The 72,089-nt window shown below is 43.0% G+C and overlaps 1 protein-coding gene across 1 annotated transcript; it reads left to right on the top strand.

Moving 5' to 3' along the window:
- Positions 1–41,648: 41,648 nt before the first annotated feature.
- Positions 41,649–69,717, top strand: SACS (sacsin molecular chaperone; the record flags this gene model as incomplete). The annotated part of the gene is made up of 5 exons (XM_082859722.1): positions 41,649–41,721; positions 44,445–44,591; positions 46,651–48,142; positions 48,754–48,845; positions 58,160–69,717. The coding sequence occupies exons 1-5, from the start codon at positions 41,706–41,708 to the stop codon at positions 69,715–69,717; spliced, it is 13,305 nt and encodes a 4,434-aa protein (XP_082715848.1). The 5' UTR covers positions 41,649–41,705.
- Between the last annotated feature and the right edge of the window lie 2,372 nt (positions 69,718–72,089).

Here is a 72,089-nt window from a genome sequence, read left to right as displayed (position 1 = left end):
GATTGTGCCCATACAGTTCTGTTAATTAATGACAGCCGCCATTCTTGCTTTGCCTTACATTTTGGTCTATTGATTTATAGGGTGAATTAATCTGACTTCTCTGTTTTGCAAAGATGCCATTTTCAAGTCTGTGCTGACTCATGTTTTGTTCTGACAGCAAGCAGAGCACGACCGTTATTCTGAGGGTAATTCCAGTGGAGGCTTTCTGTGGGCCCGCAGTCTGTCTATATTGGTTCCTTGTTTCTGTAACGTCAGGGGCTTTCAAGGGTGAATTTTCAGCACGTCACAGAGGTTTTAGCTGCCTGTGAATACGTCTGATCAAACATAATGAAGAGTAATGTTGATTTTTAATTCCTAGCTTTAGAGGAATGTGTATCCTGTTGGCAGGAGATCGCTGAAGGCAACTCTGGCTCTAGTCTTTGCTATAAATAGGTGAAAAGACTGCTTCTAGGGAAACTGAAGCTTTCTTGACAGGTAGAGCTCAGGGGTCCATGTGAACTGTGAAGGGGGCGGGGCACCCTGGAAGTCCCTGCTTCCTTAAGACAGGGCCCTTGGGCACAGTGGCCGTGAGTTAAGCCCTGGGTATCCGGCCAGTTTCCATTTCAAGTAGAGCAGCTCAAAGAAATATTCACCCCAGTGAGTAAGTGGAGCAAGTGTGTTTCTTTCCTGCTCCTTAAATGAGATCATATATGGTGTCAAATCCGACTGCTCTGAGGGAAGCCCAGGTTGCCACAATAGGGTGTTTTTGCTGGGAAGGTGAAGAAATCACTGGAGGGACACACTGTGCTTGTATTAGCCGTGGGCGGTGGCTTCAGGAGTCAAAGCCGAACGCGGGGATTTCACAGCTGGTCAGGGTGGACGGCCAGGCCTGTTCCCTTATAGCCATCATAGGGCACTGACTGTTTAGCCCCTGATGCGTGAGAGAACAGGGATCCGTGGGCGAGAAGAGCATGAACATTTCCTGTCCCTTTGTGGGTTAGAGGACAGTCCATGAGCAAAAAGACTGGCATCCCGTATGTGCAGGACCGGCCTGCCGTTCATTAAGTACTTTTAGACACCGTTCAGGCTGGTGTTCATGATGACTCTGTGTGTAGATGGGGCAAGCTGTCCCGTGTCACAGTGAGGAAGGCTGGGCACGGAGAGGTTATGTGACTCCCGGGTCGTGACCTCGATTGAATTACTCTTCCCCAAAGTGATATGACGGGAGCTTCCTTCCCCCTTGGGGACCCTATGGGCAGAGAAGGAAATAATATTTGAGTGTCTGTATGGTGTTAGGTACTCAATAGTGGGATTAAGGTAAGAGATGGAGTAAAGACCTTAGTTTAAGTCCCAGCATGAGATGGTGCTTGACTTTTCTGGACACCAGTTTCCTTATCTGTCAAATGGAATTAATAATTTCCTACCAAATCACGAGGCTGTTATGAGACTGAAATAAGGTAATATCTATGAAATCACTTTAACAAATGAAAGATACCATACCTCTACAAGATAACCTTACCATACTGCATTACAGTTTTACTGTCAATAGCAATGCAACTGGGTACAAAATTTAGGATATCCTAATTTTCTTGGATGTGTTAATGAAATATGTAAACACAAAATTATCATGAAAGCAGTAAAAAAAAATCCCAGTTTTTTCATATCCTGATTAATTTGATTGTCTTGTTGAGGAATTGTCAATTTATCAGTATCGTAGTTTGAATGTTGACATTTCTTATTTTTTTAAATTGCATCAGACTGCTGTTCAATCATATTAGATGCCATAAAAAGGCTACTAGCTTTTATCTTCCATGCATTATTGTAAAGGATTTATAAAAGTAAATGTGTGGTACACTGAAGCAGTCAAAAATAGATGCACTATCAGATGAAGATTTATACACAAGAGAAGCGTTGAACACATAAGTATAAAAATCTATATAGTGGTAGTCATATAATCAGTAAGGAACAAGACATTTCTGTAGTTTAATACAATAAAAATGAAATAGAACTAAATATATGCTTAATTATAGGCAGAGATGTGTTCATATATCTGCATAGGTAGAATGGCCACAGCACACCAAGAAATGGATGTTTGTTGAACTGAATGAACGTGTGTGTGAAAGCATGTACTGAGAGTCAAGAAAGACATTTTAATATTTCTTTGTCTACATATTTTGATCTTAAATTAGTACAAAGTAATCATGAGAATAAGTAAAAGAATATATAATAAAGGCTTGTTCATTATAAATATAATAAACAATATATAATAAATAAAACAATATACATAACAATATATAATCATGAGAATAAGTAAAACAATATATAATAAAGGTTATTATATATATAATAAACAATACATAATTATTTGTGAATGTTGATGTGCTCCACACATTTCAATATTATTATATGAAAGCAGCCTGGTTTATTGTTGAAATCCCTTACCTGGGGGTCAAGAGGTCTGCTGGGGCTCTGTCACTTCCTAGTGCCCTAGGAGGCTCTGTGATGGTGCGCATAACCTCGCTCCTTCACACTCCGCCAGCAGAGCTAACATCTCTGTAAACTAACACCGACAGGTCCCGAGGACTTCTGTCATCTTGTCCCCATCTCTATGCCTGTAGGGTGTGGGCACATCCTCTAGCCTCTTATAGCTTTGGACTCTTGACCTGTAAAATGAGGAAGCTATCTGGTCTACCTCTTTTATAACGTTGTCTTGAGGATCACATGAAACAATGCATGTAATTGTAAGGACTACACATAGGTAAGGTACTGCTGGGGAAGAAGACATTTTCCTCTTCCCTTCTAAGTTCTGCTGGCTGGTCTAAGGATGAAATTAACACGAGACAGATTGAGATGAGAAAATCAGACAAAATTTTATTAACGTGTATACATGGACAGACCCAGGAACTGGGTAACTCGCCGAAGTGGCCGAAGCCCTCATCTTAAATACCATCCTCAGCTAGAGACATGAGAGGAGGTTGGGAATAGGGCTTTGGGACTTGAAAGTGGAGGAAGGCAATTGACATGAAGATGGAAAAGCAAGAGGTTGGTGAACAACCGTTTGCTGGGCCAGGCAGAGACAATGGGACACAGAGAAGAATGGTAACAGACAGACTTAGTGCATAATACAGCTATGTATGGTGATTCTCCCTTCCTGGAACACGTGCTCTGTGTTCTTTTAGGCAGTTCGTGGGAAGGTCAGAGGTTCTCCCTGAGGCTTTGGGGCCTTAAACATAATCAGCCTAAGTTGTATTTTTTTTGTGTGGTATGCGGGCCTCTCACTGCTGTGGCCTCTCCCGTTGCGGAGCACAGGCTCCGGACGCGCAGGCTCAGTGGCCATGGCTCACGGGCCCAGCCGCTCCGCGGCATGTGGGACCCTCCCAGACCGGGGCACGAACCCACGTCCCCTGCATCGGCAGGCGGACTCTCAACCACTGCGCCACCAGGGAAGCCCCATCCTAAGTTTTTAAAAAATTTATTTTATTGAAGTATAGTCGATTTACAATGTTGTGTTAATTTCTGCTTCACAGCAAAGTGATTCAGTTATACATATACATATATATTCTTTTTCATTATGGTTTATCACAGGATATTGAATACAGTTCCCTGTGCTCTACGGTAGGACCTTGTTCATCCATCCTATAGACACTAGTTTGCACCTGCTAATCCCAACCTCCAGATCCATCCCTCTGGCACCACCCCTCCCCCTTGCCAACCACAAGTCTGTTCTCTATGTCTGTGAGTCTGTTACATAAATAGGTTCATTTGTGTCATATTTTAGATTCCACATGTAAGTGATATCACGTGGTATTTGTCTTTCTCTTTCTGACTTGCTTCACTTAGTATGATAAATGGCAAATTTTGCTCCCCTACAGTACTATTATTTAAATACCACGTGCAGAATTTCATACTAATGAAGAAGGATTTATTGGCACCAAGTGGATCTTGGGAACCCCAAAGAATACTTTGAATGTTTGGGGAATAAGTTCTCAGGGAGGTTTCACAAGGGGCTGGACTCATGCCCTGATAACAGAGAGGTATTTAGGGAAGGAGTGGGTGCTACTCAAGTAGGCACCAAAAAATGAAGCCATGCTGGGAGGGGCGACCCTGTCTGCAAATCCCTTTTCTCTCCTTGCCTCCCCTCCCTTCCTTTCCTCTTCTTTTAAAATCTTATTACGTAGGCTCTGTTATTCCATCTGTGCCTCATTTTTAATGAACAGCTATTATGATAATAAATGAAAGATATTAAAAATACTACTTCAGACAGAGCTGTCATTATATACTCTTCATCATGTTATAAATACTTTCAACATTATCCCATGTAGAAGACACAATATAGTACAAATTTAAATTTTATCATTTTAAAACGGAAATGCTATGCATAGGAAAGAGTATATATAAATTGGAGTCTTTGGCTCACTTTTCTTTGAGGTTGTATCTTTTTTTACTTCCAAGTTTTTTTTGTTTTTTTTTGATTGTCTGTGTGACAGATATGTTCTCCTGATTTATGTAGCTTGCTTTAGGTGAACAGAAGTTCTAAATTTTAATGTGGTTTGAATGTAGCCATCTTTTCTTCTACGGTTAGGGCTATTTGTTGTTTAAGGAGTTCTTCTGTACCCTGAGGTCATAGAGATATTGGGTTATATTTCTTTCCAGAAAACTTAAGGTTTGATTTTCTCACTTATGCCCTTAATCATCTGGAATCGATACTTGTATGCAGTGTGAGGTACAGATACATTTATGTTTCCAGGTGGATAAGCGCTTGTCCGGGTAACATTTTTTGAAGGGTCCAGCTTTCCGCACTGAACTGACAAACACCTCTGTCATGTATCAAGTTTCCATTAATGCATGGATCTGTTTCTAAGCTCTCTGCTGTTTGATTGTTCCTGTGTGAATGCCATACCAACTTAGTTATTGTTTTATATTACAGTTTGCTATTTATAAAGCACGTCTTTCCCCTCCTGCTTCTGAAGGAGTGTCTTTACTCTTATCCCCTTGTTCTTCCATAAAACTTTTAGAATTTCAAGTTTCATTTTAAAAGGTTGGGATTTTTTTTAAAACATCTTTATTGGAGTGTAATTGCTTTACATTGTTGTGTTAGTTTCTGCTGTACAACAAAGTGAATCAGCTATACGTATACATAGATCCCCATTTCCGCTCCCTCTTGAGCCTCCCTCCCACCCTCCCTATCCCACCCCTCCAGGCGGTCACAAAGCACCGAGCTGATCTCCCTGTGCTATGCGGCTGCTTCCCACTAGCTATCTATTTTACATCTGGTAGTGTATATATGTCCATGCCACTCTCTCACTTCGTCCCAGCTTCCCCTCCCCCTCCCTGTGTCCTCAAGTCCATTCTCTACGTCTGCGTGGATGGACCTAGAGTCTGTCATACAGAGTGCAGTAAGTCAGAAAGAGAAAAACAAATACCATATGCTAACACATATATATGGAATCTTAAAAAAAAATGGTTGTTGTGATTTTGATTGGAATTCCTTTGAATTAAAAGATCCATCTGAGGAGAGTGGACATTTCAGTGATATTGAGCCTTCCTGCCCATCATATACATCTCTCCATTTTTAAAAGGGTGTCTTTTGTTCAAGTTTATAGCTTTTCTATCTCAAATTTTTATACAAGTTCTTTTGTTATAATTATTCCAAGGTAACTTATTTTTTCGTGCTATTATAAATGGTTGTCTTAAAAACTTCCTTTTTTAAAAAAACTTTTGGGCTTCCCTGGTGGCGCAGTGGTTGAGGGTCCGCCTGCCGATGCAGGGGACACGGGTTCGTGCCCCGGTCCGGAAAGATCCCACATGCCACGGAGCGGCTGGGCCCGTGAGCCATGGCCGCTGAGGCTGCGCGTCCGGAGCCTGTGCTCCGCAACGGGAGAGGCCACAACATTGAGAGGCCCATGTACCACAAAAAAAAAAAAAAAAAAAAAAAAAAAAACCTTTTGCTGGTGTGTAGAAGTACAATTGAACTTTATCATGAATCTTGATAAACTCTATCATTAATTCTGTTAATTTGTCTGAAATTCTTTTCGACTGTCCCATCTGTGAATGGTGATTGTTTTGTCCCCTCTTCCTCCCCCCTCCTCCTGCCCCTCTCATTTTTTTTTTTTTTTTTTTGTCTTGTCCTGGCAGTGCCTGCAGTGAAATGTTTACTAGAAGTGGAGGTTTGCCCATTAAGGAAGTTCCCATCTACTTCCTATTTACTAAAAGTTTTTTGTTTTCTTTCCTTTTTTTGAGAGGGGGGTTCATTAATGGATATTGAGTTTTATCCTCTGATAAGTCCAATAAATTGGTCATAAAGTATTATCTTTATTATACTACACATGCTCCATTCAACGTCCTAATACGTATTTGGAATTTTTGCACCTATGTTCATGAGTAAGATTGGCCAGTAATTTTCCTTTTTCAGGCTGTCCCAGTCTAGTTTAGATAACTGGATTTGGGAATATTCTCAGTCTCATGACATTATTGGGGCATATTGTCTGTTTTTATGTTCTCTGGTAGAATCTGTAGCTTTTAGAGTTGCTTGTTTATTGAATATTTGGTACTTACCAGTATAGCCATCTAACCTAATGTTTTCCGCAAGGGGAGATTTTAAATATCAGTGATGGAAACTATTTCATAGGCTTGACTTATTTCTTAAATTAGTTTGGTACTTTATATTTTTCTAAGAATTTGTCCATTTTCAAAATTTGAAAATGCATTACCTTAAAGTTTTTTGGAGGGGGAATTCCCTGGTGGTCCTGTGGTTAGGACTTGGCGCTTTCACTGCCAGGGCTGGGGTTCAATCCCTCGTCAGGGAAGTAAGATCCCACAAGCCATACAGCACGGCCAAAAAAAAAGTTTTTTTTAGAAAAAATAATGTTCTCTTATCTTTTTCATTTCTGATGCATTCCAACATTTTTTTTTCTTCTTTGCTTTTATCTTGATCAGTCTTGCCACAAGTTGGCCAATATTATTAGTCTTTTTAAAGAACTAACTTTTCCATTGTATCTCTGTTTTCTATTTCATTAAGTCTACTCTTATCTACTCTCAACCTTATTTTCTTTGAGCTTATCCCCATTACCTTTTTTCCGAAATTCTTGAAATGGATACTTAATTTTTAGCCTTTCTTCTTTCTGAATAAAATCATTGAAGGCAATGAATGCCCCATAAATTTACTAATCCCCATTTATAATGAGGAAAGAGCAAGTCAAAGATGCAGTGTTTTTCATGGAGCTTGTGTTTTCAAACAGAATTTAATAAGATTCCTTTTGTATTCCTTTTGTTTATTTTTACAGTTACCTTCTATTTGTGGAACATGGTACCGGGTTTCCTTTTATAATACATTTATTTAAGTAGAGAGTCATTTAAAGAAAAAAAAAATTAAGTAAATAATCAAACAGGTGGTACACAATAGGCCAAAGATCTTCAAAGTGGTATGTTGCATCTCAAATATGAGAAATATTATGAAATGACTATAATTTGGGACTATTGTTTGGGAAACTGAAGTTCCAGTCAACACACTGCCTTCTCTCATCCACATGTGTGGTCATTGGCATATAGTTATTCAACCGCAGATGGTGAGTTCTGCGCAATTAGAGAGGATAAGACAGGTCCTGGGGAGATGCACACACACAAACGATCCAGTGTCTAAAAAAGGAAGATGTTCATAATAGAAGCGATATTAAAATTGAAGATTGGATTACTAGCGAGAGGTCATGAGCTGTTAGGACACGGTGATCCTTCGGACCCAGCACGGGTTCATGAAAGGCACATCTATATAATGCATTTCTCCCTTTGACAAGATTATTAGACCAAAGTGAATTATAGCTGATTCACTTTGCTGTACAGTAGAAACTAACACAACATTGTGAAGCAACTATACTCCAATAAAAATTAATAAAAAAAGCATATTTGGATTAATTCCTATTCTCACAATTGTTGATGAGTTAAAAGTACATATACTTGTCTAGATTCATAGAATTTTAGAGGCGTTGATAACTTAGAACACATGCTAATTCTCTCATTCTACAGATAAAGAAATCAATCCTGTTCTTCCACTTTATTATACATAATGTCTCTGAATCTGAGCATTTCAAATTGAAGAGTCCATTTTTTTTTTTTTTTTTTTTGCGGTACACGGGCCTCTCACTGTTGTGGCCTCTCCCGTTGCGGAGCACAGGCTCTAGACGCGCAGGCTCAGCGGCCATGGCTCACTGGCCCAGCTGCTCCGCGGCATGTGGGATCTTCCCGGACCAGGGCACGAACCCGCGTCTCCTGCATCGGCAGGCAGACTCTCAACCACTGCGCCACCAGGGAAGCCCCAGAGTCCAATTTTTAAAATCCATTATCATACCAAAGGTTTCCATTCTCTTGCTACTACAATTCCTTAGTTTAATTTTAATTCTTAAATTTTAATTTAAAATCTGGAATTATTCTAATTCTTGACAGGAGGCAGTCAAATGTTTTGATATATGATTTCCTATAAAAGAATAATAAGATTTCGGATTGGTTTGTTTCCGTTAGTCTCACTCATGGTGCCTAGGAATATTTTTATTTTAGCAAGTCACTAGGGAAGTGTTTGGGGAAGGATTTGCAGTGAGTTTTTTCCCTGGGTTTTAATGAATCCAAGAATCTGTAGTGTTCTAAATATAGCTTAGATTATTATCTCTACATTATTTTTGTCCAAAGGGAAACATTGCTGGGCAGCAAAAACAGAATAAGAAGTCAGGAACTGGTTTTCCCGTTTTCAGTCCCTCACTTTCTAGTCGAGGGCGCGGAAGCACAGCGACCCACCTTCCAGACTCGCCCTTCTGTCTCTATCAAAGAACTGCGATAATGTCTAAGAGGGCGCCTCGAAAATTATAAAGAATTTGTAACCATGATACTTGTAGGGGTGGGTAGAAAATTCAGTTTCATTCATCCCTCTGGCTTACCATTGTTTCAGCTTGTCATCTTTGTCTTCTAGTTTATTTCTGAACATGTTAGACTGTTGCAGGCAACAATGGTTATTAAGCGTATGACCAGTAAGATGTCTTCTTTTTAAAACGTAGATGTTTCATTTTCAAACAAGAGCTATAATGTATAAAGTCATAGGCTTGGATCTAGGGGTGTTGCTCCTGAAAAAGGCGCATTGTGGGAAGCACATGTTCCACTTGGACGCAGCCGGGGACCTAGAGGGATGAGTGGAAATGTGCAGGTAGTGAGAACATCAACCTAAATTAAGTGGGCATGTCTCTATTTATAGAGACGGCCTTGTGTGGTTACGATGTGTGTCTGCCGGTGGTGAGGGGAAGGCTAAGTGCCATGCTGCTTGGCAGGGCTGTGGTGCAACCAGCAGTTTATAATTAGAAGGTCCCTGGAGCTCAGAACCATGGCAGTCTTCCACGAGGAACTGCATTGTCAGTGCCTTTACTTTGAGCACTTTCGCCTACCCCTTCCTTTACCCTTCCTTGATTTTTCTTTCAGGAGCCCAAAAGTGATGCCAAGATGCAGGTATCACAGGAGCAAGAAGAAAGGTGCTCGCCAAGGAGTACTGCACGTCTGCTGAGATAAGGGTGAGGAACACGGAGCCCGAGAACATCTACATATCTTCCCCAACTCCTTCAAAAAGAAATACGGAAGATTCTCAGATGAAAATAGCTTCTCTTTGCTTTGGGGAAAAGCCAAAACCCATTAGCTAATCAATACCGTTTTACCTTAAGAACATCTGTGGGTTGTTGGATCAGAAGGCGTAACGCAAGGAGGCAACACTTTGAGACTGGAGAGTCATACCTTAAGGAACACAAACACAAAACACAGCAACGCTTTCGGACATCAGATGATGAGTGGATGCTGAGGGGAAAACAGCCTTTTCACTGGCCAGGCAGAGCTGAACTGGAGTACACGCTTACAGGAAACAGAGGAAAGACTTGGAAGAAAGAAAAATATTTTCATGGTTTCCCCAGACAGATATTCCAGGCCAAGTGATAATGGAGACCAAGGATACTAGGTAAATGAGTTAATGTTTTAAGTTACAACACTTTGCACTGTGATTTTAAGGCTTATTGGGTTTTCCCATATGAAACATATGTTGCCAAAAACAAAGGAAAGCTCTTTAGAGGTAAAAGTGACTCAACCATAGATTCACTGGTTCTAATGGGAATTGTGCAGATAACACCTCAAGCTGTGGTTGACAATCACTCCTTACATTTCTTTATACGGTTTTGGAGTTTGTTTCCTGGTGCGGCTCTTACGATGGACAGTTGACTAGATGTATCCTATTTTCTCTTTCGTAAAATGTATACATTGGTGCCTTTCACTGGCCCTATGATTATTTAGAAAATATTAAATAACAACTGTGAAGTACTTGGAGTTGTATCAGATAAGCTGAGAGAAGAGAGAGAGCGAGCTCTCTGCTTTTCCTTTATAAACTATGACGATAAAAGGTAACATTTGCTCCTTTCCTCAAATTTAGTTGCTCTTTTATGAGAACATATTTTATAAGCTTCAGCGTTTATGCACAAATACAGTATCGGTGTATATTTATAATTACCCCTTAAATTTCCTGTGCTCTTCTTTTTTCTTAAGCATATAACAAAATACTCTTTCATTGATTTTTGACGGCTGTATTCAAATAGTGTGTTCAGTAATTCAAACTTTAGGGCCACAGAGACCAGGTAGGGCTTCACATCTTGTAACCCAATGATGTCAGTGAATACAAAGATTTTTAAAATTTGCCTTTCCAAATTTGAAATATTGAAAAAACCCAACATTTGGTTTTTTTCTTTACCTTTTGAAGATTTTTATTCATTAGACAGAGGACATAAGTGTCACTTTTTCAAAAGAACTTAAATCGGGATTCATTTTGTGACTGACTGTCATTCAAATGTGTGGTTCACACAGCTATAGAGACTACTTAATGGATCTGACTTTTATTGACAAATTGCAATATTTGATTATTTCTAATATTATTAGAAGTCACCTGAGATTAATTTTCTCACTATTTCTGATGCTATATTGTTTAAGCTTGAAAGAAGAACCCTCATGTAGCATCATATGTGTTGTATCACAGTATTTCTTTGGAGTTTTTCTTTTTTTACCTTCTAAACTGCTTCCATGTAGTGCCTTTCTCCATGTAGTTTTGAAAGTAGATGTTTTTTTCAAGTTAAAGGTGACCTCATTTTCATTCAACTTATCCGTTGGCTGATTTGTTAGAAATAATTTCATTTATAAATTTATTTTAAATAGCAGTGATAACATAGACTCATTGATGCTGGCACTAAGTATACATTTTCAACAATCAGGATTGATTTGAAGCGTCTAACATATAGTGAAAAAAACCAGCAGATTGGATGATCTTTGCAGTCACTAGGTGATAAAGTCTATTTACAGCTAGAACAAAGTGTCAGCTAACTTTGAGAATATCTTTGCAGAGATTTACATCCTATAGGCTTTGGGTACTTTAGAATTTCCGCAGAACTTATAATTTACTTAAAGTGAAAATGTCAGTGACTGGTTACGGCAACATTTATGAATACATAGAGCAGAGTATATGGGTTGACAATCAAAGCATCAACCTATAAACACACTTTTATTAAGACACTTAAAACCTGTTTATTAAGACCATAACTATGTAAAACTTGATTGTCTGGTCTTTTTGTCCCTGGGGCAAGATACTAAGTTTTAAAGCTAAAAAGGATGCAGGGTGGGCTTGATCTCTGGAGCACTGTATCCCGAGTTCTCAGGGGCATGTGTGGGCCGTGGGCCTTGCTCTGAGCCACCGCATTAACACACACAGCTTTCCCAGGGAACTGGCTTTAGGCAAGTTTTTGGGGAAAAGAAGTTAGATTATCTATGTGATAAGCAATATAAAATGTTACGCTAAGATAAAAGCAGATATATTATTGACTATACCATCTGAACATTAAACTAAAAATTGAGTTAGTCTCACTTGTTGAAGGCTGTTTTGGGATTGGCTCCCTTCCATTGCCTTCAGGGGGACTCTGGAGTGTCAGTATGTGACAGGGCAAAGAGCAGATTCCAGGATATGGAGGGGTGGACGAGATGTGGGGAAACTGCCCCCTAGGATGCTAAGGAAACAGTTCTAGGTACAGGGTGCTAAAGAGCTTGGTCCATTTGGGGTTGATTCAGGCTGGTGACAGTGTCTAAGAGATCCTGTCTTAGTGTCTCATTTGATGGGTGAGAAAACTGAAGTTATGTGACTTGTTCAAACTCATAAGGTTGGTTAAAGAAAAAATTATCCTGATACTTGTTAAAATGGTAAGAAGATTTTATTTAGGACTTGACACCGATTGCAATTGTGGAGGAGATCTGGCTTAACTCATAGTACGGCAAAGACATCTAGGTAGTTATAGCCAGTGAGCCGAGCGAGGGGGCCAGTGGATGGCAAGTTATTAAGAGGAGGCATCCAGGGTGGGGAACCAGCTAAACCGGCTTGACAGGATACTTGCTGAAGGCAGGCCAGGGTGACAAGGTATCCAGGCTCGGGAGGAGGACTTTGGTTAGCTGCGGGGGTCAATCAGATCTCAAGGGTGAGGAGATTCTTGCTAAACTGACAGCAGGATTCTTGCTAAAACTGGGCTATGCCGTTCAAAGACAGAGCCTGAGGACAAGGCCTAGCTGAAAAGAGGGCTCAGAGGAGCCTTCTGAAGTTTGGCCAAGTGGAGAGCCCTTGTCAGGTTCAAGCCCGGCCACAACTGGACCAGTGCTATCTTCCTGCAGGGTCCATCCAAGGTGTCGAGTGTCCATCCAACCAGGGGATGGCAGTGCAGCCCTTTCAATTAGGATCCTCCAGACAAACTGTTACCCATCCAAACTTGGGTCCGCTCACCCACACGTCGTAAAGCCAGTGTACTGACCCCGCAGTTGTGGTGAAGGAAACTTGCCGCCTTTATTACAGGCACCAAGCAAAGAGAACAGGCAGCTCAACGCTCAAAAGACCCAAACTTCCCGATGGCTTTCAGGGAAGGCCTTTTAAAGACAGGGGGAGGGGCTTGTGGAGGGCGTGATCAGCTCGTGGACGTGCTTCTGATTGGTTGGTGGTGAAGTGACTGGGAGTCAACATCATCAACCTTCTGGTTCCAGCTGGTCTGGGGTCTCCATGCTTGTGGGCAGCATGCAGTTAACTGGTGGGGATTTCAGTATCTGCAAAACAGCTCAAAGGACATGGCTCAGAATATCATCTGTAGCCCTGCAGGAGGAACTAAAGGTCCTTGGCTTTGTTTAATGGCTAAACTATTATCATTTTGTCTTGCTTGACTGTTTTCCTTTCTTTCTGCGTTTTCTCACTTCTCTGATTAAATTTACTCTTTGGAACTCGGGGAAGGCCTAGGAGGCAAAGGTTTCTCTACAGACAAGAGGCAGGCAGAGGACTTGGTGGGGGTGGTCTGTTCCGGGAAGACCCCATAGAGTTCTGCTCGCTACAGAAGCTCTGTCCTTAAAGTCATTCATTCAACTAACACGTGTTGGGCATTTATTATGCCTGGTCTTTAGAATATGTAAGGGAATGAAATGGGTGTAGATACCGACTTTTGTGACTTTTCCTTTCTAACAGAAGAAGACAGTACACAGTAAACATAATACATAACTAAATTATATGGTACCTCATACAATGGAACAAAAGGAACAGTGGGCAGGAAAAGGAGGTGGGAGTCCGATGGGGTGTCGTTGGAACGTGTGTCACAGTTTTAAATAGGATGCTCAGGAAAGACCTCTTGGAGATGAAATTTGAGCAAACACTTGAAGGAGGTGAGTGAATTAGTCATAAGCTACTTAGGGGAAGAATGTTCCAGACAGGGGAGCACGTGCAGATCCCGTAGGTGGGCACTGCTTGGCACGTTCCAAGAACAGTGAGGAGACTGGTGTGCTGGTGGGGAGGGACTGAGGACCAGACAGTCGAAGTCATGGTTGAAGAGGAAGCTGTGAAGGGGATGAAAACCCACTGCAGGGGGGTGACACGGTCTGACTTACTTTGTAAAAGGGTCCCTCTAGCTGCTGTGTGAAGGGCAGGGGTAGAGGCGGGGAAACCCATTATGGTTTGCTGTCACAACCCAGGTGAGAGATGACGGCAGTTCTGGCCAGGAGGGCTGTGTGTAGGAGGCCCTTACCTGACGGCACTATGCTGGTTCATGTGTCAGTCTGTCCAGGGAGGCTGGGAGAATGTCCTGACCACCTGGCAGTGTCGGAATGTCATTTAAGATGAATGTCGACAACCTGATGAGGATCTTTCCAACAACCATCGGTTCCCTAACTCTCCAGTACCTCCTGGGTGTCCAGCAATGCAAGTTGATTCCAACACTAACGACCCAGAGTTAGCACAGACCCCACGGTTACAGGTTCAGTCCTGCGGGATTGCCTTCACTCGAGGTACCAGCAGGGACGGGATCCCCGGGCTACCCCCACTACAAATTCAGGGATTCCCAGGACCCCTGCCCTCAGGTTCAGTAATTCACTAGACTGACTCAGAACCCAGAAAGCTCTTTACTTATGACTACAGTTTATTATAGAGAATACAACTCAGGAACAGCTCATGGCAGAGATGCATAGGTCAAGATTTGGGGGCAGCAGGTGTGCAGAGCTCCCGGGCCCTCTCCAGGTGCACGTCCCATCCCAGCACCTCCATGTGCTTACCAGCCTGGAAACTCCTGCAGCTTGGTGGTCGTTCCAGAGTTCCCAGCTAAGTGTCATCATGTTGGCGCGATTGATTAAATCATTGGCCGTTGGTGGTTGAAGTTGATCTCTAGTCTATCTCCCCTCCCTAGAGGTCAGAACGGGTCAGAAAATTCCTACCCTCTAATCATGTGGTTGGTTCCTGGGGTGACCATCTCCCCTCCCCACCCCCACCTGAGGCTATTAGGGGGCCCTGCCATCAGCATACAGAAAACACTCGTATCACTCAGGAAATTCCCAGAGTTTTAGGAGCTCTGTGCCAGGACCCAGAGGCAAAGACCAAATATTTATTTCCTACTATCCCATAATTGAAGTAACAAAGATTCAGATGAGAGAGCAAAGGCCAGTCTTCAGGAGAGCAGGCAGATAAGCTGAGTCCAATTGTATGAAAACTAAGCCCAGACAGGGAAGAGCAGGTGCGCAGCAGAGGGCGAAGCAACCCTGCCAGCCCTGACTTCTGATGGAGTCATGGATTTGGTGGCAGTAACCCCGGAATAGAGCCAGGGAGGTAGAGTCCAAAGAAAGAACAGTGGATTAGCAATTATTCCGCACCTCCTAGGTTCCAATAGCTTGTGAGTATAAATAAGGTCAATTAATATTTACACCCATGTCTCCATGGTTCCAGATCTTCACCTGTTGGTAAGACCTTAACCTCCATGCTCTTCTTGTTGGCTTAAATTCCTCCCCAGCTACTTCTGGGTGTCCTCCGGGCGGTGACATCTCCTATGGGCCCAGGCACGAATTTGCTCGCATTCTTTCCACTTGAGCCTCTTGGTCAAGGGCACTTGTCATGACCCCTGCAGCTGGTGCCTCAGTAAGACTTTATCCCAATGGAACCCTTGGGACCAAAGTGACTGCCACCTGTGGATGGTAGGTCGGGAAGAGGAATGGCTTCTCCTCAACCCGTGCTGATTTTGTTTCCTAGGAAAGAGGCAGTGCTGCATGGACTTATTCCCATTCAGTATTTCAGGGCACTGGTCCTTCACCTTCTGTCCTCATAGGCTCCAAACCGGTCTTTCGTGTGTGGCCAGAGAGGGGAGGATGTTTCCCATCCTGTCCCTTCTGTGTCTTCTCTTTCCTCTCTTCCTTAGACACCTACCTCTGCATCCAAACACAACAAGACCAACTCAACAAGCACCCTCCCAGCTCCTTTAGGAGAAAACAAATTGTGTAATGGGAAGAGTATAAACTTTTGAGCCAGACATAACTTGGTTTGAATCCCGTTTACTAGTCATGGAGCCTTGAGTAAGTCACTTCTTTTCATAATATGGGGAAGATAATGCCTATAATAATGTTAGATCAGAGACGGTGAATGTAAGACACTTGTGTAGTCCCTGATGTGGAAAAGGGCACCATTGCTCTCATCCCTCCATCCTCCAGAAACCAGCCCTGATGGCTCCCCCACAGTCCAGAGCATCTGTCATCACGCAGGCGCCCCAGGAACGGTGCTGTCACCACCATCCCAGCCTAATGAGCAGCTGCAAACCCGTCTTTCTTGTCCTTCTTGGTGGGTGGTGGGGATTTCTGGCCAGGGGCCCAGAGCAGGGTGGAGAGTGGGCCCATGGGGCAAAGGGAAAGTACTGGTGTATGTGGAGGGGTGCTTGGGCTTTCACCCTCCTTACCTGGAATTGACAGAAATCCTGTGCTTGCCCTTGGTACCCCTCTACCTTGTGATAAAAATGTTACCATGAGAAATTTCAGGCCTCCACAGAAGTAGGGGGGACTATTACAATGAACATCCATATAGCCAATGGGCAGATTCAGTGATGATTGAAATCCACCACATTTGTTCACGACCCTCTTTTTCTTTGCGTCAGTGTGTTAAAGCGAACCCTTAGACGTCTTATTTTTCCCTGGTCTTCGTGGCAGGGCCCTGGGTGTACAGCTGTGTCGGGGGGTACTTCTTAAACTGCAGGGTGGTCCTCCGAGGAGCCCCAAGGGCTGCTCCGCTCCAGGCAGTTTCCTCTGGGGGAAGGAGGGACTCGTGTGCGGAGCCGCGGCAAGTTCGGTGCAGTCACCGGAAGGCACAGATGGGAGAAGGGGAACAGTCACAGCCATAGAAACACATGTGTTATTTACCATTCATGGCAGTTGGAATCATTGCCCTTTACACACCGCTTAGGAAGGTCCCCTTCGCTGAAAAATCAACTATAGCTTCTTCTTCAGAATAGTAGAAAGTTAACTTATTACCCAGCATGAAACAGGATTTTAAATTATCTCATTTACTCAATCTCCTGGGGAGGGGTGCTGGGGGAAGGAATCTCATAGAGAAGTGATAGCATAGAGTCAAATTGACTCGAGATGATTTTTTTAAATTAAGCAGTAGGCAAACCATTTATATGTGAAACTTTAATATAAATGGTTCTCATTTCTAGTCTGTTACGATTGAAAGCAGTAGCCATCGAAAAACAGTAGAGAAACAAAACGCTAATTCTTTTCAGAGGCAAACTCAATCTGAAAGCTACAGCACCTCCTAGACCAAGTAAGTAGGTTCTGTAGAAAAAGCCCTCCAAGAGTGAATAGGAAAATACAAAATCCCTAGAACAATCGTAGAAAATATAAAAGACAGAAAAGCTGGATAAGTGATTGCATGTGATTGTGACATCTCGCCTCTGAAGGCACAGCTAAACCATTTGACATTTTGACGTAACGTTAAATTGCTACCTGCTCCCCACTGCCCACAAAAGGGAAAAAAACAGAAAGGAGTTGACCGTTCTGACGTTGCAAGGAAGTGGTGGCAGAGTGCAGAGTCCCGAATGAACGGATTTCAGGCAGTATTTAATTTGTTCCTTTCACCTGCATGGAGAAAGGTGAAGGCAAATGTGTTTTTTAAAAGACAGTGATGTGCTACAGACCCGTCACACACGTTTACCATACCTTTATTTTTAACTAGGGAGGGCTTAGCTTAAAGCTTCAGTCGAGCCCCAGACGGAGAGGAGAGAAGGTTTGCGAGGAGGACGCGTGTCTTGCAGATACCGTGTTAAGTACGGAGGAGGCAACTGATGGCTTCTCTGTCCACTGCTCACAGCCACTGAAAAAAGGCAAACACTGGGACGGCCATCTCTACATCTGCACTTTACTAATAGTACCTCATCATCATATTCTTTGGATCCATAGGTCATGTTACAATAAGAGATGATTAAGAACCCTTGTTCCCCATTCTGGAACAGGAAATTTTGACCATACATTTTTAGAGTAAATACCATGAATGTTACCCAATTTACTTACAATTATTTAGTGAAGGCTGCTCAAAGGGTTAGGTTAGGATTAGCCTATTCTTTCAGTTCATAGCATGGCTTCTCCCTGGATTGAGTTGTCTCAACTTTCTGCGTCCACTCAGTTGACTGGTTAAGCCGTGCCTAGCTGTTGGTGCTTTTTTTTCCCCACTTTAACATCTTTAAAACAGAATGTCCAGGGAAATGTGCAAAAGAGGTTCCCCGATATGAGCATGGCTGCAGGGCTCTGGGAGCATGCTCAGGAAGGAGGGCGGGACAAGGCAGGAAAGGTGAGCCTGTCTCTGAAGCCTTTGAACTTGAAGCACTGAGTGTTGTTATGCTGGGGAAAGGCTCAGTTGTGCTTCATTATAGATCAACTCGGTGGCAACAGGAAGGATTAGTTGGAGGGGAAACGATTTGGGGCAGTGAGAAGAGCTGGGACCCTGACCTAGTGGTCTGAGTAAAAGAGGGTAAGGGCCTGAACCAACAGGAACAGATGGAGGGAATGGATTCAAAAGGTGTTGATCAGTCGTGTCAGGATGGCCGAGCGGTCTAAGGCGCCAGACTCAAAAGGTGTTGATCAGGACTGAGCACTTGGACACAGTGGCCGACTGGATGTGTAAGGAGAGGGTTCGCAGAGAATGACCAGCATTTCTTTCTTGGAATATTTGTTTTGCATCTATAATATCTTTAGATTATTTAACCAAAAAGGGAAAATATTTAGAAAACAAGAAAGTGACCAAAGGCTTACAAGACAAATACACATATAACTTTCTTTGCTAAGGACATTATGTGTTTTCTGAACTACATTCAGTTGCCCTTAATAGTTTTCCACTGATGAGTTTTTAATGCAAATTACTTAGCCGTTATAGTTGTAAAGATTATGGAAATAGTGAACAATCATACGGTTTGTTTAGATTTAGATTTGGGTGAATTCTGAAAGAAAAACTGTACATTTGAATATTATTCTACCCTTTCTCTATTTAAAAATTTTGTCCCTGGTGCTTCAGAAATATTCATTTTTAGAAGCAGTCAGTAAATAGACATCTTCTTTTTCCATTTTATAACTATCTAGTTTATCCAATAAAATCCTATCAAGAGAAAATTTGAAATGGTTCGGGAAACGAGCAAAAATGTAGGATTTTAACAGATGAAGCGTCTGTTCAATTGCAGTAATCATGTAAAATTCAGTCATTTTGTTTTTTTATGGATTCATTCCCAATTTTCCTTAAAAAGCTCTCTTGACCTATTTTTAACTAGCATTTCCTTTGTGTCCCCTCCAGTAGTGGTTGCCTGCCAACTACTATCATTGTTCTCCAAACAGCAAATGCATGAAGCTGTTAATAAACCCTTCCGTGTGAGAAGGCTGTAGCATGCTCCTCGTTTTATATAAAGCAAAGGGAAAAAACAGAACACTGTTTTCCACAAATTCACAGATCTGTAATTTTGTGGACACGGTTTCTATGATTCATATTTTCAAGTTACTGTGGCGCTGACTCTGCACAGAGATGAAACAATGGTCAGCTTTTGAAGTGATCATTCATTGACACTATTACTCCAAGTCCAAATATTTAGACATTAGATAAATAAGAACATGTTTTTCTATTTTTAAAAATCTTTAATGAATGTAAGCAAGAAATATTAAAAATAAAATACGACAAAATAAAAAAGATTCCATTTTTCATAAATTCATTTCTCAAATACTTCTGATCCAAAGGATGTTAGTTTAATCAAATTATGGTCTAGGGATTCTATCTGAGACACTGCTTAACAACCAAACATAGGGGAGTGTATTTTTACACAAGTAACTCAATTGGCTGTAATTAACTGAACAGAACAAGTGATTTGTAAAATCTCGCCCTGTTTGCTGTCTACATCTATATAGACATATAGATATGTCTATATCTCTATTCTGTAATTCATGCTTATATATTTATCACATTTATTTACTTATTTATCTTTAATTTTTATTGAACTGTAGTTGAGTTACAATGTTGTGTTAGTTTCAGATGTACAGCAAAGTGCATCAGTTATGCATATACATATATCCACCCTTTTTTAGATTCTTTTCCCATATAGGCCATTACAGAATACTGAGTAGAGTTCCCTGTGCTATACAGTATGTCCTTATTAGTTATCTATTTTATGTATAGCAGTGTGTATATGTCAATCCCAATCTCCCAGTTTATTTCTCCCCCCACTTTTCCCCCGGTAACCATAGGTTTGTTTTCCACATCTGTGACTCTATGTCTGTCTTGTAAATAAGTTCATTTGGACCATTTTTTTAGATTCCACATATAAGTGGTATCGTATGATATTTGTCTTTGTCTGACTTTAACATATTCATTCGAAAGTGTTTTCCAGCACGTGTGTGAGGGCTTTTGCGCCACCTACATCCAGCCAGACTATAAAATTGCCATGTGCTTTAAAACACAAGATCGTAGTTAGCTCTTAGGAGAGATTTTAGGGCACTTTTATCCCTAAAGCATGCTGACTGTGTGAGATTTTTAGAATCTCAAGCAAAGGGTTTCCCCTTTACTTCAACTCTGGGGAGCAGCATAGAATAAGGAAGTTGAATGGAAACCTGGGTTCCAGTCTTGACACTTGGCATTTGCAAGGAAATCTTAGACAAATTACTTACGATCTCTGGGTCCTGAATCCTGGTTTATAAATGTGGTTGATAATGTCTTCTTTGTAGATTTACCTGGGAATGAAATATGACAGTGGGTGTGAAAGATTCAGCATGTGGTTGGTGATAAACGAATACAAATGAGTATTGTTCTAATCGGTGGAGTATTTTTCCTTAGAGTGAACCCCAAATCTGTCTCTGGAGCCACAGCAATTTTTATACATGAAAACCATTCTCTATTTGAACAGTATAACATGTACCCTGCAGTCATGTTTTCCCCAGGATATAAACATCTCTATTAGCACCAATAACAACCCCATATGGGGGTATGGACAGGGTATGGGTTTGCACGGAGTGGGGTTAGATCTGGGCCCTGTGTGTGGTCTGGGGAAGTTATAACCTTTCTGAATCTCTTTTTTAAAAAAATCTGTAAAATAGAAATAAAAATTCCTCATAGGGCTTCCCTGGTGGCACAGCGGTTGAGAGTCTGCCTGCCGATGCAGGGGACACGGGTTCGTGCCCCGGTCCGGGAAGATCCCACATGCCGCGGAGCGGCTGCGCCCGTGAGCCATGGCCGCTGAGCCTGCACGTCTGGAGCCTGTGCTCCGCAACGGGAGAGGCCACAACAGTGAGAGGCCCGCGTACCGCAAAAAAAAAAAAAAAAAAAAAAAAGCCTCATAGGATTTTAGGGAAGATTAAATTAGAGGTGTTTGGTGCCCAGTAAGCGTTTCATTATGGCAGGTATTATTATTATGGGTGGTTTTGAATTTCTCACCATCCCAATGACTGCTTTAAGTGAACAGTGGTCTCTGTGATACGATCTCAGAGGCGATTAGGTGACTCACCTTCCCAAACTCTGAACCTAGTGCCCACACAGCAACAGAAATATTCTTGAGAGACAGGAATAGGCTGCACTGCCTTCCTGCTGGAAGAAGCAAGTGGGGATCAGAGGAGACGTGCCGTGGCATCGGGAGGGATACGTCTTGTTGAGAGTTAGCCCGTGTGCGTGGTCTTCTCCGAAGAAGGTTTAAAGAGACGAAAGAAAAATAAATTCTATTTCTAAACACACACAGACACAGGGAAACGCACCTGAAGGGAATCCCAGGGCACTTTGGAGTGGGACTCCTCGTGAGCAGGAGGGATGTGCCTGGCAGGGATGCAGATCCAGGACGGCGTGAGGGATGGAGCAGATGGGAGCTGACCTTGGGCACGCTTGGGAGCAAAGACGATGAAGGAGGAAAAGGAAGAACCAGAACTCAGTCCAGACACAGAATCAACCAGGAGGGCAGTCTCTTTCCTGACGGGAACTTGAGGCTGCCGTGCTCATCCAAGAAAACCTTTAATGGAAGACAACACCGTGACGCTCAGGGGCTTTCCTTGATGTTAGCACTTTCCCTTTCTTTCTTTCTTTTTTTTTTTTTTTTTTTTTTGTGGTACGCGGGCCTCTCACTGCTGTGGCCTCTCCCGTTGCGGAGCACAGGCTCCGGACGTGCAGGCTCAGCGGCCATGGCTCACGGGCCCAGCCGCTCCGCGGCATGTGGGATCTTCCCGGACCGGGGCACGAACCCGTGTCCCCTGCATCGGCAGGCGGACTCTCAACCGCTGCGCCACCAGGGAAGCCCTGTCACGCATTTTTATTGTATGAATAAATGCGACCCTCCCAGGTCAGCGACAGCCCTTTTCACCTCACCGTAACCCTGAGGAAGGGTCGTACAGGTGAGGAAGTGAGCTCGGAGCGGTGACATCCCTCCCATGGAAAGGCGTGAGAGCGGGGCTGCAGGGGCGGTTGGGTCTGACCATCAGTTCACCTCCACACAAGGGGTGGAGGATGGAGACAGGTGGAAAGTGAAGAAAAGCAACTTGTGTAAATAAAGGACAAAACAGAAGGAAAATTAATAACTTCCTAAAAGAAAAGCACAATATCGATAGCTGGAAGAAACAGAAAAAAGGAAGAAGTGTATTAGAGTGTATTATGGTATTCGTTGCTCATACCATTTCCGTTTTTTATGTTCAATTTAATCAGTTTTATGATGGAGTGTTTTATAGGTTTATGTCGTAAGTTTCCTACCATTGTGTCTAGGGCCGAGACTCCATTAAAACACTCTAATTATTAACATGCAGTACGTTTATTTTAATGAACATACCGCTATAGTTAGCTCACTCTATCTCCGTATTTTCTATAAAGCATTCCAAGAGGATGTTTAATCAGGGTCGTCATAAATGGAAGAGGAATTCAGAAACCATATGTGGTTTTATTATTCCCTGAAATGGCTAATATGGCTCAAGATGTGTCACCTTCACAAAATCTGAGGGCCTGAGTCACTGTTTTCCTTTCTAATGCAAAGTTCTTTCGTGTTACCCCATTGCTGTATATAACTGTGACTACACTTAAGGCCCTTCCTGGTTAATTTTGCTTTGGCAAAGCTATCTTTGAATCATCTAGGATTTTTGGCAACCAAACAACTACCTCGCATTCACATTAACAATAGATTCAAAAGCATCATGTAAAGTCTATACAATCCTATTTTCTCAAAACTTTTACAGCAGTTTAGGGAATTCGTAGTCCTTCTTTGGAAGGAGGAAAGGGAGGAATGTTCATTCAGAAACGTGACATCATTTTCCAAAGCATGTTTAATGGAACTAAAAATAAAAGTGAAGGCACCGTCTCGTCTATCTCCATTTTCCTTCCTTGTGTAGAAGGGAAGAATAAGTGAGAATCTGAGATGATCATTCAGGCTTCCTGGGCCACCCTGACTCCCATCCTGAATGGGGTTTAAAGAGCCTTGCTGGATTTCTTTCACCTGTTGGCTAGAAACCAGATGCTCCAGTGGATTCTCATTCATTATGTGAAAATGCTGAGTCTAGAACCTCACCTTCAAGTTAAATGGATAATACTTAAAAAAAAAAAAAAAGAAGATGGGAAAAGCTAGCATCTAGGAGCTATGTTAAAAATGAGCATCTTTATAAAATAAATAAGCCATGGGGATTTAAGGTACAGCATGGTGAGTACAGTTAATAATACTGTATTGTATATTTGAAAGTTGCTAAGAGTAGATCTTAAAAGTTCTCATCACAAGAAAAAAATTGTAACTGTGTGTAGTGATAGATGTTAACTAGACTTATTGTGGTGATCATTTTGCAATATATACAAAGAACCGATCATTATGTTGCACACCTGAAACTAATATTACGTGTCACTTACACCTCAGAGAAACAAACAGAGGCATGGACTAAAATCTAACACCTCCATTAAACAAAACTAATTTTGCTTAAATGCCAAAAAACAAAAACGAATATTAACATATTCTGTGCTAACTCCAGTTATTTTTCTTACCTGCATCAGATTGATTTATTTTCTGTCTCCTTTCATCAAATATTTTGTAGTTACTAACATCAGATAAACATGGAGATAGAAAGATGAGTAAGGCAATATTTCATAACTCAAGTCACCAAAGATGATCTTATGAGGAAGGCGGACTTGCGATGATTTAGAATAATTTCACTGAGGAATATGCAGGATGCCATGGGATCATGTAGCAAAGAAGCCCTATCCTGTTTGAGATCATACATGTTGGTGACATGACCGCATAGATTCAGTTTTCCGAAGACAGTTTTTTTCCCTGTAGTTGATTGATTCTTATTTGATCACATGAGTTTGGATGGCCAAGATGAACAGGCTTAGTAATCATTTCAACGGTGAATAAATAACTAAAATAGATTTTAGCTCTTTAGCACTTTTCATACATAGATATTGGAGAGGGAAGCTTACATTTCCTCCACTTGGAATGTTAAGTAGATAACTGGTTGGGGCTAACAATGGCATCTTAGTGAAGTACACAGGTTTTCTTTTAGAGCAACATAGAGGGATCCAGAGGAGAGAGAGACAGAGAGAGAAGCAGAATAGAGAGAAAGAAGTTTGTACCATACCAAGTCTAATTTGAGATAAACTCATGAGTGTTCCATTTTCCTTGTACACTGAGCTGAGCCTCAGTTACTTTCAATCACAAGAGTTCTAGCTGATACAACATTAGGACATTATCATTAACTAAATTCCAGACTTTATTTGTAATCACTAGTTATCCACTAGTATCATTTTCCATTCCAGGACCAATCCAGGATACCATACTATATTTACTGACCTTTTAAAGAACACTATAAAATATGTCAAAAGCATTCAGGGATAAGATATCATAGTCAAATTATTATTATTAACCCTGCCCTTATCCAAGCTCTCAGGTTCCTTTTAATCACGGCAATATGAGATTTCAGTGCCAAATTCTTTGATGTTCTTTGTCAAAGTTATAAGCAAATATATACAATTACAAATAAAATCAAAGTTATTTCAAAAAAAAAAAAGTTAAGGCACCGTGTCTCCATTGGCACAAAGAGAAGGGAAGTTCTGTCACTTGTCTGGCTTGTTGTATTGAACGTGGCTTGCCGGATAAGCTCTGCCTCACTGGTTGAAGCCCAGATCCTCCGTGCAAAGGATCACTGTGCGTAAGGCTTTGATGGTGGAGTTGTGGGTTCCATGGGGGAAGTCATCTAGAAGGTGAGCACCAGGCTTCCCAGCGAAGGATACTTGGGGTGCATCTGAAGGAGGAGTGGACATCGGGGAAGGAAGGGGAATACAGGCAGAGACCACGTGAGAGAGCTGGGGAGTTAATTTCATGAGGCTGTAGCGGAGCCCAGAAGGGTAGGTGGGAGGGGTGGGGGACAGTAAATTGGGGCGAGGGCGGGGAGTGAGAGATGAGCGTGACAAAGTAGAACTTGAACGTCCTTCTAAGGAGTTTGTATTTCATTCTGTTCCTGTATGTATCTGAGGGCAAAGGTGTCAGTTCCGAACATTCTGGAAAAAGACTCAGAGCATCTTAAGAAGACGGTTAAATAGACAAACCACTGGACTCACCAGAAAAGTCACATTCACAAATGTTTGTGCCCAGAGGGACTCTACACACTGTGGTACAGGGAATGCCTTTGCCTTCGCATCAACTACAATGTTATTATTTTAAGATATAATTCACATACCATAAAATTCACCTTTTAAAGGGTCCAACTCAGTGTTTTTAGGATATTCACCGGCAGTGGAGGCTGTGGCAGGCAGAGGGCAGGTGCTGGATGCCCCAGGAAAGCATGGAGACCAAACGAGTGGAAACCAGCAAGTCTGACTCAGGACGGTGGACTTCCCATGCTCCTTCAAGGTCAGGCGATCTGACGGAAAGCAGAAACAGGGGGAGGTTTGTCAAGCACAGAGGCTCAGTAACACAGGGGTAAGGAAGAGAAAGGTGACCGCAATCACCTGCCAGGCCCACAGGGCTCAGGTCCACCCAGCCAAGTAGGAACAGACCACCCTCTTTCCTTTCCTGTCTCAGGGCTTTGGCCTGTGTGGGCTCAATCGCAGCTGACTATTTGGGGGAACAAGGAGAGAGGAGAACCGCCCCCACCCCCACCCCTTCCCTCTAGGAAGGCTCTGACCACCCGCCTTAGTGTGGGGTGGTGCTGGCTTCAGTGAGGAGAAAACTGACCTTCGAATGAGGATTGAAGGTTGAATTTTTAGGTAATGATTTTGACTGAACTTCTTCCAATCATTGAAATAACTTAACGTGACCTCAGGACTGCCATTATATTAGAGTGAGCAAAAAAACCATAGGATCTGCCCAAATTCCCATCCCAAGGCCAAGAAAGATTACTTGCACGCAATATCACCCCTCCCCCATCCTTCAGAAAAATGTACTTTGATATGTTACTACATGGCATCTTCTAAAATCTTATCAGTTGCACTGTTTTCTAATATTTCTGCAGATTATTTGAACATAATTTTGCCATGTAGACTAGAGCAATGCTGTGGGCTGATCCAGTGATCACTCGCAAGTCCCTACGATCTTGCTGGAACCTACTATGGAGGCTTGAAGAGCTAAATAAACCTGTGGAAACTCCATATCCAGAAAGTTCCAAAAAGCAAAACGTGAATTTGCCATGAGCCGGCAACTGCTTACAGAGCATTTACATTGTAGTAGGTATTATACGTAACCTGTAGGTGATTCAAAGTACGCGGATGTGTGTAGGTTATATGCAGATATTATGGCGTTTTATATAAGGGACTTGAGCATCTAAAGATTTTGGAAACCACGGGGGTCGTGGAACCAATCCCCCCTCCCTCCTGCTCCTTATACCGAGAGACAACTGTGTTCACTTTCCTTCCTTCCTGGGAGCTATGGGGTGGCCATGTGATAAAGTTCTGGCTAATGAGAGAGAAATAGAAGTCTGCTGGGAAAATTCTTCTTTTCCCATAACACAGACAGGACGGGTGTCTTCCCTCTTCCTTCTTCCTACACTGAATGTGGACATATTGGAGCTGTATTAGCCATTTTATGAGAAGGAGAGAAGGTCCCCACGTCACTGGGGTGCTGGTCCTGACACTGCAGAAGAGCAGTCTTCCTCTGCACGTGAGAGAAAAACAAACCCTTATCAGTTTAGCTACTGCTAGTCAGGTAGTCAGTTACTTGCAGCCAAAAGCATTTTGAACAGAAGTAAAAACCAAAATGAAACCTTATTGACTGATCTTAGGAGTGGAGTGAATATCCACCTATATGCAGTCATTCATTTAACCCCAAACGCCTGAGTAACATTTGTTGAATAATTCTGTGCGCTGGCCCTTAAGATTCAAGGAAAAATGCATTGCAATGAATAGAAATGAAATATGATTAATAAAAATGTGATCAGCGCTATAGCACCAATGTGAATGTACAATGTTCAGATTATACAGAAGGAAGCAGCCTGGAAGGGTTGAGGAAAGCTTTGAGAAGTGGTGATTCTGGGACTATGACTTAGGGACTTCTCAGATGGAGAGGGGTGGGTAGAGGATGCAGGCAGGTGGGACAACGCAGGTGGAGCCCACGAGGAGAGCCAGGCAAAGTGAAGTGACTGCATTTTATAAATATTGTAGTTTAACACTGAACAGTGCTGGGGCTTTGGAGTTGCACGACCCAGGTTCAAATTCTCGCTCTCCCATGATCTGTAAGTAAGATATTTAGTTTCATTTTCCTTACCTGAAAGTTGAAGTTTTTATGTACTTCATGGCATAGTTGGAAAGATCAAATGAGCTGAATCACAGAAGGTTTTTAGTAGGTGCCTGGCACATAGTGAGTATTCCATGAATGTTACATATTAGTATCAGCTGGTCTCGGACACAGGCTATAATATGGTTGGCAGGGTGGCCTGAGAAGACTCTGAGAAGGTTGATTGGTGCTCAGCTGTGATGAGCCTTGTATGCCACGCTGAATAGCTTGACCCTGGATCCTACAAATTCTTGTAGGCTTTGGAGCAAAGAACTAAGTCAACAATGGCCTCCCTGGTGTCAGGTCCTATGGGCACTTCAGCTACTTGGCATTGCTGACGCCCTTTTTGAAGCTTTTTACTTAATCTCATGGATACAATTTTTCCCTTGGTTTTGTTCCTAGTTTAAGTCTTGTCTCCTTAAGTCACCCTCAGTTCTGCTGCCTGAGGAATCTTTGTAAAATGTAGCTATGATCGTCTAACCTGATTAAAATCTGAAAGGGGTTCCCCATCCCCTCCAGTCACTCCGTATGTGGCATAGAGACTTCATGACCGCGTGGTCATATTTTTTATGCCCCAGCACGAATTTTGCTCTCTGACCTTTTCGTAGGGAGCTATTAGAAGTTCCTCAGCTTTATTGCTATTTTTGACTCCATGATTTGCAGGTGCTGTTTTCTATCCCTTAGAGATCTTTTTCCTCTCCCTGTTTCGTTTATGGTTTGACTTATTCTTAAGGACTTCGCTGAATGGCATGCCCGCAATGTCCTCATCTTTTTATTTCCAAGCTAAACAGCCTTGTGCTGACTCATGAAACAAAGGAATAATGATTTGTTATACTTTTGTCTTTGTGTAAGTGGAGAACATTTTCCAGAAGGGGCTAATTAATTGTTTCCCTCTGATCAAAGATATGCTATCAGGCGCATACCAGTTTGTGAAATCACAAAGCATTGTTTCAGGGGAAGTTAACCTGAGCCTGGAGCTATGCTTCTAAACTGCAGTGTGAGATTGCAAATGGACCAGAATAAAAATTTAAGAGTTTTTACCCTGGATTGGCCTGGCATTTTGATGATTACCCTGGATAGGATTTTCAGTTACTAAAACGTGTCCATATTAGGGACTGGAAGATTTTCATCATCTAAGAGTGATGGGGAAGCTGGGGCCCGTGCAATGCCAGATTGCGTCATCCAGGGAAAGAGAGAGAAAGCATCAGGGCAAGTTAAAACAGGGGTCATGAGAAGGAATAACATTGTTCTCTGTGTCCTGCTGACTCCAGCTTGTCCAATAAAACAGCTTCATTCGCCTGTCTCTATAACTGAAACAGGCTCAGAGGGTGGTCCCATGACCCCCTCCTATCTTACTGATTTGGACTTGTTCTAAAAGAAAGGACTAAAGCTTCGGCTTCTTGCTGTTCTGCATTTGATAATAGGTTCCTACAGAATGAATATAAAGCTCAGCTCAACACTTCTTAGAATATGTTTTGCAGATTTCCTTCTTATCATACGAAATGGTGACGTTTCATGAACAGATATTCAACGGTTACGAAGTCTGTGCACTTCTGAAAAATTAAAATACCCATACTTATTAAAAATTAAACTACCATACTTATTCATCGGGTTAAGTCGCCTAAGATATTTCTTCTCAATGGAAAGTTAGGCAGTTAATAGAAATGAGATTTACACAGTGATAAAAACATTGAAAACTATGTGTTCATGGTATAGTTACCATCATATTAAAAACCCTTAAATTTATGGCCATGTATAAAATTGTTGTTTGTATTAAGGTTGGTGTTAGAATTATGAATAATGTTTGAGTTTACACTTTTCTGTATTTTCCAGATATTTATTCATTTCTTCTTTTCCCTCTCTCCCTCTTTTCCTCCCTCCCTCCCTCAGTCCTTCCTTCCTTTCTTTGTATATATTTACTGAGCACCTATTCTGTGTTAGGACCTTTTCCAGGCCCCGGGAAGCCACCAGTAACAGGAGACACTAATTCCAAATCTGAGTTTGTGTTGGGTTGGGCATGGATCAGAGAGAGAACTGGAAGAGGGGGAAGAATTAGGCAGCGACACCAAGTGCAGGTGAAAGAGGAGGGGAGTGTGAGCTGCACCAGTTCTCTGCCCCCTTTGTAAGTTCTCTTTGGATAAGCTCATCTTCCTGTGTTTCACCCAGGCCTCTGCTGTCACTTCTTAGGAAGAAGTTCTGCGACCATCCGAGTGCCTTTCCTGTCCCATCTTGCACTGCCCCAACGCCCTCCCCTCACTTAAACAGAACTGGCTGACCTCGTAGCGTGAATTTATGTATCATTTGTCCACTTGTTTATTATTGTCTTCTTCCTCAAAATGTAAGCATGACATAGGGACTCTGTTTTGTTCATTGCTGTATTCCTGCAGTTTAGAAGTGTGTGCCTCTAGAACACAGGAGAGGTTTAACAAATGTCAACAGAGTGATTAAAAGAATGATTCCCTAATCTATATCCTTAGCTTTGACACCTTGCCTGAGTTCCAGATTTGCATTCCCCATGCTGACCAACCCTTTAAAGGATATCCTGAGTGTACTTTGAACTCCAGGTGTTCAAAGCTTTTTGTGATCAGCCTCCTTCCCCAGCCAAATCTGCTTCACTTCTTGTGAAATCCTCTCCCTTCAGATCATTTCTTTGTCTCTCGAGTCTTCACTCTGCACCTTTGTTCCATTGCCACTACACCCTGTTTGCCTGGCTCCTTAAGGAAATCAGAGATCTGAGGGTTATCAAAGGATTGAGGTGTGAAAGATTTGTCCTGGCACTTTAGCAGAGGGCTGAGCGCTCACAGTCTTTCCACTTGTTGATATTCTAATGCACTTGCTTGCATGGCCTCGTCTGATTGAAGAAGTGAACGTGAACGTTCATCCGTTAGGGTTTTCTGGGCTGATCTTTATACTGAATTTGCATGTTCTCCTGTAATTGATTGAACATGCTTACTTGTTCCAAGTAGGGAAAAACCTGCATGACTTATAGCAACTTCACTTTTAAATACGGTTGGAAGGAAGGGATGGAACAGCTGTAAGGGTGTTTTGTATCTTTATTACTGATAGTGAGTTCTGAGTAATATTTTCTGTGGAGGAGGGGGTAAAATTGGAAAACAGTATTTAATACCATTTTTGGGGTCAACACTAAAATTTAATTCTATTAAGGTATTTAAACAAGAAGCACACAAGTTTACCTGTTCACGACAGAGCCTTTGAGTTGCCTGAGTAGACGTTGCCTTTTTTTTTTTGCAATGTGTCTCTTCCACACCTACGAGAGACTTAGCCGGAAGAAAGGACTGACATGTTCTGAAGCGTCAACAAGCCACATACACTTTCAAATTACAAGGCAACGTTAGTCACTCTGGGGCGATTCCATCAACTCTGAGACTCGTGCTTCTGATTTCAAGGAGCTTGCAGGTGTGATGGGAAACGGGCCACAACAACAGAAGACAATATTGCCAAAATAAGTTGCATATGTTTTAACGCGTCATAGGATACGCTCGCGTGCATTCTCATCTATCACTTTCCTGCTGGCAGTCCTTACTCCATCAGGAAACCGAATCATCGATCCTCCTTTTGTACCTTAAAAACAAAGAGGAAACGAATCCGCGGGGACACTGTTCTGCGGCCGCCTCGTTGCCCGCTGGTGCCCGAGAGGCCACCGTCAACCTCATTTGGAGATGCTTCCAGAGACTCAAATCACTACGGTTGAAGGAGACGTAGGCCGTGCAGGTCTAGTTCTGCATGTCCTGGCACTTTTGAACTCGGTCAAGGAAAACACAAGTCTTCTGTAAACCTGCGTCCCGCGTTTCCAGCGAAGTGTTGCAGGCGGTCCCTGCCTGGCATTGTCGCAGACGGAGGGAGGGGCGGGGCCAGGCAGCTTCTCAACTACAGATCCGGGTGGGGTGGAGCCTGTAGGCCGGTCGAGTCCTGATGGGCGGGGCGGGGCCTGAGGGAGGGGCGGGGCCTGGTGGGTCTAGGGTCTCCTCAAGGAAAGGTGAGGGAGACGCGGGGCTTGACGGGAGGGGCATCTCCTCCGGAACGGTCCATGAGGGGCGGGGCCTTCGGATGGGCGGGGCCCGGGGCCTGCGGGTGGGCCTTACGCGCAGGCCAGGCGTCTCCTCAGCTAACGGTCCTGGCGGGCGCGTGCCCGCGGGCGGCGCCTCCGGGGCCCTTGCGGCCGGGAGCGCGCCGCCGTCTCTGCCGGCCCCTGCTCGGCCGAGGCTTCCTCCAGCGGCTCCCTGTCGGCGGGCCGGGCCGGGAGGCGCGGGCTGCGGCGGGAGCATGGTGCGGGCGCGGCAGCGCCGGCGGTGAGGACAAGTCATGGGCGACAGGTGAGCGCGGGTCGGCCCAGGGCACGGCCCCACGTGGCGCCCACTGAGGCCTTTGCCTTCACACAGGTGGCTCCGGGTGACCGTGCTTCCCGGCTGCGTGGGCTGCAGGACGATGGCGGTGCCCGCGACCTGGACGGTGCGCGACGTGAAGCGGCGCCTCGCGGCCGAGACGGGCTTCCCCGCGTCGGAGCAGCGTCTGTGGCTCGGAGGCCGGCAGGTAGGGCGGGGACGGGGTCCCGGGGACGGGGGTAGGGCCTGGGGATGGGGCGGCTGGGCGCGGGGCTTGGGGACGGGGCCTGGGACGGCAGGACCGGGGACTGGGCCCGGGGATGGGGCCTGGGGCCCGGGGACGGGGACCCGGGGACGCGGGCGGAGGACGGGGTGTACCGGGGACGGGGTCTGGGGGGAGAGGCCGGGGATGGGGCGGCCGGGACGGGCGACCGGGCTCCCGCTCGCCTGGAAATGATCATGCCTGGTGGATACCGATCGAACGACGGGGCTGTGTGCCTGTCACTGCTGTGATTTCTGTCGATTTGCCGTTTCAGCATTGTTTCCCCCTCCCCCCTTTTGTCTGAATCTTCACTTCCTGAAATTAAGATACTTTTTTGATGGACGTTTTAGCAAGAGGGTTTTTTTTTGTTTGTTTTTTTGGTTTGCTTCTTCGGAGCCATAACCACTGAAGTGACTTCATCATTACTCATATATTTCTGACTTTGTTATGCATTTAACTGGAATCCTGGTCAGTACTTTTTTTCACCTTTTATGTCTTGGATGTTTCTACCCATCTCTGAATCACAGAAATTTAGGACCGAGAGGCTCTTCAGGCATACTTTAACATGGAAGCTGTTATTTTGAGGAGTAAGTTTACAGTAAAACTTGTAAGGTGTAAATGAATGATTTAACAGATCAAAACTTTGGAAAATTGGAGTATTTCGTGTTATATATAACCTTTAAGACTGGTGGAAATACTACAGTTTTCTTAAAGGAGGTGTTAAATGGAGACGTTTTACTAGAAATTAACTTATTATTTTATCCTAGTAAATATCTTCACTTTTTAAGTGATAAAGAGGTAAAAAAGAGTTGAACCAGGTACACAAGGACTGCTTGAACCACCCAGGATGGCATTTCAAGTATTGGATTTCCTTACTACGCAGTACAAATATTGGGGACATGCTTGGTACCCGTGATTTGTAACCTCTCAGTGGAATCTTGGCCTTCTGTGTGCCTGGGTGCACCCTCTGGTCTCTTGCCCTCTTAGACGGATTCTTGTGTTCTTGTGTTCCTCCAGGGATCAGTTCTCCTTGCTCCTTGGTTCCCCAGGGTCTTTGGTGTGAGACAGTGGCTTGATTGAGGGCTTTGGGCAGGACTGAAGAGGAAAGCTTGTCATTCTTACCTCTTCATCTGTGTCTGCCCCAGACTCTTGACCTTGCTGTGTACCCACCCGGGTCCTCTACCTACTTCTTTGGTTGTTCCTCTGGTCCTCCTTTGTCATCTTATCCCCTAGATGTGGTCAGAGCCAAAGAGTCAGTTGGGGCTCTGTCTTGCTATTGGAAAGGTTTCTGGAAGTGTCTCTGCAAAGCACTGCTGAGGGATGGTGGACGCGGGCGTGGTGTGCAGCGTGTTTCAGATAGAGTGGGTGCGCGGCGGGGAGTCTGGTTAGGAAGCTCGTGCTAGAGCGAGGGGTGAGCTTCCAGCCTTCGATCGTGGAGCTGAAACTGAGAGGAAAGGATGCACAGCGGGCTTTGTAAAAGACAAAATTATGGTGGTTTGGTACCGGACGGGGGTGTGTATTTGTGCAGACCGAGGGAGGGGTGGTGGCGGTGTTGGATGTAGAATAAGGGAGAAGGCCCGGCCAAGGATGCTCACAGGCCTTGAGTCAGACCAGGAAAAGAATGCTCAGTTAGCAGAGATGAACAAGTTCCGGGGGACCCAGGTTTCAGTTCGCTTTTGCATATGTTTGAGCTGGTGGCAGAGTATAAAGCGTCTAGGAAAATGCATGAAGAGGTAAATGACCTAGATCCTGTTCCTGTATTACCAGCGGGTAACAGAGGCCAGGTTAAGTAACATGTTAGAATCTGTTTTCCTGTTTCTGGTAGGAATGGGATAAAATGAATTCTAACCAGTTCTGAGGTCCCTGCTGTGTAAGAGTCTAGGGCATGATCGTCAACAGGCAGCTACGGCTCTGGCACTGAAGCTCAAGGGATAGCGGTCAGGGCTGGGGACATGATTTTGGGAAGCAACTTGCTTAGTGCGTTCTGCACCTTGGTAAACTCACTGGGCATATGATTAACATTTGCTGAGCACTTAACCGTGTTCCACACACTGTTCTGCCGGGGACTTTCCATGTATCATCTCATTTACTACTCAGAACAGCCAGCCTCATGAGATGGTTGTGACTAGTCCATTTTGTAGAAGAGCAAAGCTAAGATTCAGAGAGATGAAGTATCAAGTCAGGATTTGAACCCACGTCTGTCTGATTCCAAAGTCTATGGACTTCTGGCTATTCCACATCAGAGAGAACCTGTCAGGCTGTCTATTGCGAATAAATAAAAGTTCTTTAAAACAAAGAAGAGCTTAAACCATTAAAAGTGAACTTTGAACTCAAGGATGGAGCTCTTCTAGAAAACAGTCAGAGGGCACAGTTCTCTCCTGATGCAGAGGACTGGCTGTGACTTCTACTGAACTGGTGAACTTAGTGATGCTAACGCGTGTCATCAAGAAGGGTCTCCTTTTTATGAGCGAATCTTTCACAGAGGTGGTTTCTTTCCGTTTTTATTCAGTGCCGCTCAGAACCTCTTAGATTTGAATCATTGGTGAGACTTCTGCATATTTCAGGGTAAAAAGAAACAAAAGCTGCTGACACCTCGGTGTCACTCGCTGGCTCTGGTTGGTTTTGGACTTAGCATTGGGCACTTACTTGGTCCTCAGTCTTTCCAGGTCACCTACCATCCTTCTCCTTGTCTCCTGCTTTTCCTGGTCTAGAAGAGGAATCTGTAAGTTCTTCTTCCTGTCCTGTGAAGAGAGTGAAGCTGTTCGTTAGAGCTGCGTATCTTCCTGACACTTTCTCCTCGAGCCAAATGTGTTTGAGCCTCAAACCCGGAGGTCTGAAGTATTGCTTACCTTTCCTGTCTTTTAGTTGATCAGCAGTGTCCTGCCTATCAGCTCTTGAATCTTGAGAACCTCCTTGTGTTCTTGACAGCTGAACAGAGGAAGAAGTGTTGGGAGATCCAGACTGCAGTTAATATTATACTATTTGCTTCACAATTTGGAGAGAGTTATTGTTTCCTAGTAAATGAAAGTGAGCGTCTCTGAGGTCCTTAAGGGAGGCTTAGGCTGGCCTGAACAGAGACCCGGCGTTCAAAGTATTTTGTCATCATTCTGTTTGAAACAAAATATGAAGACTGAAATGGGCAACGTTTAAGGTTTCGTTGCCTCTGGAGATGAACACGACCAGTGTCACTTTGCTCGGTTGAATGATTTAGGGTCCAAGGAGAGAGGCCCAAGCAGAACTCCCAAGTCTTGGCAGGCTCAGGGGGAGAAAGCAGGTAGCACTGTTGAGGTTATCTCTGCGGCTTGATTTCTCTTTGGGAGAATCACCGCCTTGCTATGGGCCACTGATTACAATCTACCAAAAGCATTCAGTGTCAGGCTCACACGGCGGTTAGGTGTGTTGTCACCAGCAGGGTTCTACTCCGTGTATTCTTCATTTTCAAGTCCTCTTTAACACCTGGAGACATCTTCCTGTGTTACAGATTGCCTTCCTTCCTCCCTTCTTGCTGTTCTTCTTTAAAAGTACCTTAGCTAACTGAACTGGACTACTAGTCCTTGGCTTATGCATAGCTCTCTTTTAGTAATCAATTCATTAGTTAATTCATAATAGAATGAACAGCCTTGATGACATCATCCAACTGGAGAACTAGAATGCTGTTGCCGGTTTCCTTTCCCTCTGTTCTTTTCTTCCCCAGCCTGTATGCCTGTCTCTTTTGCCTTACCTCTTCGTGTGTTTTATTCTGTTGCCTTTTTATAGTTGTTTCGATAGTTTTATCGTAAGTGTGTGTGTGTGTGTGGATACCTGTGTTTGTATGGATGTGTGTGTATAAGCTAAACAATATACTGTTTACTTTTAGTTGTTTATGAACTTAACAAGAAGCTTATTATGCTATATGTAGCAACTTGGATTTAGCTTTTTTCACTCAGTATTATGTTATGAATATTCACCCCAATTTATGTACAGTTTAGTTAAGTCATTTTCATTGCTGTATAATATTCCACTGTGTGAATATGTCATAGGATTTGGGTTGTTTCTGAATTTTTGTTGTTAACAACAGTACTGTTGTGATTATCTTTGTACATATTTCCTGTGCAGAGAGGTTTTTTTTACAGGCTTGCCTTAAGATTCAGTGGGAACACGTATATGAAAGTGCTTTATAAACTGGGAGCTGTAACAACTGTTAACAACCATGTTCAGATTTGTATTTTAGAAATGGGGACTAGAATGAAGATGATGTACAGAAAGTAAGGAGACCAGATGGGAGATGGTTATAAAAATCCAACAGAAGTTGAGAGTCTGAACATTTGGAAGTGGAGAAGACCGAGTTAGATGTGAGGGGAACTGGGAATGGACACGCTGGTGCCACTGTCGGTGGAGGAGGGCCGCTGAAGCACCTTTTGGCAGGCCGAGCTCTGGGAGCCTGGAGGGCAGCCGTGTGAGGTGGGGGGGTGGACGATGGAGATGGTGGAGTCGTGATATGGAGAGCAGTGTCCTTCAGAACCCTGTCCTCCCTGTCAAGGAAGGGTCAGTTGCAGAGGCAGTTCTCACCTCTTCTACCAGAGGCGAGAGCCGGGGTAGCGTTTGCAGACCGTTGCCTGAAAGTCACTCCTCAGTAGCATGAGTGCGCTGCTGGGGAGAAGTGGATCTGGCATTTTTTCAGAAAAGCAGTCCATTACCTGCTCCTGTGGGTCATGATCACACACTGTACCCTGCCTTTGTGGGAAACAGAGCAGTCACCGAAAGGAAAACGAATATTGAGGCATTTTTCAGGAAAGCCAGTTGGGGAAATCATAGACCCAAGCAGCTTCAGAGGTTGGAGTCCTCACTTATCTCTTCCTTTCACATCATAGCTTTTTTATAACAACGTCTATAAGCAGTTTACCAAAGTGTATTTCTAGGAACAGTATCTTATAAGATGCTCTTCAAAATAAATGAAAAAAAAATTACTGCTAAAATTTGTGAAATACCACATAGTATAATCCTTTTAAAGAAGGTTACCATAATATTAATATGTTGAATGCCCTAAAGACCAAATTATTCCAACAAATTAAAGCCGTTTTTTTTTTTTTTGGTCCTCTAATATCTGTCGAATCCCATGGAGCTCTGTTCTGAGTAGTACTCTCTGGAAATGCTGATCAAAATAATGATTTTGTTTATGTTGATAATCCTGATTCACCATAAAATTTTTAAAATTATTCTAAAGCAGAATCTGTATATCTTTATCTATTTGTAATTGTTTAAGGAAAAAGCATTTACATTTCTAAATAAAATTTTTGACTACATTTTTGTTCTCTGGAATACTCACTTCTCCAGAACAACTTATTTCCTTATATGAACACTTAACAAACAATCTTTCTTTTTTGTTGTTATGCATATACATAAATCCACTCTTTTTTAGATTCTTTTCCCATATAGGCCATTACAGAGTATTGAGTAGAGTTCCCTGTGCTATACAGTAGGTCTTTATTAATTATCTGTTTCATATATAGTAGTGTGTACATGTCAATCCCAGTCTCCCAATTTATCCCTCCCCCATTTCCCCCCTGGTAATCATAGGTTTGTTTTCTACATCTGTGACTCTATTACTGTTTTGTAAAACAAACATTTCTTAGGTGAAAAAAAATGAGGTAAAGTTTTGAATTTACAGAATTAGGAACTATATTGCTTTTCATAATTTTATTTTCTTTTTTCAGTTATCTGACTGGATCAGGATTGGAGATCTGACTTCCCAACATTGTCATCTTTTTGTAAACCTTCAATCAAAAGGCTTAAAAGGGGGAGGTATAACATTGACTTTACCAGGAGTGAATTCCATTTTTAGTTGCATAAAGATTATGTTTTAAAAATAAAATGAATGTACATAACATTTGGGTGTCATGAGGGGCTGTCAGGGCCAGAGGAACACAGGTGTGGGTGGAGCCAGTGAGCTGTAAGGATGCGTTGGGTGGAGTAGTCTGCGGGCAGGGTCCTGTGGATGCTTGGTCCTGGCGGGTAGTTGTACCAAAATGGTGCAGATAAATTCATAGTGATGGTTTTGTCTTAAGCACAGATTTCTTTTTTACTTATAAACAGATGTATTTTTATTCTGTGCATCTAAGAAATTATTTCCCTTCGCCCATGCTCCCTACGCTTTGCTGTCACCTGTCTGAAGGTGACCTGGTTGGTCAGTTCGGAGAATCTCCAGTTTAGGAGAGACTTTAGGGTATTTGAACTGGGCAGCCGTTGAGACATTGTGCCGTATTTCAAAACACTCAGAACATCGGTTGAGTTTGCGACCATTAAGGATGTCATAACAGGCACCAGAATCTCTGGCTTATTACTTAGTGGCAAAGCAGCCACAAAATAGCACCATTTATTTCATTTGCTTCGGAAAATAGCAACACCCCGCCATGTTCTTTATTTTGAATTAATAATCTTATGTGACATTTGGTATATGTTTGAACAGTTTTTAAAAACCTAATTTGTAGTTTAATTAAAAACCTTGAGTTTTGATAAAATTGAATCTGCTTTACTTTGTACTGAATCTGTTTAGTCGGGTAGCCCTCGTACCAGAGGGCTGCAGTGAAGTGTGTGAAGTCAGAACTTGCACACCTTCATTGTGTCTCAGAACCAAGTAACATGTTGATAATAGGCCAGAGGACTGGACTTTCTTCTAAACTGTTTTACCCGTGTTCTCAGGTCGATTTGGTCAAACAACTCCCCCACTTGTTGATTTCCTCAAGGACATTTTAAGAAGATATCCAGAAGGAGGACAGATTCTTAAGGTGAGGTGTGGGTGTGTGCATGTGTGCATTTACACTGATAAAAATGAGACAGAGTAGTATTACTCACAAGGCCTGTTAGTATTTACATTTTAGAATTTTGTCCAGATTTGAATGGCTGTGTCTGTTTCCCTCTGCACCTGCAGTGCATACGCTGGATGGGATGGCTTGAGATGCAGTCCATGTAAATATGTGAGGTTTCAGAGGCAAAGGAACCCCCTAAGCTGCAGTGTGCTGTAGTCATGCAGTGTTGCTCTAGGAACATTTATTTGGTAATTTTATGTAATTATATAATGTAATTTTATGAATTTTATGTAAAACATTGTGCAGGGGCATTACAAAACAACCAGCCAACTAAATAAAATAAGACAAAACCCACATTCAGGGGCCATGAACCCATGCCTGTTTGACTCTCCTAGATTTAGAAGTTTGCTTTTTGGGAGAGTTTATTTAAAAGGATAATTGTTTTAGTTAAGTATTTCTATTTACAATATATTCTTTTAGTTTGAATACACTCATTAAAAAAACAAACTGAACAATCATAAAAGAATGCAAATGGAAGATACTGCAAAAGTTAGATTTTGTATTTAAGCTTAATAAGAAACTTCCTTAATTAAGTGTAAAAGTAGATCAGTTATTATGCATTTTCCTCTAATTATTTAGTGTTTGTTATGTTCAATATCTTAGCTCTTATTATATTTTCTAGTTTAGATGGTAACATTTTAGAGAATAAGCACTAGGTCAGTTTAGCTTACCTTAGTATCAGTCAGGCAGTACCTTAGTATCATGCTCAGGCAGGCGCTGACTGAGGAGTGCTGTACCCTAGGGAGTTTAGTAATGATGAGGCGCTGGGGCAGTTTAAGTCTGTCTCTGAGAACAGGATCGGTGGCTCACAGAAGGCTAATTTGAAAGCCATTTTTATATTGAGATATTAGGAAAGTGAAGGTGGGAAGGGTGTCATTATTGGGTTATGGGGGTAGAGAGAGGTGAACAGAATAAATTTAAGATAGGATTTAGTAGGGCCTCATCAATTCAAAAATGAGTGATAGAGATCCTGTTGGCAAACAAGGCAGTGGTCATGAGCAAGGTCTTTGTACATTCTTAGGGTCAGCAGCGCTGATGTGTAGTCCTTCCACTTTGCTTATTGTGTAGATATGTGTGCCAGTCAACTCAGTATGATTTTTGTCCCTTGGATATTTTAGTAGAATTCTACCACTTTAGATGTAATAGGAATCTTAGAATTACCTAGACTTAGGCCACCACCTTGTGTGATGTTTGCTGAAATAGATCCAGAGAATTTCAGTGACTAGCTCAAGATCTTATGCAAATTGGCACATTTATTGCCTCTTCTTCTCAGAATCAGTTTGAAAGAAATCCCCTGAGAAGAAGGGCCCCATCGTATTTTTTGTTCAACTTGGGACTGATAGTTGGAGTCTGGGACTTGGGATGTTATCTTGTTTTCTTCATCTCTGTTGCCTAAAATGCACACAAGTCTCAAGTAGCTATCCAGATGAAAGCAAGATCCAGCCTCTAAAGGGCTCTCGTCCTGTAAGTTAAACTTGCATCTTGCTCCCTATTTAATTTTTATTTCTACCTTTAATATTATTTTATATTATACCCTAATGTAAATAAGAGTGCTAATTTTTAGGGATTCTACTAGACTAAATAGGGTGGGAGTGAGTCTTAAAAATCCCATGAGAAATGGGAAGTTGTGTAAACAGGAAGACTTTGCAGCTGATGAGGAGGTAGATAAAAGCGTGGTCACGTGTTCGTGTTTGGGGTTGAACGGCATGTGGGATAACTGTCCCCAGCCTTCTGGTGGGCACGGGGTGAACTAACCACCCACCTGCTGCCACAGCCAGCTCTCATTTGCACACTGCTCCCGCACTCAGTCTGATGCTTATCTTGTTGCCTGCAGGCAGTGTGCCGTGTCACCCACTCTGATGAAGGCTTTGCTGTCGGCATGGCTGTAGTATCAGTGTGCGCCCTCTGTAGTTCCTGCCCATCCCGGCCACCCCCCACCCCCGTTAGTGATTCCAGGGTGCTGGGAAAGTAAAAAACAGTGCTCCCAAAAGTTAGAGGTTCACGAGTGTGCTAATACGGGTGGATTATTCTGTGTCTAAAGACCCATCATTTAAAATATAACCCCTTGATTCGGTTTGGTCTAACTCAGAGCTCATCCAGGAAATTGTCACCTGTTCTGTTTTTTTTTTTTTTTTTTTTTTTGCGGTACGCGGGCCTCTCACTGTTGTGGCCTCTCCCGTTGCGGAGCACAGGTTCCGGACGCGCAGGCTCAGTGGCCATGGCTCACGGGCCCAGCCGCTCCGCGGCATGTGAGATCTTCCTGGACCGGGGCACGAACCCACATCCCCTGAATCGGCAGGCAGACTCTCAACCACTGCGCCACCAGGGAAGCCCTGTCACCGGTTCTTTACGTTAGACTAAACTAGGTCGAATTGTACTAAAATATCCAAGGGAGAAAAATTATACTGAGTTGGCTGGCGCACAGATCTACACAATGAGCAATGTGGAAGGACTACACATCAGCACTTGCTAACTGTAAGAATGTGCAAAGACCTCGCTCACGATGCAAATAGTGGGTTTCCTTTACTTATGTGTAATTACTTTTTAAATATTATAGGTAAATACAAAGATGGGCAGTATATTACTGTTTTATTAAATATTATTTTTTGGTGTATTTCTTGAATAGGAATTAATTCAGAATGCAGAAGATGCTGGGGCCACAGAAGTTAAATTTTTATATGATGAAACTCAGTATGGAACAGAGACTCTTTGGTCAAAAGATATGGCACAATATCAGGGTAAGAATCAATAATTAGTTATGGGCAAGTTTTATTTTATGTACTAACAGGTGAATTTTAGTGATTTACAATTGAGTGTTTAATGAACAGTCAAGTTACCACCTGTCCTTCACTTCTTGGCGTATTTAACTCCAAGAGATGTTTTTCTCTGCTTTTTGTGGGCAGATGTCTCTGCTAGTTGGTATTTTTACAGAGCGAACAATAAAAATCTTGAAACTCAGAGTAATAAGCAATGTAAATACATAAATCTCTTATTCTGTTCAGTCAACTTGTGAGCATTTATATCATTAGCGAGACAAATAGAACACTTCTGTGCATTTGGAAAGAAGTTAGAGGCTGTGGCTTTGTGTATCACTTTGTGCTTTGAGAGTGCCCTTGAATTATTTTGAAGTAGGGTGAGAAGAAAGATTGAAGGAGAGAAGTGAGTAAGGAAAATGAAAGTAAAGACAGTAAGAAGCGATAACGAACGTAAAGACTGCTGAAGTCCTGCGCTTTGAAGTGCTGTGTTGAAAAGAATATTTGTAACTTTTAGTGCAGCTTTAAAGTCAGTAGGGTGATTGTGAATGACTGTGTGTGGTAGAAAGTTATCGAGAAAAGGGAGGGTCAGTTCAGACTTTCCTGGACATATTTTTAAGGAGATTAAGTCATATATTTTTTAAGAGGTTTCATGATTTAGGAGGGTAATCAACATTACTGTTAAACATCTAAATACTAAATATTTAGCATTTATGATATATTTATTATATAAATAAATACATATATTTATTCTTAGGTCATATTTGTGATATGGAAGTTGCATTTTAAAAATTCTATAAGGAGATGGGATGAGACATAGTATGGCAGGAGGTTTTCATTCTAGCCCTGACTCCTGCCCCCTTCATGATCTTGGGCAAGTCAGCTCACCCCCATTGTTCATTTGTTCGGTGAGAGGGTGAAAACAGTCGGGTTTCCTGGCTCTGAGAGTCTGTGATTTAATGTAGTCATTGTTGAAAGATACCCCGTGTAGATATGAGGGACTTTTGTCTGAACCCTGATCCTGCACGGGGCTACCCGTGGCCCACGTCCGTGGGGTGCTGGTGTGTGGAGTGTCAGTCGGGCCCGCCCCTTGTGTTTCCTCCCTGTGCCTGGGCGGGACCCTGAGGCTGGCTGCCTGTCAGCCTTCTCCCCTGTGGAGCGGCGAGAACATAGTCCCCCCCCAGTCACTTTGAGGGTTCAAGGAGATTGTGTGTGTCACAATGCTTTCTGTCTGGTGTCGTCTTGATTTGGGGAGTGTCCTGTAGAACTGTATACGGGAAGAGATCGGGAAGAGATCCTGGAAGTATTCTGCTTCACAATTCTCTCATGTCTAGGAGTTTTTCCTTCCAGCCCTGACTTCACCTCATTAAAAGAAAAAATTATGAAACAAGATTATTTAGCTGAGTTTATGCGTAAGCATACTTAGAGAGAGGCTCTTTAAAGTGACGTCAGATTAGACAATTTTTTAAAACTTGCACATACAGAAGGAAGTGGACATGATCTTTGATCTCTTTAATTAACAAATGTTTGTTGAGGGCCCTCCGTGCTTGTGGTGTTTGAGGGTCTTTCTCTCGCATTCAGACATGAGCGGTATCTTGGCTGGTGTCATCTTCTTGGGTCACAGTTTTTTCCCTTTACTGACACTTAGTGTTGTACACGAGAACTCTTGAGTTGAACTTGTTTGTTATGTAATGAGATTACAAAAGACTCAGAATGTCAGATCCGATGCAGAAAACTCAGAGATCTTCCCCAGTTTCTCACTTTACTAAGGATTTCAAGGATGTGGTTAATTAAGAGGTACAAGTGAAGGAGTGTGGCGAAATCTGGGGCTCCCCCAGGCCCTTTCCTGCTGTGTCTGAGGACACCCTGTGGCCTGGGTTTAGCAGAGGCAGCCTCCCTGTGCTTGTCCTTCCTACAAAAGCCTCGCGGTCTTGGCCTTTTCATATCCCCACTTTGACTATTTTCCAAGTAGCAGCCACGCCATTTTTGTAAAGCAAACTGTGGCCAGCATCCCCATATCTGTGCTTGAATTCATAGGCACGTGAGAAGGGTTCTTTTTCACCCTATGAAATAATATATTAACAGGGTTTCTTTAGTCTTCTTATACATTTACAGGTAATTCCATTCACAAAAATAAATAAATATTCTATTTAGGAACAAATTTAAAAGTAGTACACTGTGATTAATTTTCTTCTTTGCCCTGTGTTTTGAGTATGTAAGTCCATAATTTTTCCTTTTTGGATTTTTGGTCAACAATACTATATTTCTTCTGCTGGTAATTTTTACCATTAATTTGTAATTTCTGGTTTTTTTTTTTTTTTTTTTTTTTTTTTTTTGCGGTTACGCGGGCCTCTCACTGCTGTGGCCTCTCCCGTTGCGGAGCACAGGCTCTGGACGCGCAGGCTCAGCGGCCATGGCTCACGGGCCCAGCCGCTCCGCGGCATGTGGGATCCTCCCGGACCGGGGCACGAACCCGCGTCCCCTGCATCGGCAGGCGGACTCTCAACCACTGCGCCACCAGGGAAGCCCCGTAATTTCTGTTTTTAATGTGAAAACGACCAAACTGTAATGCTCAATCAGTCACTCCAGTCATTGCTTTCCATCTTCCCATCAAATAAGCAATGTTATGTAGCGGAAGTTATTGTAAGAGAAGTGAACACCCAGGCTCCCTTCTTTCTCAACACCTGCATGTGCCTCTCGATGCCCAGGGCCAGCGCTCTACGTGTACAACAATGCGGTTTTCACCCCGGAGGACTGGCACGGCATTCAGGAGATAGCACGGAGCCGGAAAAAGGATGACCCTCTGAAGGTCGGGAGATTTGGAATTGGGTTCAATTCTGTCTATCATATAACAGGTATGGTGTTGGCTTTTCAGTCTTGAGACTGAAAATTATTTTAGCCTATATTTTGTACTTCATTGGGTTAACTTCAGAGATGATACTGTTTTAAAAGGCATTTTTCCCAAATTCTCTGTCAGTGACAAGAAGTATATCAATGAAATATCAGTGCGTCTTGTGTTTTCTCAAGTTACCATGGTAACTATACCAAATCTTCATCATGTGATGCAAAAGTTAATGCCATCATTTCCGGTGGAATCAGTGTAGTATATTAAGTCATTTTATGTGAGGTTTGAGATTTTACGTGAGCTGTTGAAAGCCTACACAAAATTGTTACTCTAAAAACTTTTACACTGCAAATCTTTAAGAGTCAGGCAAACTGATTTTCACAGATTTTCTTGTACATAGGTTTAAATAACAGGAAGAAGAAAGTATAATATCCAGTGGTATTGAATAACTGACAAGGGGAGGACCTTTGAAATGACTCTGGTTTCTCACTTTCCTCATAAAAATTTTACTCTCTTTAAACTTACGAGTATTTTAACCATTACTTTGAAATCATGCTTGTAATCTAGAAAGAATATGAGGTTTCTGATTCATAGTTATAGTAGGAAATACTTGAAACTCTTAGGGTAGACACCTCTAATGGTATATGGCTGTTCTTCCAGAATCAGAGCTCTTAGTATTTACTATAGTTTTGTGATAAAACTTTTTTATGAGATTAGCACTTGTTATCGTTTAGTTTGAAACCGCTTGTGCATTTTGAACTTGCAGGAGAAGGAGGGTTGAGCTGGCAGAGCTGTAGCTGTAGCTAGAGTGGCACATAATTTATTGCCCAAACTGGGACACTGCTGAGAGTGAAAGAGGTGGTATTATTCTCAGACACTGGCCTGAATTGGGACTGCCCTGGGCAAGTGGGATATAGGGTCACCATCACTATGGCCCACTTTTAGTAAGCCTATTTTTTAAATTGCATTTACATTATTACGATATATTGTATGATATTGTGTTAAGTAATATTAGTTATGTGTTATGTAATAACAGTGATGAAATCATTATATAACAATTATGCGAATATTAATATTCATGTGTTCAAGCATTTGTGAGTTGCTCCTCACATCTGTGTCATGTAGTAGTCTTTAAATTTTATGGGGCACACACGTGAGTTGCACAAGCATGGAGCCAGCTGTACGGGAGTGAATTGTTTAGAGATTCCCCTGATGGCCAGCATCTGCTCTCACTGTGGATTTGTTCGCTGTCGGAGAACGAGCACATTTATGTGGGACAGTGTTACCCGGGGTGCTGTTCTCTAATCCGAGGATCCGCGAAGGTCTTGAGTCCTGCTTTACAACCATCAGGAGCCTCCCTGACGTAGTTTCAATAGTGGGAGTGGAACAGGGAGTGTGGACGAGGGGGCCGTGGACCGGCGTTGCTGGTGGATGTGGTGGCTGGGCCGCGGTGGATGTAACATTTCCTACTTAAAATACCCGAGAGCTTAGGAGTCGGCGGTTGTGACACCTGAGGCTGTGGTCAGTGACCATGCGTATTACAGGTGGACCTCACGGAGTTGTGTCTTGTGTGAAGGTTAGGCCCTCAAGTCACTGCCCATTTCTCACTCGCTCCAGGGCACGGTGCTTGCTGATCATCTGTGTTGTTCTTTCCCTTCCCTCTTTTCTCAGAGGATCTGTGGTGGAAGTTTTATTTTGAGCATAGGCTGCAACTCTGTTCTGTTTAATTGGGTTCACTTGGCTATGGGGAGCGTGTAAATATCCAAATTCTCTTTACGTATTTTAACTGTTTAATAAGTGTTTGAAGATGTATCTTAGGTTTTCACAACAATCATGTAAAGTCTCTCAATGCCTGGTACTTTTTGAATCAAAAGAGAAATCATTTTTGTGCTCAAAGAATTATATTTCCAAAGCTAGATTTAGTTTGTTTTTAGATAAATCTGTGTAGAGTCATCTTGTGGCTCATGCTTTTTCATGTGTAATATATGATAGTAACTATGTATTGTAGTTGTGCTTACAGTTGTCCTTTAAATTTCAGAGTTGATCATGACTTGAATTTTCCTTTACAGATGTTCCTTGTATCTTTAGTGGTGATCAGATTGGGATGTTAGATCCTCATCAGACACTTTTTGGTCCACATGAATCAGGCCAATGTTGGAATCTCAAAGAGGACAGCAGAGAAATTAGCGAACTTTCAGACCAGTTTGCGCCATTTATTGGCATCTTTGGAAGCACCAAGGAGACGTTTATAAATGGCAGTTTTCCAGGAACATTTTTCCGTTTCCCCCTCCGGCTACAGCCCTCCCAGCTTAGTAGTAACCTCTACAATAAGCAGAAGGTTCTCGAGTTGTTTGAGTCTTTCAGGGCAGATGCGGACACGGTGCTGCTCTTTCTGAAAAGTGTGCAGGACATCTCCTTACACGTCCGCGAGGCCGATGGAACAGAGAAGCTGGTCTTCAGAGTGACTGCTAGTGAGAGTGCAGCCCTGACACAGGAGCGGCCGGATTCTATAAAGATCCTGGGGGCCGCCATCAGTAACTATTGTGAGAAGATTCCCAGCAACAGCATAACCTGTGTCACGTACCCTATAAATATAGTTTTAGAAGATGAGAGTGCCAGGGGTGCACAGAAAACGTCTTGGCTGGTGTGTAACAGCGTGGGTGGGCGAGGGATTAGTAGTAGGCTTGATGCGTTGGCTGATGAGTTGAAGTTCGTCCCCGTCATTGGAATAGCCATGCTGCTGTCAAGCCGAGATGAGCAGGAGGGAGGAGCAGCGTCCGAGTTCTCCGGGAAAGCCTTCTGCTTCCTTCCTTTACCGCCTGGCGAGGAAAGCAAAACCGGCCTCCCAGCTCACATCAGTGGCTTCTTCGGCCTGACGGACAATCGCAGGAGCATCAAATGGAGAGAGCTGGACCAGTGGAGGGACCCGGCCGCCTTGTGGAATGAGTTTCTCGTCCTGAACGTCGTCCCTAGAGCCTACGCCACTCTGATCTTAGACTCCATAGAACGTCTGCAGGCGGGAAGGAGCCCCGACCTGCCCCTGTCGGTGGACGTCATCTACAAGCTGTGGCCCGACGTCAAGCGGGCCACGGCGCACTGGCAGCCCGTGTTGGAGCCTCTGTTTCACGAGCTGTTCCAGCACGCGGTCCTGTATTCCCTCAGCGGCCACTGGGTCCCCTTGGAGCAGGCGTGCTTCTCGGAACTGGACGAGAGTCTGGAATGCACCAGGTCCGTGCTCAGCTATCTCCAGAGCTCAGGGAAGCAGGTCGTCAGGGTCCCGGCCCACGTGGCCGCCGCCGTTCAGCTTGCCGTGTCCAGCGTGAGGCCCGTGAGGAAGGTGACGCCCGCGTGGACCCGGCAGGTACTGCGGAAGGCAGCGCACCTGGGCGGTACCAGCGCCGCTGAGAAGCTGCATCTGCTAGAGTTCGTGCTCTCCGACCAGGCCTACGGCGAGCTGCTGGGGCTGGAGCTGCTGCCCCTACAGAACGGAAGTTTCATCCCTTTCTCCTCGTCTGTGTCCGATCAAGATGTCATCTATATAAGCTCAGAAAACTATCCCAGGTATGCGCGGACCCCACCTTCTGCCCCTGCCCGCACTTCCAGTCGGCTGCTGTGAAATTCGTCAGCTGTCAGTGTGGATGTTACCTTAGGGTGACTTTTGCAGAGCTGCTTGTTAAAATAGGAAAGGATACATTTTTACATTCTAAGGTGAAAGGCATCCAGATGTTTACCAGTTAAAGAGTGGGTCCAAGCAGTTGTTTTTCTTGGAAATTCCAATAACAGAACACAGAAAAGAATGGTTATAAAGAGCTAATAGTAACTACAGTTAGTCAAACGTGAATTATTTTGATGAAGTTAATTTAAATTAAAATACCACACTAAGTAATTCTTTATAACTCAGGGTGTGTATTGGCATTTCAGAAAATAAAATGAATTTTATTCTAAGAAGTTTAGACAATTTCTGGATTTAGATATAGTCCATGATGTCCTCATGTTTTAAAGTGAAGCCTGGGTAATACTTGATCAAAAAGTGTTGCAGTGTGATTAGATGTGTGCCTTATAATTGATGTAATATAGTAATTACATTTAACTGGCTTGAAATTATATGATTGAATTTCTGTATCTTAGAATTGTTAGAAGATTAAAATTGCTGTGTGTCTTTCACTCTTTAGGTCCCTTTTCCCAGGTCTTGAAGGAAAATTTATTTCGGATAACTTGAAGCCTCACCTTCTGGCTGCTTTAAAGGAAGCTGCCCAAACCCGAGGTATTATAGCTGTTTAGTTGTTGTTGTTTTTTTAATATATGTATTGATAAAAATGACAGTTTATGTAAGTTTCCTATTAAGTTGAACCGTTACGAAATTATTAGTTATCCATTTTAGACGTTATCACTCAGCAGTTCCATGTGGTTCAACTTCACGTACTTGTTGTAGTTTAAGATGTGTCAGTGCTGGATTCTGACATCCAAAAGAATCCGAACGTGATACTGTATTTAAAAGTCTCTTGTCACGGTCTGGCGGTGTGCCTTTATGGATGTGGTCCCTGGCACGTGCGCAATGCTTTGCAGGTTTCAGTGCTCCCTGTTTCTTTTCCATTTGTGCCCCCAGCCTCATCCCTTGTAGCCTATCCGGTGGTGAGGGCGCTCTTGTGGGTTAGAGGGCGCATACGTGGAGAGAAGGTCGTCAGCCTTGCTCTGTCCTCACACCACCTGCCTCCTCAGTTCTGTGTGGCTGTCCTGAGGCAGCGTCGAGGAGATGCAGGCTGACAAAATGACCTCTGCCGCAGGGCCAGGAAAGGGCACTCCTGGGGTCGTAGTGAAGGCTGGGTGTCCTTTATTGGGAATCCTTTTTGGGAAAAAAATCACCATGGTTCTGTTTAGTATTATCTTTCAACTTTTGTGAGCATCCTTTCTCTTGTAAGACTGTTGCCTGAACATTTTCAAAGTTAGATATTGGCCTGAAAAATTCTAGATTTGTCCTACTAGTTGAGGTTGTAAAGCATATTCTTTGTTATGTGTCTTTTATACTATATGCTGTTTTCTTTTCAAAGGTAATGATTGTGCATCATTCATGTAAACAGAAGGGAAAGGAGCTGGAATGGGGGAGGCGAGTTCAGGATGGAGCAGAGTGACGCTGAAGGGAGTGCGGGTGTGAACCGGGAGGGTGTCCCTGGAATACTGCTGTTCCCAATATCGAGATCCCTTCCTTAACTGGGAATTGTCATCTTCAGAGTAGCGTTTTTGGGAGTCTAAATGTGGATTCCTACTACTCTGCCATTCTTTGCTCCAAAGTTTTAGAAATCCTTACTTTTCAAATTCTCTATTACATTCTTACATAAAAACGTTACGTTGAAATATAATGTACGTACAGGAAAGTATACATATCTTAAATGTAGGCCTAATGAAGTCTTATAAACTGAACATGCCCAGATCAAAACCAGAAGACTGCCAACACCCAGGGACTCCTGGCTGCCTTTTCTGTGACCGTCCTGTCCACTCAAGGGTAACTGTGACCCTGACTCTTAATAGCACCGATTGCTTCAGCAAGTTATTGTACTCCCTGTGGGGGGAATCACAGTGTGCACTCTGTCCGCTGCTTTCACTTACTCCGAGTTTGTGAGATCCGTCCAGGTTGGTGCACGCAGTTGTAGATCATCCTTTCTCATGGCTGTGCTATTTCATTGTGTGGTTTTACTTCCTTTTGAAGACAGATTTTTTGTTAATGGCCGGTAGTTTCTGAGGTAGATAGGGGTTTGGAAATCAGTCAGAAGTTATTCAGAATCAAATCAGGTGGAAGGGGTAGAGAACCAGCAGAATCATACTGCTTTTACTCAAAATGTTCAAGTACCCTGTAGCACAGAACATGGCCACAGCTTGCTTCTCTGGCCTTAGATGGATGGGGTACCTATTGTAATATTTTTAGGGACAAATTAAATTTATATACTCTTAACTTTGGTAATTTGACATTGTCATAACGCTGAGTCTTCCCACTTGGTATGTCTTTTCATTTTCTCACCTACTGTGGATTCTGATTTGTTATTGTAGGATCATACCAATACCATGTTTTATCTCTGGTTCCTGGTTAATTTTTTTTGACTGTTAAACTAGAAGAGATGTCTTCACTGTGTTTGTTGCCCGTAACCTGTGGCTCAGTTACCCCAGAAGTTGTCTTCGTGGTCACTTTTCCTATCTTGATTAAAGTACTGGCCTGCCACCCTTGTGATTATTTAATAATCCTGATCTCTAGCCTTTCCGGTATTTTTATCTGGCCATATGGGTGATGGGTAACTGATTCCTGGGTATCTTCTCTATTGCTTTTATACCATTGGTTCCAGACAAAAATTTGTTTTTGATACTACTTTATTGCCATGTTTTGGGAACATTAAACATGAAACATGTATAGGGGCTGATGGGGACCCAATAAATGACACCTCTGCTTTCCTGAGAGCCGCGTCAGTGAAGAGATGCACAGAGAGGAATCCAGCAGGTAGACGTCGCCAGTCTCCCCTGTGTTACTGATAATCCTGGTAGTGGGGCTCCTGGCTTGCGGCGCGTGGTGGGCTTGTGCTGTGACCCCTCCAGAGGCGGGTAAGCTCGCCAGGCCAGTTGCAGGGGCACTGGGAGACCTCGGGCTTCCTTCCTGGGTACGCCCTGCCCCACAAGTCTCCCTGGGCAGGGGCAGAGCCTCTTCACCCGGACTGGTTGATAAGTCATTCCTCTTTCTGGTGTGTGGGGCAGGTGGGGAACTACGAGTGGGGAGGGGAGGGGCCGAGAGTATTACGTCTGTGTAGCTCCCTGCCTATGGTAGGGAACGTCCCAGATGTCTAACAGCACTGGATCTTTTTTGCTCTAAACAATGACTGTGTGATTGTTTTGCTGACACAAAGCACTGTGGACTTCTGTTTACCAATTATCAGTAAAATCTGGCCAATTTTGAAAGTACTGCTGCATACAATTGAAGTATGAAGTTTTTTTCCTCTGCAAGGGGTATTTCTCTAATTCTGTAGCCCAAGCAAAATCTGTCTCATTGTGTGGTAGTTTTGCTTTTCACTTGCTTCACATTTAAAATCCTGAGCTAAGTATTAAGTTACTACTTGTACTTTCACCGTTTACCTCTGTTGCCTCTTTCCCGTTTGCAATTACACGCTTCCGTCTTTTCCGTTTGGGGGAAAACAAAACAGACCTTGACTTTGATTCGCTTTCTTGCATCCCGACATAGTCCAGCTTCTGGAAGGAGTGGCGTGTGTTTGTTGTCTGTACTTTCTCATCATCTGTTATCACAGCACATGGACTTTTGCTTCTACATCATTCCAATAAAATTGCCTGACTGAGGTCACCAGTTAATGACTTTTTAAAAATTATAAAATCTAGTGGAATGTTCTGTTCCTTTTACCTGATCTCCCTGCAGCTTTGGTATTATTGGTCACTCCCTCTTTGAACTCCCTGGCTTTGATGCTACCACTCTCTGGTGTCCTTATACTTCTTTGCCTGCTTCTGAGAATTGTTTGTGAATTCCCGTTCCTCAGCTTACCCCCCAATGGATTAGTTCAGGAACTCCTTGCTCAGCTCTCATTTTGTTCCTCACTTTCTTCGAGTATACTCATTCACCCCCGGCATCCACTGTCACGCATATGTAATGGTCTCCATACCTGCAGTTATCACCCCAGTCTCAAGAGGGGCAGTGTAGTGCAGTGTAGTGGTTACAAGCCTGGGCTCTGTGGCCGCACAAATCTGGGCTCAGAGTCAACTCCTCCATCGTGTGACTTTGAACAAATTACCCGACCTGTCTGAGCCTCTCTTTCCTCATCAGTATCATGGCAGTACAGGAACATCCTTCCATTAAGAGTATATCAGGGAGATCAGCTTGGTGCTTTGTGACCACCTAGAGGGGTGGGATAGGGAGGGTGGGAGGGAGGGAGACGCAAGAGGGAGGAGATATAGGGATATATGTATATGTATAACTGATTCACTTTGTTATAAAGCGGAAACGAACACACCATTGTAAAGCAATTTACTCCAATAAAGATGTAAATAAAAGAGTATATCTGGGGCCCTCAAGATTCAATTACATGAAATGCAAGATTGCTTTCTTACAAGTGGAATGAAATGAGAAAAAGCGTTGAGTGGAGGATGGCAGGCAGTCACAACTTACCAACTGAATTTTATCCAGTTTGCATTATCGCAGCGGGGCAGCTTATTGATAACCTCAATTGTAATGGTTTAGTCGTGGTAGGCGTTTCTCTGAAGATCGGATGATGTGTACAGAACGTGTACAGTTTAACACGCTACCTGCTCGTAAGAAATGGTGATGAGGTGGCAGCTGCTATCATTCTGCCCCTGGAGTTCCTTAGGAGTCTCAAGGTCGGCATTCTCCCAGCTGGGGTCCTCATCCTCTCTCTGCGTCTGTCTCTCCTTTTGCCCGGTCCTTCCTCCTGAGAAAGGCACCCGTTACCATGCCCAGGAATGAACCCCTCGCTCGCCATCCTTGTTCTCCAGTCTCTGGGGTCTGGGGATTGCATTTTCTCTGGCTGTGCTGCAGGCCCTCTGTCTCGGGGACACGTCGTCACTGTGCCCACACCCCTCGTCTCATCACCGCCTGCCCTGCTCGCGGGTTTCGAGCAGATCCTGACGCGGGGCAGGCGCGGTCTTGTTCGTGTGGCCTGCGGGGCATCCCGTGGTTGGCCCCTCGGTGTCCCTCTTCTGTTCTTGTCACCACAGGCGCTTGCAGGTGCACAAACTTGAGTTCCCTGCACCCTGTGAGACCAGAACCCTGTGAGATTTGTCACCGCCGTGCAGCATAGCGCCCACTTCAAGGTGGGTGCTTGGTAAATTTTTTTTTACCTGAATTAAGGTTTTCTCATACCTGTGTTTTGCACACGGTGTTCCTTTTGCTTAGACTACTGGCTCCCTCCTCCACTTGGCCCTGTGACTTTCCTTCACCTTCTAACCCTCAGCCCACGCGCCTCCTCCAGGCGGCTCCCTTTCCCACTCTCGCGTCTCCGGCCCTGCCCGGCACCGCAGGCCTGAGGGGCCGTCTCTGGTTCACGCCCGGACCTCGTCGCAGTCCATGTGCTCCCCTCTGCCTGGTCACAGGCACGTTTTCACTGTGCCTGACTACGAGTCCTTGAGAGCAGGGGCCGTCGGTTACTTCTTTTGTACTCCCAGTGCCTGGGTGACAAGCTAACGCTAGGCCCCCGCGGCTGGGCCAGGTGGGATGGTGTTGCACGGACAAGACGAAAAGGCAGACCCCCCACTGTGCCTGTGAGTCAGGATTTCTTGTGTCTTCAGTATCTCCTTTGCTCTCCACAATCCTGAGATAATCGTCACCCTCCTTTGAGGGCTGGGGACGTTGAAGCCGAAAGAATTTGAAGGATTTACGTGACCTGCTAGAGCTGCAGAGTCGGAACGATGATTCTGTTTTGTTTTGTTTTTCCTATTACAGATCGAGATTATTTCTGTGTTAGGCTACCTGAGCAAATGGGTGACAGTCAGAAGTTAGAGGAGCCGGTCAATGGGTTTTGGAGGAAATAAATAGAAAAAAAGTTGAGTCAGACAAATGGTAGGAATGCCTAATAGTTTGGTTTTTTATTTTTTTATTTTTAATTTTTTAATGGAAGATTTCATTTAATTCAATAATTCTTTAATTTCATCATATATCCAGTAAGTGTTTGAATTTCCAATTATCATCTTTCTTTTACAGTTTATTTGAATTAGGATTTAGTTTGGTTTTAGTTCGTATTGAAATACATCTTTAAATCTTAAATGTACATTCTGCTACGTTTGGAGTTTTGTTTATGGCTTTTCTTTTACATAATGATGTGTAAGATTCTGCAAACTGTGTTATCTTGAGATACAGAACAATTCCTGTAGCCGTCATGTGGGAATTGTGACAATCTGGCTTTTCTAAGAACGGATTTACTTATATTCTAGCACAGCAACCTCTCTGGGGATACTCAGGTATGATGACTAAACGTGTTCATTCGTAGCCTGATGTTTTTGTTCATTTGATTCTTTGAATCCTGGTTTTTCGCTTACCTAAGTAGCTAGAAGTTATATCAGTATTTTTTTTCTGGTGGTAATTATTAAAGGAGAGAGGAAACTATACTAGTGGAGTATATAGGTGGTTGTTACACATACCACAATAAAACCATATTCAAATGACTTGGAAACATTCATTTCATCGGACATTTAGTCTCAAATGAAAGAATTATCTTGAAATTGGTATTTTAAGCTGTGATATTTAATGGGAAAGTGTGAGAGTGCACACACCTATTATATGATGCACATAAATATTAAGATTAAAAAGGTCAGAGGGGGATCCTTTCTGGGATCTGTGCCGATGAAGTGAGAGGCCCTGCGTGGACTGGCCACCGAGGAGCGTGGTCCAGTGTGCCTAGTGCCCCCGGGGAACAAGCAAAGGTAGAGTGGCCGCCAGCTCCCATTAGGGACGGCCGCTGACTGTTCGCACAATGCTGAGTGTCAGTTATTGACTGTCTTTTTTTTTTAATAACAAGTTTTGACTCAACTTGTATTATTTCCCCCCAGTTCATGTTTCACTTGGAAGATCAGAGGATGTAAGATTTGCTTTACAGAAATTGTTTTTCTAGTAAACATTATTTTTTGAGTCAGTCTCTTCCTTGAAGCTGAAATAAATTTAGAAACCAAGTCATTGTTATAGTGGTAATTCATATAAATATTAACTTTGGTTTCTAGCTGATCATCCACACCTGCCATGAATGTATATTCTTATATTTTTAAGGTGTGAGCAAAGAGGAAGACAGGATCTTGATGTCAGCAGGCTGCACAGTTAGCGCCTGCCCTGGGGACTCTGGGTTGTGTCAGCCATCTCCCTACTTGTTGCCCGTCTCCTATTAGGGATGGAAACTAGGAAGCCGAAGCAGTGTCAGTGATGACTTCTGGAGAGAAGTTGGTCACGAGTGCTGTTCTGAATGACGCTCGTGCCTTCTGAGGTAGATTGAGGTTTCCGCTGGCCCCCTTGGGGTGTTAGGTGCTGCCGCCAGGCTTGCAGAGAGCCCGAGGGAGTGCTGAGCCTGCCGGCGGGCTGTCCTCGCCTTCCCTGTGTGCTCATTTTCTTTCCCTTTTTTCCTTTTCCTTTGAAGGTCTGCCTGACTGATGGCATACCATTTAACTGGCCCCTCACCTTATTTTGAAGTAGACTGTAATATCCTATTTCCATTCATGATGAAAACCTTTCTCAAAGTTAGGACTGAACATAAACACATAAATAAACAAAAAACATAGTGCAGTCCTTGAATAGTGATTCAGCATGTCCATGTGATTATCTTGAACCGATCTATAGGAAAGCACAAACTACCTTGAGAAGAGCTATTTCTAAACAGACACATCTGTTGAGAGTTTAGATAAGCACTTTCTGTCTCCAGGGACACCTAACAGAACTACTTAACCTCTTTTGACAGTGCTGATGATTTTAAAGGCTAGGCCACAGAAACACAAGTCATTTATTAAAACGCTGTGAAATTATTTTACTGATACTGTTGGAGATGCTTTACAACTTCAGTGACTTTCTAATCCAGGGCAGGGAGACTTCTTTCTGTGTTAACATTTATATTTTAGGGTAAAAGCTAAAGGCTTAAATACGAAATAAACAGAAATCGGGACTTCAGATAGAATTGACTTTTGTACTTAGAATTGTGTCCTACTACATTTTCTCTCTCCTTTGTTTTCCCTGCTGTTTTTTCATTTGAGCATGACTGGTGTTAATCGCATGTTACGTGTGGTGTGCGGGTTTTATTGGCATTTTATTTATACACTGATATTAGATAACTTTCCTGAAGGTAGGCATGTTTTATAAGTTCCAAAGTTCATGCAAGGATATTGGATAGGATTATCTACAAAATGCATGTCATGTGCCAATTACTAACGTAGGACACAGTGTGGTGCATATTTGATTTTTTTGTTGAGTGTTCTGATTTTTAATTTCTAACCCTTTTTTGTATCTTTGGTATTGTATCCTTGCCTTACTTGTGATTTGGAAATTCTATTATAGTTAATTCAATTCAGTAAGCATTTTTTAGAATATTAAACAAATTAATTAAAACAATTATATCTTAATGGGACTCATAGACTGAGGAGGCTATGCTAGTCAGACTCTTGACAAGATTTTATGACTTCTTAAATATTACTACTTGACTTACCCTAAGTCACACAATGTAGAAACTGATAATAATCAGAATGTGGGTATTGATGTCTTCAAAAGTTGCAAAAGTGTGCCCTTGCTTAAACTTCTATGGCAGTAATTTTAAATGTCTTATTGTAACATGAAAGATAATTTTCTTGGTAGAAAGTAAGGTCATCTTCCTGATGTGTGAGTCTGTGGAACAAGGGTGTCCTTCCTTGGTTAACAAATGCTGATACAGAAAAATTTCAAGGGGCTTGAGGTGTGCCCCCTTTTATAACTTTCCAAAATTAGTCTTTTAAGAGTCTAGAAATTACGTGTACCTAGGGAGAAAATGGAATATTAGTTTTCCATAAGATTGAATTTGAGATGCTTTTTATTTCTCTATATGGGCAAATAACATACCTGTAGGTACCTAGTGTTATTTTAAAATTTTATTACTTCTGGTATTGCAGATAAAATACTCTGAAACACAACATGCACTTAGAAATAAAATGTTATTTTCTAGACCACTGATTAAAAGTCAGCAAAAATCTTTTTTTCCCCAGAGAAAACCTTATTAGTCTCCTAGTTTATAAAACATCGGGGAGTGGAGCTGCCTTGTTGGGGGTAACCCTGCCTTCACAGCAGGGCCCGCTTCCCCTGTTGCTTGTCCCTGAAGCACTTCTGCAAAGCCCAGATCCCAGAAGAACACACTTTACTTTGTGCTAAGTACCAAGGAAGCGCTGCCTCGGAGGGTTGTGACTGTGCTCCGTACCCGGACACGTGCACAGAGCAGTCTTAGAGCTAGAACCTCAGCCTCATCCTTTCTCCAGATGAGAGACTTCCAGTCCCAGAGAGGCTGTGTGACCCCTAACTCCTCACACATCTAGTTACTGGTGGAGAGGAAACTCCAGTGTCCTGGCGGCCTCAGCTCCTGGCAGCCTTGGTCAGCTGGGACAGGGTGCTAGCCCCCGTGCGCTCACTTGGGCCTTGCTTTATCCTGTGGCCACCCGGCTCCTGGAAACTGGGCCTCCTTATACATTACTTACCCTTAAATAAAAGGGTATTTATTTAAGCTTTATCCACATTTTCTTTGGTGCTTTTATTTGTGAACAAATCGCCACTAAAAATTATCTTCCATGTTGATTCTATTTGTAGGGCATTATAGGATAACTTTTAAAACACATCTAAATGCATTTTAGATATTTATTTAAAATAAGCACTTTCTCCAGAGAGAACTATCACTCCCACAGGCTATTATAAATACGGATTTATGTGTGATCAGCCCAGTTATGCCCTATTTTTGCGTTTTCACAGTGTACTTAAAACTCTCAGAATGACTTTCTAGTACTATTTAATCTGTCTAATCTATGAGAATAGAAAGTTAAGTAAGTTACAGTAGAATTGTATGTATTCATAACATTTCTTTATGTGATTCACAGGAAGACCGTGTACCCAGCTACAGCTTCTAAACCCAGAACGTTTTGCACGTCTTATCAAAGAAGTAGTGAACACATTCTGGCCTGGCAGGGAGTTGATTGTTCAGTGGTATCCATGTGATGAAGACAAAAAGCACCCGTCTATTTCATGGCTTAAAATGGTGTGGAAGAATCTCTATATACATTTTTCAGAGGATCTGACTTTATTTGATGAGATGCCACTAATCCCTAGAACCGCACTAGAAGAAGGTCAGACGTGTGTGGAACTCATCAGACTCAGGATCCCCTCATTAGTCATTTTAGATGATGAATCTGAAGCACAGCTCCCAGAATTTTTAGCTGACGTTATACAAAAACTTGGAGGGATTGTCCTTAAGCAATTAGATGCCTCCATACAACATCCACTTATTAAAAAATACATTCATTCGCCATCCCCAAGTGCTGTTCTGCAGATGATGGAGAAGATGCCTCTGCAGAAGCTGTGCAACCAGGTTGCCTCGCTCCTTCCAACGCACAAAGATGCCCTAAGGAAGTTCTTAGCTAACTTAACTGATAGCAGTGAAAAGGAGAAAAGAGTAATTCAGGAACTGACAATATTCAAGCGCATTAACTATTCATCCAGTCAGGGGATCTCCTCCTACACCAAGCTGAAGGGCTGCAGGGTCCTGCACCACACATCCAGGCTCCCGGCTGGCCTGCGGCTCTCCATCTCAGTCGTGGACAGCAGTGACGAGGCCACCATCCGCCTGGCAAACCTGCTCAAGGTGGAGAAGGTAAAGACCACCAGCTGCCTAAAGCTTATCTTAAAAGACATCGAAAATGCATTTTATTCACACGAGGAGATGACACACCTTATGCTGTGGGTCCTCGAGAATCTATCCTCTCTTAAAAATGAGAATCCAAATGTGCTTGATTGGCTAATGCCATTAAAATTCATTCAGATCTCACAGGAGCGGCTGGTGTCGGCCAGTGAGCTCTTTGACCCTGATGTGGAAGTATTAAAGGACCTCTTCTATGATGAAGAGGAAACTTGTTTCCCACCCTCAGCTTTTACCTCACCAGATATTCTTCACTCTTTAAGACAGATTGGTTTAAAAAACGAAGCCAGTCTCAAAGAGAAAGATGTTGTGCAAGTGGCTAAAAAAATTGAAGCTCTACAGGCCAGCTCTTGTCCAAATCAGGAAATGCTCCTGAAGAAAGCCAGAACGCTCTTACTGGTCTTAAATAAGAACCACGCCCTGCTGCAGTCACCTGAAGGGAAGATGGCCCTGAAGAAAATAAAATGGGCTCCAGCTTGCAAGCAAAGGCCTCCAAACTACCCAGGATCCTTAGTCTGGAAAGGGGATCTCTGGGATCTCTGTGCACCCGCGGACATGTGCGACGTGGCCCATGCCATTCTGGTCGGCTCATCACTTCCTCTTGTTGAGAGTGTCCATGTGAACTTGGAAGAAGCTTTAGGTATCTTCACAAAACCTGATATCAATGCTGTCTTAAAGCACTTTAAAATTGTTGTCGATTGGTATACTTCGAACACCTTTAGTGATGAAGACTACTATCAGTTCCAGCACATTTTGCTCGAAATTTATGGATTCATGCATGATCATTTAAATGAAGGGAAGGATGCTTTTAGAGCCTTAAAATTTCCATGGGTTTGGACTGGCAAAAAGTTCTGTCCTCTCGCCCAAGCTGTGATAAAACCGTTTTATGATCTTGACCTTCAGCCTTATTTGCACAGTGTGCCTAAGACCATGGCAAAGTTCCACCAGCTGTTCAAGGCCTGCGGTTCAGTAGAGGAGCTGACACCAGATCACATTTCCATGGTCATTCAGAAGGTGTACCTCAAAAGCGGCCAAGACCTCAGTGACCAAGAAAGCAAACAGAATCTTCATCTGATGTTGAATATCATCCGATGGCTTTATAGCAATCAGATTCCAGCAAGCCTCAACACACCAGTTCCTATACATCATAGCAGAGATCCTTCCAAGCTTATCATGAAGCCAATTCATGAATGCTGTTACTGTGACATCAAAGTTGATGACCTGAATGACTTGTTGGAAGATTCCGTGGAACCAATCATTTTGGTGCATGAGGACATACCCATGAAAACTGCAGAGTGGCTGAAAGTCCCGTGCCTCAGTACAAGACTGATCAACCCCGAAAACATGGGCTTTGAGCAGTCAGGACAAAGAGAACCACTGACTGTAAGAATTAAAAATATTCTGGAAGAATACCCTTCAGTGTCAGATATCTTTAAAGAACTTCTTCAAAATGCTGACGACGCAAATGCAACAGAATGCAGCTTCATGATTGACATGAGAAGAAACATGGACATTCGAGAGAATCTCCTGGACCCGGGGATGGCAGCGTGTCATGGGCCGGCTCTGTGGTCGTTCAACAACTCTCAGTTCTCAGATTCGGACTTCGTGAACATAACAAGGCTAGGGGAATCTTTAAAGAGGGCAGAAGTTGACAAAGTTGGGAAATTTGGTCTTGGGTTTAATTCCGTGTACCACATCACTGACATTCCCATCATCATGAGTCGAGAATTCATGATAATGTTTGATCCCAACATAAACCACATCAGTAAACACATTAAAGACAGATCTAATCCCGGGATCAAAATTAATTGGAGTAAACAGCAGAAAAGACTTAGGAAATTTCCTAATCAGTTCAAACCATTCATAGACGTATTTGGCTGTCAGTTACCTCTGACCGTGGAAGCACCTTACAGCTATAGTGGGACTCTGTTCCGACTGTCCTTTAGAACTCAGCAGGAAGCCAAAGTGAGTGAAGTTAGCAGTACCTGCTACAACACAGCAGATATTTACTCTCTTGTGGATGAATTCAGTCTCTGTGGACACAGGCTTATCATTTTCACTCAGAGTGTAACCTCAATGTATCTGAAGTACTTGAAAATTGAGGAAACCAATCCCAGCTTAGCTCAAGATACAATCATAATTAAAAAAAAATTGTGCTCTTCCAAAGCATTGATTGCACCTGTCATCAGTGTTTTAAAAGAAGCTGCTAAGCTCATGAAGACTTGCGACAGCAGTAACAAGAAGCTCCCCGCTGATGCACCCAAGTCCGCTTGCATCCTTCAGATCACAGTGGAGGAATTTCACCACGTGTTCAGAAGGATTGCTGATTTACAGTCGCCACTTTTTAGAGGTCCAGATGATGACCCAGCTGCTCTCTTTGAAATGGCTAAGTCCGGCCAATCCAAAAAGCCATCGGATGAGTTACCACAAAAAACAATGGAGTGTACCGTGTGGCTTATCTGTACCTGCATGGATACAGGAGAGGCTCTCAAGTTTTCCCTGAGTGAGAGCGGGAGAAGGCTGGGAGTGGTTCCTTGTGGGGCTGTGGGAGTTTTTCTGGCTGAGATCCAGGACGGGAAGTGGGCTGTGAGACCACAGGCTGGGGAGGTGTTCTGCTATTTGCCCCTACGAATCAAAACAGGATTGCCGGTTCACATCAACGGGTGCTTTGCTGTTACTTCAAACAGGAAAGAGATCTGGAAGACAGATACGAAAGGACGCTGGAACACCACCTTCATGAGACACGTGGTTGTGAAAGCTTACCTAGAGGCACTCAGCATCCTGCGTGACCTGGCCATGAGTGGGGAGCTGATGGACTATACTTACCATGCAGTGTGGCCTGACCCTGATCTGGTTCATGATGACTTCTCTGTAATTTGTCAAGGGTTTTATGAAGATATAGCTCACGGGAAAGGGAAGGAATTGACAAGAGTCTTCTCTGATGGATCCACATGGGTTTCCATGAAGAATGTGAGATTTCTAGATGACTGTATACTTAAGAGAAGAGATGTTGGTCCAGCAGCCTTCAAGATATTTTTGAAATACCTCAAGAAGACTGGGTCGAAAAACCTCTGTGCTGTTGAACTTCCTTCTTCAGTAAAATTAGGATTTGAAGAAGCTGGCTGCAAACAGATACTGCTTGAAAATACATTTTCAGAGAAACAGTTTTTTTCAGAAGTGTTTTTTCCAAATATTCAAGAAATTGAAGCAGAACTCAGAGATCCTTTAATGAATTTTGTTCTGAATGAGAAAGTTGATGAGTTCTCAGGAATTCTTCGTGTTACTCCATGTATCCCTTGCTCGCTGGAGGGGCATCCTCTGGTTTTACCATCAAGATTAATCCACCCTGAAGGACGGGTTGCAAAGTTATTTGATACTAAAGACGGACGATTTCCTTATGGCTCTACTCAGGACTACCTAAATCCTATTATTCTGATTAAACTCGTCCAGTTAGGTATGGCAAAAGATGATATTTTATGGGACGACATGCTAGAACGTGCCGAGTCAGTAGCTGAAATTAATAAAAGTGATCACGGTGCTGCTTGCCTAAGAAGTAGCATCCTGTTAAGTCTCATTGATGAAAAACTAAAAATAAGGGATCCTAGAGCAAAGGATTTTGCTGCAAAATATCAAACAATCCCCTTCCTCCCATTTCTCACAAAACCAGCAGGTTTTTCTTTGGACTGGAAAGGTAACAGTTTTAAGCCTGAAACCATGTTTGCAGCAACCGACCTTTATACAGCTGAGCATCAGGATATAGTTTGTCTTTTGCAGCCAGTTCTAAACGAAAATTCACATTCCTTCAGAGGCTGCGGTTCAGTGCCACTGGCTGTTAAAGAGTTTTTGGGGTTACTGCGGAAGCCCACAGTTGACCTGGTCATAAACCAATTGAGAGAAGTTGCAAAATCAGTTGATGATGGAATCACATTGTACCAGGAGAACATCACCAATGCTTGCTACAAATACCTTCATGAAGCAATGATGCAAAGTGACATCACTAAGATATCAATTATTGAAAAGTTAAAAACGTTTAGCTTCATTCTAGTTGAGAGTGCATATGTTGACTCAGAAAAAATTGCTTTTCATTTGAATTTTGAAGCAGCCCCGTACCTTTATCAGTTGCCTAATAAATATAAAAATAGTTTCCGTGAACTTTTTGAAAGTGTGGGTGTGAGGCAGTCTTTTACTGTTGAAGATTTTGCCCTTGTTTTGGAATCTATTGCTCAAGAAAAAGAAACAAAACAAATAACAGAAGAGAATTTTCAGCTTTGCCGGCGAATAATCAGTGAAGGAATATGGAGTCTCATTAGAGAAAAGAAACAAGAATTTTGTGAGAAAAATTATGGCCAAATATTATTGCCAGATACTAATCTTAAGCTTCTCCCTGCAAAATCTTTATGCTACAATGATTGTCCCTGGATAAAAGTAAAGGATAGCACTGTAAAATACTGTCATGCCGATATACCGAGGGAAGTGGCTGTGAAACTAGGAGCAGTACCAAAGCGGCATAAAGCCTTAGAAAGGTATGCGTCCAACATCTGCTTTACAACACTGGGCACTGAATTTGGACAGAAGGAAAAACTGACCAGCAGAATTAAGAGTATCCTTAATGCCTATCCTTCAGAAAAGGAAATGCTGAAAGAACTTCTTCAGAATGCTGATGATGCAAAGGCTACAGAAATCTGTTTTGTGTTTGACCCTCGACAGCATCCAGTTGATAGGATATTTGACGACAAGTGGGCCCCCTTGCAGGGGCCAGCACTGTGTGTGTACAACAACCAGCCTTTCACAGAAGACGATGTCAGAGGGATTCAGAACCTCGGGAAAGGCACCAAGGAAGGAAATCCGTGTAAAACTGGACAATACGGAATAGGATTCAATTCTGTGTATCACATTACAGACTGCCCTTCTTTTATTTCTGGCAATGACATCCTGTGTATTTTTGATCCTCATGCCAGATACGCACCAGGAGCCACATCTGTTAGTCCTGGACGCATGTTTAGAGATTTGGATGCAGATTTTAGGACACAGTTCTCAGATGTTCTGGATCTTTATCTGGGAACCCACTTTAAACTGGATAATTGCACAATGTTTCGATTTCCTCTTCGTAATGCAGAAATGGCAAAAGTTTCAGAAATTTCTTCAGTTCCATCATCAGACAGAATGGTCCAGAATCTTTTGGACAAACTGCGGTCAGATGGGGCTGAACTTTTAATGTTTCTTAATCACATGGAAAAAATTTCTATTTGTGAAATAGATAAAGCTACGGGAGCCCTAAACGTGCTGTATTCTGTGAAGGGCAACATCACCGATGGAGACAGGCTGAAAAGGAAGCAGTTTCATGCATTTGTGATTGACAGTGTCACTAAAAAGAGGCCGCTCAAGGACATACCAGTTCAGCAGATCACCTACACTATGGATACGGAGGACTCCGAGGGAAACCTTACCACCTGGCTAATTTGTAATAGATCAGGTTTTTCAAGTATGGAGAAAGTATCTAAGAGCGTTATATCAGCTCACAAGAACCAAGATATCACTCTCTTCCCACGTGGTGGAGTAGCTGCCTGCATCACCCACAACTACAAAAAGCCCCACAGGGCCTTCTGCTTTCTGCCCCTCTCTTTAGAGACGGGGTTACCGTTTCATGTGAATGGCCACTTTGCTCTCGATTCAGCCAGGAGGAACCTGTGGCGGGATGACAATGGGGTGGGTGTTCGGAGTGACTGGAACAACAGCTTAATGACGGCCCTGATCGCTCCCGCGTACGTCGAGTTATTAATCCAGTTAAAAAAGCGCTATTTCCCTGGTTCTGACCCGACGTTATCGGTCTTACAGAACACGCCTATTCATGTTGTAAAGGACACCTTAAAGAAGTTTTTGTCATTCTTCCCAGTCAACAGGCTTGATCTACAGCCAGATTTATACTGTCTGGTGAAAGCACTTTACAGCTGCATCCACGAGGACATGAAGCGCCTTTTACCCGTTGTGCGGGCTCCGAACATTGATGGCTCCGACCTGCACTCTGCAGTTATAATCACCTGGATTAATATGTCGACTTCAAATAAAACTAGACCATTTTTTGACAATTTGCTGCAGGATGAATTACACCACCTTAAAAATGCAGACTATAACATCACCACACGCAAAACAGTGGCAGAGAATGTCTATAGGCTGAAACACCTGCTTTTGGAAATTGGCTTCAACTTGGTTTATAACTGTGATGAAACTGCTAATCTGTACCACTGTCTGATAGATGCTGATATTCCTGTTAGTTATGTCACCCCTGCTGACGTGCGATCTTTTTTAATGACGTTTTCCTCTCCCGATACTAATTGCCATATTGGGAAGCTGCCTTGTCGTCTCCAGCAGACTAACCTGAAACTTTTTCACAGTTTAAAACTCTTAGTTGATTACTGTTTTAAGGATGCAGAAGAAAACGGGATTGAAGTGGAGGGACTGCCGCTTCTCATTACATTAGACAGTGTTTTGCAAACTTTTGATGCAAAACGACCCAAGTTTCTAACAACATACCATGAATTGATTCCATCCCGCAAAGACTTGTTCATGAATACATTGTACCTGAAGTACAATAATATTTTACTGAACTGTAAAGTTGCAAAAGTGTTTGACATTTCCAGCTTTGCTGACTTGTTACCCTCTGTGTTGCCCCGTGAATATAAGACCAAAAGTTGCACAAAGTGGAAAGACAGTTTTACAAGTGAGTCTTGGCTTAAGAGTGCATGGCATTTTATCAGCGAATCCGTAAATGTGAAAGAGGATCAAGAAGAGACAAAAGCAACCTTTGACACTGTTGTTGACACCCTAAAAGACTGGGCATTGCTCCCTGGAACAAAGTTTACTGTGTCAGCCAATCAGCTTGTAGTTCCTGAAGGTGATGTTCTGCTTCCTCTAAGTCTCATGCACATTGCAGTCTTTCCAAATGGCCAGAGTGATAAGGTTTTTCATGCTCTCATGAAAGCTGGCTGTATTCAGCTTGCTTTGAACAAAATCTGCTCCAAAGACAGTGCATTTGTTCCTCTGTTGTCATGTTACACAGCAAACATAGAGAGCCCCACAAGCATTTTGAAGGCTGTGCATTATATGGTCCAAACCTCAACTTTTAGAACTGAAAAATTAGTGGAAAGTGACTTTGAAGCACTTTTGATGTATTTCAACTGCAATTTGAATCACTTGATGTCCCAAGATGACGTAAAAATTTTAAAGTCACTTCCATGCTACAAATCCATCAGTGGTCGCTATATGAGCATTGCGAAATTTGGAACATGCTATGTGCTTACAAAAAGTATTCCTTCCGCTGAAGTGGAAAAATGGACACAATCATCGTCCTCTGCATTTCTTGAAGAAAAAATACACTTAAAAGAACTATATGAGGTGCTAGGTTGTGTACCTGTAGATGATCTTGAGGTCTATTTGAAACACCTCTTACCAAAAATCGAAAATCTCTCTTATGATGCAAAATTAGAGCATTTGATCTATCTTAAGAATAGACTCTCAAGTATTGAAGAATTGTCAGAGATCAAGGAACAACTTTTCGAAAAACTGGAAAGTTTATTGATAATCCATGACACTAACAGTCGACTAAAGCAAGCCAAACATTTCTATGATAGAACTGTGAGGGTTTTTGAAGTTATGCTTCCCGAAAAATTGTTTATTCCTAAGGACTTCTTTAAAAAATTGGAACAACTTATAAAACCCAAAAATCAAGTTGCATTTATGACATCCTGGGTAGAATTTTTAAGAAATATTGGACTAAAACACATCCTTTCTCAGCAGCAGTTGTTACAGTTTGCTAAGGAGATCAGTGTGAGGGCTAATACAGAAAACTGGTCTAAAGAAACACTGCAAAATACAGTCGATATCCTTCTCCACCATATATTCCAAGAACGAATGGATTTGTTATCTGGAAATTTTTTGAAAGAACTGTCTCTAATACCATTCTTATGTCCCGAGCGGGCCCCTGCCGAATTCATTCGATTTCATCCTCAGTATCAAGAGGTAAACGGAACGCTTCCTCTTATAAAGTTCAACGGAGCACAGGTGAATCCAAAATTCAAGCAGTGCGACGTGCTCCAGCTGTTATGGACGTCATGCCCTATTCTTCCAGAGAAAGCCACCCCCCTGAGCATCAAAGAACAAGAAGGGAGTGACCTTGGTCCACAAGAACAGCTGGAGCAGGTTTTAAGTATGCTGAATGTGAACCTGGACCCCCCTCTGGATAAGGTCATCAATAACTGCAGGAACATATGCAACATCACAACTCTGGATGAAGACATGGTCAAGACTAGAGCAAAGGTCTTAAGGAGCATATACGAGTTTCTCAGCGCAGAGAAAAGGGAGTTCCGTTTTCAGCTGCGGGGCGTTGCTTTTGTGATGGTGGAAGATGGCTGGAAGCTTCTGAAGCCGGAGGAGGTGGTGATCAATCTTGAGTACGAGTCTGATTTTAAACCGTATCTGTACAAGCTGCCTTTAGAACTGGGCACCTTTCACCAGCTGTTCAAACACTTAGGCACTGAAGATATCATTTCAACCAAACAGTATGTTGAAGTGCTGAGCCGCATATTCAAAAATTCTGAAGGAAAACAGTTAGATCCTAATGAAATGCGCACCGTTAAGAGAGTCGTTTCTGGCTTGTTCAAGAGTCTACAGAATGACTCGGTGAAGGTGCGGGGCGATCTCGAGAACATCCGGGACCTTGCACTCTACCTGCCAAGCCAGGATGGGAGGCTGGTGAAGTCCAACATCCTGGTGTTTGATGACGCCCCACATTACAAGAGCAGGATCCAGGGCAATATCGGTGTGCAGATGCTGGTGGATCTCAGCCAGTGCTACCTGGGGAAAGACCACGGGTTCCACACGAAGCTGACTATGCTCTTTCCTCAGAAACTCAGACCTCGTCTGCTGAGCAGCATCCTCGAGGAGCAGTTGGATGAGGAGACTCCCAGGGTCTGCCAGTTTGGAGCGCTGTGCTCTCTTCAGGGCCGGCTGCAGTTACTCCTGTCCTCTGAACAGTTCATCACAGGCCTGATCAGAATCATGAAGCATGAAAACGATAACGCTTTTCTGGCCAACGAGGAGAAAGCCGTGCGACTCTGCAAAGCTCTAAGAGAAGGCTTGAAAGTGTCCTGTTTCGAGAAGCTTCAGACAACATTAAGAGTTAAAGGTTTCAATCCTATTCCTCAGAGCAGAAGTGAAACTTTTGCTTTCCTGAAGAGGTTTGGGAATGCAGTCATCCTGCTCTACATACAGCATTCAGACAGTAAAGACATTAACTTCCTGTTAGCCTTGGCAATGACGCTTAAATCAGCGACCGACAATTTGATTTCCGACACTTCATATCTAATTGCTATGCTAGGATGCAATGATATTTACAGGATCAGTGAGAAACTCGACAGTTTAGGAGTGAAATACGACTCTTCAGAACCATCGAAACTTGAACTTCCAATGCCCGGCACTCCGATACCTGCTGAGATTCATTACACTCTGCTTATGGACCCAATGAATGTCTTTTACCCCGGGGAATATGTCGGGTACCTTGTTGATGCTGAAGGTGGGGAGATCTATGGGTCGTACCAGCCGACATATACATACGCTATTATCGTACAGGAAGTTGAAAGAGAAGATGCTGACAACTCTAGTTTTCTAGGAAAGATATATCAGATTGATATTGGTTATAGTGAATATAAAATAGTTAGCTCTCTTGATCTGTATAAGTTTTCAAGGCCAGAGGAAAGCTCTCAGAGCAGAGACAGTGCCCCTTCCACACCCACCAGCCCTACAGAGTTCCTGGCCCCTGGTCTACGAAGCATCCCTCCCCTTTTCTTTGGTAGGGAGAGCCACAAGACCTCATCTTCGAAGCATCATTCCCCCAAGAAGCTTAAGGTGAATTCTTTACCAGAAATTTTAAAAGAAGTGACATCAGTGGTGGAGCAAGCTTGGAAGCTTCCAGAATCTGAAAGAAAAAAGATTATTAGGCGGTTGTATTTGAAGTGGCACCCTGACAAAAACCCAGAGAATCATGACATCGCTAATGAAGTTTTTAAACATCTGCAGAATGAAATTAACAGATTAGAGAAACAGGCTTTTCTAGATCAAAATGCAGACAGAGCCTCGAGGCGAACGTTTTCAACCTCAGCATCCCGATTTCAGTCAGAGAAGTACTCATTTCAGAGATTCTACACTTCATGGAATCAAGAAGCAACGAGCCATAAATCTGAAAGGCAACAACAAAATAAGGAAAAATGCCCACCTTCAGCCGGACAGACTTACTCTCCGAGGTTCTTTGTTCCCCCCACCTTCAAGTCAGTCGGTAACCCAGTCGAAGCACGCAGGTGGCTACGACAAGCCAGAGCCAATTTCTCAGCCGCCAGGAATGACCTCCACAAAAACGCCAACGAATGGGTGTGCTTCAAATGTTTCCTCTCTACCAAGCTGGCTCTGATCGCCGCCGACTATGCTGTGCGGGGCAAGTCCGACAAAGACGTGAAGCCGACTGCACTCGCGCAGAAAATAGAGGAATACAGTGAGCATCTGGAAGGCCTGACGAATGACGTCCACACCTTGGAAGCTTACGGTGTAGACAGTTTAAAAACAAGGTACCCCGATCTGCTGCCTTTCCCACAGATCCCGAATGACAGGTTCACTTCTGAGGTTGCCATGAGAGTGATGGAATGTACTGCCTGTATCATCATAAAACTTGAAAATTTTATACAACAGAAAGTGTGAACGCATTTAAAGAAAAAGCAGAGCTAGGTCTTGAATGTGTTTTAGCACAAGTATGAATTGCTGTCCTTAAGCTTCCTTGCCAGTTATTTAGGAATTGCGAAGCACACTGCAGACTGTTTGGGGAGAATTTTGGAGTTGTTATTAACATGAATTTCAACAGAAGACGTTAACTGGATCTAAGAACTATTTTGAGGCTGGTGGTGAACTGCGGAATTGCTGGAGGCAGCTGGCCGGCTGGGGTGGCGGCTTGTTGGACTGCACTTTATACAACCAAAGCTCAGCAGTTTGTTAGATAAGAGTCTCTCTGTCTCTGGTTAGGGTGAAGTTAGTTTTATGTCTTCCATGTAGTATTTTTTGAAGGAGCTAATGAAACACTGGACATATCATTGGTTTAAACAAATAAGGGGAATTAAGTCTTTGGAGCTTATTCTCTCTTTACGTGGATCCTCTTGGGTGTGTTATTTTCTTATCAGCTGGATCCGATCATGAATTTTTTGCGATTTTACCTATTGGACCCTCAGTACATGTATAACATGGTACAGTACTTTACTCCTGAATATTACTTGATTGAGACTCTGCAGACGGTACTGCTGGGACGCACTGAGTACACTTTACATCCTTGTTCTGGATGTCCTCCTGCCCTGGGTTTACAGGCTTCCTGGTTCGTGAAGGTAGCACGTGGGAGACCCCAGTGGTGGCCGTTCTGGCCTCTGGATGTGAATACTGCTTCCAAGAACCGCCTGCCAAAGCGACATCTGTCACCTGTTAAAACATTTGCTTTATGTTTGTTTGTACATATTTTCCACGAACGTCATAATTTATATAGTGTGGCTGAACAGGATGTGACCTTTCGTTGTCTAAAGGTGCTGCAGTAAACATTTTTTGTCTTTCAACATGGCACTTAGTGGAGTTTTTTGGATTTCACTTTGAAGGCATTAAAAAATTGTAAAATCATGTGACAGTATCTAATAAGTTATAAAATAGGGATTATCAGCTTGTGTTTTCCCCGTGAACAATTCAGAACTGACATTTAATTTTTATCATGTTTGAATGTCCTACGAACATACTTCTTTTGCAGAATGTAAAAGAAAGGTGATGAAAATTAGTTTCTATAAGTGTGCTGGCTGTAAATGATGCTAAATGTAATATTTTATGCAATTAAGGGCTTATGGAACATATTAAAACTTTTTTACTTTTATTGGTAATAAGGAATGTTTGCGCCTCCACTATTGTATTGCTTCTGGATGTGAAGCCATGTGATAATTTCTGCTATTATATTAAGTGCCACAATTTTAATAAAGCAAATGTACATATGGAATCATTGTAGCTGGTATTTCCTGAGAAACAGTTCCTTGAAAATCAAACTTAATATCTTCCTATATGAAGTTCTGACCTGTGTGTATTTGTGTGTTTATTGGAAATATTAGGATAGAACTTTCCCATATATTTTATAGTGGAATTTTAATAGGTTCCTTTTCTTATGATTGAATATAAAGTACTTGACATATACTAGGTTTATTAGGTGCTCACTGATTTTGTTAAGAGTTGATTTTATTTCGCCTTTCTAGGGAATAAAATTAGTTGACATATGTGGTATACATATGTATTTGGAAATACGTTAAATATGGTTCTTCTCTAGGTAGAGGCTGGACTGATACCGACCTTACCTCAGGGGAGGGCTGTGTGCCTGGGGCCAATTCACACTTGAGCCCTAACAGGTAGGACATGTTCATCTTTACACCTCAGGCACAAGGCTTCTAAATCCGGCAGACCAGGCTTGGAATTCTCTGTTCCAGGGCGAGCCAAACGCTGGGTCTCCAGCTGTCTGGGACTTAATCTTAAGTTCTTGCTACTTTAAAACTCAGATTCGACACTTGGAATATGTTTCATTGCTTTTGGATATTAAAATGTACACAGAACACCCTGTCTGGCTTTTGTGGTAGTTGATCTAGGTGGAGTTTTGTGTTTTTTTCTAGACTTCCTTTAAAAGAAAAAATACAGGTCCACAGTCCCTTATATGAAACCCTTGCATCCAAATGTTTTTCAGAATTTGGATTTTAGAACATTAATACCAGTGCATATAAACTGGGTTTAATGAGGCTTTTCCATCAGAGTTGGGCAGCTCCCTTTAATCACATTAGTATTTCTGCAGTGAGACCATGAATCCCCACCCACAGTAAACTACACAGACATGAGAAGTAGCCTCATCTAAATTTAGGTCAGGTTTTGCCACCCATTGTTTGCAGTAGATGTATTTGGAAAGTTTTCATTTTTTGGAACTTTTTAGATTTTGAAATTCAGGGTAAGGAATTTTGGACCTGAACTATTTTTTGTATTAGGCTCCCCTATTTTGCTTTTTTTATTAAAAAGAA

Source organism: Leucopleurus acutus (genome assembly GCF_964270905.1).
Source record: "Leucopleurus acutus genome assembly, chromosome: 18".
In the NCBI taxonomy this organism is placed as follows: domain Eukaryota; kingdom Metazoa; phylum Chordata; class Mammalia; order Artiodactyla; family Delphinidae; genus Leucopleurus; species Leucopleurus acutus.
This window is presented reverse-complemented; position numbering and strand designations above follow the sequence as displayed.